Source organism: Prosopis cineraria, unplaced genomic scaffold, assembly GCF_029017545.1.
Source record: "Prosopis cineraria cultivar Desert tree isolate PC_DT_omini unplaced genomic scaffold, ASM2901754v1 PC2, whole genome shotgun sequence".
NCBI classification, from domain to species: Eukaryota; Viridiplantae; Streptophyta; class Magnoliopsida; order Fabales; family Fabaceae; genus Prosopis; species Prosopis cineraria.
In genome coordinates this window covers 43,027,110-43,099,198 of record NW_026555333.1, presented here as the reverse complement: position 1 = coordinate 43,099,198, position 72,089 = coordinate 43,027,110, and the positions used below count along the sequence as shown (strand labels likewise).

Genomic DNA, 72,089 nt, shown 5'->3' with positions numbered 1-72,089 from the left:
AAGGATGCTATTTGGGTGATAGTAGAACGACTCATCAAATCGGCTTACTTTTTGGCGATCAAGTTTACCTCTACATTAGAGAAATTTGCTGAGATATATATTAAGGAGATAGTTAGACTTTATGGTATACCCTCTAGAATTGTGTCAGATCGTGACCCAAGGTTCACTTCAAACTTTTGGGGTGCGCTACAGAAGGCTATGGGTACCAGACTGAGTTTTAGCACCGCATACCACCCCCAAACAGATGGACAAACAGAGAGGACGATCCAGACTTTAGAGGACATGTTGAGAGCTTGTGCCATTGAACTACCAGGTAGTTAGGATAATCATTTGCCATTAGCTGAATTTGCTTATAATAACAGCTATCATTCTAGTATTGGGATGGCGCCTTATGAGGCCTTGTATGGAAGGAAGTGTAGATTGCCTTTGTGTTGGACAGAATTAAGTGAGAGGAGTATCATTGGTCCAGAAATTGTAGAGCAGACCACCCAGAAGATTGCAATGATTAAGCAAAAATTGCTAACCGCTCAGAGCCGACAGAAGAGCTATGCTGATAAGAGGAGACGGCCGTTAGAGTTTGAAGTAGGAGATCATGTTTTTTGAAGGTTTCTCCAGTGACAGGCATTGGTAGATCCATTAAGGCAAGGAAATTGACACCTAGATTTATGGGCCTGTATGAGATCTTGGAGCGAATTGGATCTGCTACATATAGAGTTGCATTACCTCCACAGATTGCAGGTATCCATAATGTGTTCCACGTATCACAGTTGAAGAAGTACAACTCGGATCCCTCCCATGTTATTGAACCTGAAGAAGTAGAATTGAGGGAGAATTTGACCTTTAGATCCGAACCGGAGCGAATTGAGGACTTTAAGGACAAACAACTACGCAATAAGACCATCCGACTCGTGAAGGTGATTTGGAAGGGTAGAGCCCTAGGTGATGCTACTTGGGAAACCGAGGAGAGTATGAGGCGAGATTATCCACATTTATTTGCTTAGGTACATAGTTTCTAAGCTTATCAGCATTAAATTTTGAGGACAAAATTTCTAAAAGGAGGGGAGAATTGTAACATCCTGATTTTTATATAATAAAAAAATTGTGGAATTTAGGTTTTGAGGAAAAAAATGATAATAATAGGAATTTATATTATTTGAGGTTATTTAGAAATGATATTATGGTTAGGTATTTAATCATAAATTTAAAAATTTAAATTTAAAATCACATAAGCAATATTTAGTTAAGATATAATACATAAAAATTTTTTTATTGTGTGTTAAAAAAAGAGAGAAGGTAGAAGGAACAAAAAAAAGGGGGTGGAAGGTTGTTATTTCTAAGTCCCACATTGGTTAGATGAGGGAAGAGAAGAGGTGCCTTCATGTATAAAAAGGAGGGGGTGTGTGCATTAGGAAGCATGAGAGGCTAAGATATAATTTAGAGGAAATTGCAACTTTTAGCCCAAAGGTTTGAATAATTAAATTCGAACCTATAGTTTTTTTAAATATAATTTTGGGACCACAATCCCATTTTTATATTATTTTTCTCTCTTCCTCTCACGTTGCTCGGCGTTTTTCTCGTAAGGGGGGATTATTTTCTTTTTCTTCAGGTATGTTCTAACTTTCCTGTTTAGATTAGTATTTAAAAATTTATTTAATTATAAAATTAATTTTATAGTTATTTTTTAAATAATATTAGCTTTCTAGTGATATGATTATTTTATAGGATAGAGTAAATATTATGATTAGAATTTTTTTTCTATAGGATAGTTAATCTGATGATATGATGGATTAAAAATATAGGTTAAAACTCTTAGGGATATAATAAATATTATAGAATATTTTCTTGAGGTTGAAACTCATGTTTAAGAATTTTTGAGTTAAAATCTAGATCTATATGGTTGAATTTATGTAGAATCTGAGACGTAGGGATGAACCTCTAATTATTAAATATTTATTTAAGTATGAATAGGTATTTTTGAGAATATAGAAAGGTGATTTGAGGCTTCAGGATAATTCTAAAATTTTTAATTTATTTTTAGACGAATTTTTAGAATATAGAAGGATGAAATTGTGATACTAGAAGTGATTTGAGGCTTAAAAATAGTTTATTAGGGTACGAGAATTTTAGAAAAGAATTTGAAAAGTTAAATGAGGCATAAATCTTAAATTAGTGTTAATATGGATTATAAATCTAAGACTTTTTAACTCTTTAAATTAGAGTTATTTATTGATTTTAATGTAAAATTAATATATAGTATTGTGAAATAATTATGTAGATTATATTGACAAAGATAGTGGTGAAAAAGGAGTTGTGAAGGGGAACTTGTTATTCAAGACACAAGGTAACCATTATTAATGTGTTGTGATGGGTGTGTTTGTGAATGGTTATGTGTTGTTTTATTGTTTGAAAAAATTATGAATTATTGAAAATAAATACTGTATATACTTGTTTGAAATTATTGCCAAGTGGGTTAAAAATTTATTTTTGTTTATCATGATGAGCTAGTATTGTTCGGATATATTTCTGTTTGGATATTTGAATGATGCATGACTTGTCAGGGTATTTTAATATATGGTGTTAATGGGAATTTCTGTTTGGTTAATTATTACCACGTGGTAAGCCCTAATTGGACCCAATGAGCGGCATGTCGCTTGGTCCAACTCACCTTTGGCCGGGTGATTTGGCGTTCGAGCATGACGAAAGGAGGATATAAGGTGCAGTCATGCAAATCAAATACTTGTTCGGTTTGTTTGAAAATATTGTTCGGTTAAATGTTTTGTATGCCCACTTAGCAATCGCATGATTAGTTACATCCGCATGCATCATTACATATTAATTTTTGGTTATTGGGACTTTTAAGTCTCATTCCCCGTGGTTAATATTTTTACAGGAGCGAGTCCGGCCGAGAAAGCACCAGAGGTGTAATTATGATGTATGAGACACCATCTTTTACGTTGCCTCTTATTTTGGATTATACAATGTATCTTGTGCCAACTTAGGACATATCTTCTTTGTGGAGCATGTAAACTCTAATCCTTTTTATTAAATGCATTTATATGTTCAAGAGGATTATGTCTGTCCCTTTTAATTTATGACCTGATTTGAATAACATGCTATGAGGATCATATCTGTCCCTTATAGTTCTAATTGTTTTTTTGAGATATTTTAAGACCTGTGGTATATTGTCTTGGATGTATCATGATAGAAATTTTTCTACCATGATAAGGGTATGATAAGGGTTCAATGAAAAAATAATAATAATTTGTTGAATTAATAATTTGTGAAAAATCGATTTATAAATTTGAGGGTGTTACATTAAATACTAATACAAGTGTATGAGAATGTTTTAAGATGTGTTTTGATTATTATTGGTGAAGTTTGAATATATGGATGAGATTTCCACCCTTTGAAGTGTTAATTGGATTTAATGGTTTTAAGCAGTAAATGATTGATACATTGATATTGGTAGAGGTAGTAATATGGGCTTGGTTGGCCCACAAGGTCACAAAATGTGATGAGTTGGATTAAAATGAGAACTTATTTAGAGCTAGTGGGCTTTTCCCAACTCACACCATGCACCTAACCCAAGTCCACCATGTACAAACCCACATAACTCATGGGCTAGCCCACTTTTTTTTTTTTTGTTTTGTTAATATACTTGATGATTAATTTTAGCTTGTTTAAAAGAGTCACATGATAATAAGAAAACATAAGGGATTACATTAGTAAAGATTAAATTTGAATGATTAATTCGATACTTGAGACAAATTTAAGGGATTAAAAGTTGTAAAATACCTTTTTATAATTATGCTTTTTAGATATTATTTTTCTCCAACATAATCAAAATAGATTCTTTAAAAAGGATTTTTTTTTCCTTTAATAAAAAATTAGGCAAATTAGATGTGAGAAAGTAAATATATGATGATAAAAGATTTCAAAGATTAATGAATACTCCTTGAATAAATATTTATAAATAACTACATAGACACTTTTCTATCATTGGCATCACGAAACTTTGCAATTTCTTAATGTTTCTTGATTTAGTACTTTCTAACTAATTAAACAACCTTCTAACAACTCATTATTTTCTATTTACTAAATTCTATTGAGAGTAATTCTAGAAATTTAAAAACATTAATTAATTTTAACTTGTCCTGTTATTTATGGTGAGAAAGAGATATACCATTATTTATTTGATGAATTTATGGTGTGAATATAATAAAAAATTTCAAATAATTAATCACTCAAAAGAAAGAAATGACATTTGCAATCATGTGAAAATATAAGATATATGGTTTCATATTTATGTTATTGTGTACGCTTGAACATATATAATTCTTTAATTGTCCCACTGCTTTAGACATGTGAAATTAATGTTTAAATAAATAATTTATGGGTAAAAAAAGGATTTCATGTATAGATGAAAAATAGATGCAAAAATTATAATTTTGTTAAAAACAAGAAAAAAAATTTAAAAAGAGACTCCACACTGGCTGGCCAAGTTGGGAAAATCTCAGCATGCATCGACCAACCAATCACCCATGATTTGTCCCATATTCATAGCTTTAGATGTTCATGTAACACCCTCAAATTTACAGACCGATTTTTCATAAATTATTAATTCAACAAATCCTTTTTTTTTCTTTTTTTTTTCATTGAACCCTTATCATGGTAGAAAAATTTCTACCATGATACATCCAAGACAATATATCACAGGTCTTAAAATATCTCAAAAAGTAATTAGAACCATGAGGGACAGATATGATCCTCATAGCATGTTATTCAAATCAGATCATGAATCAAAAGGGACAGACATAATCCTCTTGGACATATAAATGCATTTAATAAAAAGGATTAGAGTTTACATGTTCCACAAAGAAGATATGTTCTAAGTTGGCACAAGATACATTGTATAATCCAAAATAAGAGGCAACGTAAAAGATGGTGTCTCATACACCATAATTACACCTCTGGTGCTTTCTCGACCGGACTCGCTCCTGTAAAAATATTAACCACGGGGAATGAGACTTAAAAGTCTCAGTAATCAAAAATTAATATGTAATGATGCATGCGGATGTAACTAATCATGCGATTGCTAAGTGGGCACACAAAACATTTAACCGAACAATACTTTCAAACAAACCGAACAAGTATTTAATTTGCATGACTGCACCTTATATCCTCCTTTCGCCATGCTCGGACGCCAAATCACCCGGCTAAAGGTGAGTTGGACCAAGCGACACGCCACTCATTGGGTCAAATGAGGGCTTACCACGTGGTAATAATTAACCGAACAGAAATTCTCATTAACACCATATATTAAAATACCCTGACAAATCATGCATCATTCAAATATCCAAACAGGAATATATCCGAACAATAATATCTCATCATGATAAACAAAAATAAATTTTTGACCCACTTGACAATAATTTCAAACAAGTATATATATACAGTATTTATTTTCATTAATTCATAATTTTTCCAAACAATAAAATAACACATAACCATTCACAAACACACCCATCACAACACATTAATAATGGTTACCTTGCGTCTTGAATAACAAGTTCCCCTTCACAACTCCTTTTTCACCACTATCTTTGTCAATATAATCTACATAATTATTTCACAATACTATATATTAATTTTACATTAAAATAAATAACTCTAATTTAAAGAGTTAGAAAGTCTTAGATCTATAATCCATATTAACACTAATTTAAAATTTATGCCTCATTTAACTTCTCAAATTCTTTTTCTAAAATTCTCGTACCCTAATAAACTATTTTTTTATCCTCAAATCACTTCTCGTATCACAATTTCATCCTTCTATATTCTAAAAATTCGTCCAAAAATAAATTAAAAATTTTAGAATTATCCTGAAGCTTTAAATCACATTTCTATAACCTCAAAAATACCTATTCATACTTAAATAAATACTTAATAATCATAGGTTTATCCCTACATCTCAGATTCCACATAAATTCAACCATATAGATCTAGATTTTAACTCAAAAATTTTTAAACATGAGTTTCAACCTCAAAAAAAATATTCTATAATATTTATTATATCCCTAAGAGTTTTAACCTATATTTTTAATCCATCATATCATCAGATTAACTATCATATAGAAAAATCCTAATCAGAATATTTACTCTATCCTATAAAATAATCATATCACTAGAAAGCTAATATTATTTAGAAAATAACTATAAAATTAATTTTGTAATTAAATAAATTTTTAAATGCTAATCTAAACAGGAAAGTTAGAACATACCTGAAGAAAAAGAAAATAATCCCCCCTTGTGAGAAAACGCCGAGCAACGTGAGAGGAAGAGAGAAAAATAATATAAAAATGAGATTGTGGTCCCAAAATTATATTAAAAAAACTATAGGTTTGAATTTAATTATTCAAACCTTTGGGCCATTACTTGCAATTTTCACAAATTGCATTTTAGGCCCTTAGTTGCAATTTTCACAAATTGTAATAAAAATTCCTCATGCTTCCTCCACAATGCACCTTCTCTTTTTATACATGAGGAGGTGCCTTTCATTCCCACATCTAACCGATGTGGGACTAAACCCCCTACCCCTTTTTTTTTTTTACTTTCTTTTCTTTTCTTTTTTTAACTCACACACACACATTAATAATAATTTTTTTAAATCTTAAAATTATATCTTAACAAAACATTTCTTATATAATTTTAAACTTAAGTTTTTAATTCATGATTAAATGCCTAACCATATTATTATTTTCAAATAACCTCAAATAATATAAATTCCTATTATTATCATCATTTTAAAAAAAACTTAAATTTCATAAATTTTTTTTATCTAAAAATTAGGATGTTACAGTTCAACTAAAATTTATGATTGTATATTGTGTTTTTAAGTGCATTGATAGTGGTTTGAGCCCAAATTGTAGTTAATGGTGTTGATAATGTTTTGGGACACTTGAGAAGTGTTAGAGGAAATGTAACATTATTCGAGAAAATTTAACTCCAAAATAACTAAGTAAATGAAGCTAATTAAGTAAATTGATATGATGTGTGGTTACAGAAAGCTAATAGATATTTTGGGTTGTAATTTCAACTATATGATTAAGTCTAAAGTAAAGTCAAGTACTTGGACATTAAAAAGTGAAGAAAACAAAGGTGAATGGCTCTGTGCCATATGTCGTGGTGTGTGTATGGCATATCAGGGCGCACAAGTAATCAAGATGCAAGGATCCCTTCTTTGTACCACATGCCACAGTGCATGGTGCTCATGCCGCAGTGCACCTTTGCGATTCTACAGACATTAGAGCTATATTAGACTCGAAAAACAGAAAGGGCAACAAAAAGGAATGAAGAGAAATGAGAGATCTTTGCTAGAGCTTGCAAAATTAAAGGGTTAGGAGCAATTATAAGCTACCAAAAATTGAAGGTAAGGTTTCTAAGCTCTTTCCCTCTCCACTTCTTCCATTTTCGTAAATATGAAAGTTATGATTTATTTGAAAAAAAAATAATTTTCGGTCTATAAATGTTATAGGTCTAAACCTATCAACTTAAATAGAGTTAATATGGGTTATTTAGGTTATTTAAACCTAGAATTTATAACATTATGAATTTTGGTAAGTATGGGGTAATAAATACCAAAAAATTCACTATATCTGAGGTGGTTGGAGCAATGTGAAGCCATTAATGGCTAGTTGGGAGTTCAATGAAATTAGCATGAGTTAGAGGAAGCTAATGAACTCTATTATGGGAGTTGAAATATTGAAAATTATCCAAAAAGGGATATCGATGATTAATATTGTGATTAAATGTAGATTGATTATAATTTGACACCATTCAAACTTCGTGAAAGTTTTGGAAGTGAGTAATTGAGGGGTAAATCTTTAATTTCTTAAAAATTTGAGGTAATTGAGGGAAATCTCTCTCATGATTTTGTGTGTTAATTTATTTATTGATGTATATATTATAATTGAAAGTGTGAAATTATTTGAAATGCAAGTGTGGTATATTATATTTGAAAATCAAATATTATGATTTTGCAGAGTTCAATGACATGATTCAAGGGAGTTCAATAAATTAGTGCTTGTGGAGTTCAATGATATAATTTGTGTGGAGTTCTATGAAATAACATTTGTGAAGTTCAATAATGTAATATGATATGGAATTCAATGATTTCGTTGTTATGTGTTTATGTGATAATTGTGTGTAATATGAGTACAATGACAATATTGAACATGCTTGTGAATTGAGTATAAAATTTAATGCATTACATGATCATAAGAAGGAGGAGTTTATTTAGGAAAAGGAATAGTGAGTTTAAAATCTACATGGTAAAGCTACATTTGAGCTCGATGGTTTACCTATATTTAATTATACTTATCATCGTACTTATTCGATGAAGGACTGTCCCATTATGTAATAAAAGACTTGAATCTACTTTAGTTTCCATATGTTTAATGAGAAAGCTAGTTTAAGGAGAATGATACCTTATGATGTGAGATTTGTGAAAAACTATGACTCATAAGTGAGTTAAGCAATCTTAGCAGAGTAGCTTCTCATGCATGAATGGCTAGGGTAATCCAATCAAATGGACACTTCCAGTATGTAATAGTCTACAGTTTTATGTTGGAGGCATAAGGAGGATACAAGAGAAGTGTAACTAAGCATATTGTGATAAAAGGGCACATGGTTGTCTATATTATCTTCCTTGAGATGAAATCATGTGATTTACCTTATAATATCATGGAAATTGATTATCATGTTGTCTTTTCATGAATCTATGCCATTGATGATGAAAAATGTAAACATGCCAAATTGATATGAGTATGCCAATGAATTATCATTTGTATTTAAATTGATTGACATACATTAGTATAAGTTAGATAAACCATGATTAATGAGTGGTTGTACTCATTCCTTTCTCTTCAATATTACAGGAACTAGCTCATTCGGACACGATTAAGGGAAACAATGTGAGGTTTAGGATTCTATCCTAAAATAATAGGCCTCATTTATTTTGATTGTCATTATGTATGTAATTCGTATATATTGCCAACTAGGGAAGTTCATGTTTTTGGCTTGCATTATGATATTGTTAAATTATATTGTGTATTTTAGGCCTTAAGTTGCATATGTATTAATTGTGAAAAATTAGAAAGGGCTAAAATACTAGTACAAGTGAGAGATGAGTGAATAGGCAATTTATGTTGATTTGGTACAGTAAATATGAAAATGAGGCTTCCCCTTCTATTTTTTTTTATTATGGGGTTGAGTAATAAAAATGTGTTAGATATGTTAATTGTAAGATATGGTGTATTGCATAGGTCCATCGTAATCTATTGAGTATAATCTAGGGTGCAATTTAGGATTTTGGCACTTGAAATGAAATTAGCACACCTAAGTTATGTTTAAATAGTGATAAGAAGGAAGTTGAGAAAAGGGTGTCAAATTTTTTACCGAGAAACAATTAGATTGTGAAACTAGTACCATTATTTAAAGTTAGAAGAAAGCTTTCTATAGCACCTAGATCACCTTAATTGAACATTGGATAGAGAAATGGGGTGCGTTTGAAGTTTGCCGCAGTTGCTGCCATATGATAGCAATAATGCTATATAAAATGTGCAATGCACCATGGTGCATGGCACTTGAGTTGTGGCACATAGCAGAGAGGCAAATGTGCCACGGCGTGCCTCTGTTTTCCTGCACTATTTTGCTGATTTTTACTAAAATGCAAATGCCTTGTTTCTTTTTGGAATCCAATGTTTCTGCTTGTAATTTCTACTCTAACTTTTTGCTTATAAAGCACTTTGGAATGTTTTTTAAAAGGTTTGAAAGCTTGGGATCCCAATTTATAAAACTTACAAACTAGGTAATCCTTTTGGGTTAGTCTTTTGATTACCTTGATATTAGAGTTAAGTGGAGTTATTGCTTTAAGTTTTGAGTGTACAACTCTTTCATATGATAGAATTTTTCTCTTGGATCGATACTATTAATTAATTTACAAAATAGGCTTTCCATGAATTTTTAAATCACCTAATTGAACCTTTATGTGAAGAGTTGTGCATGCTACAGGTAATGTCAAGTTTTGGGAGCTAACAATGAATATGTTGTCATGCTTTTTGTATGATGCATCGTGACCTATAACACAGATGAAGAACTGTCTCTCTATGTAATCTATGATAGCACATAGAGCATTTGTTGCAATAGGTGGTATAATAATGGAATACTCGATTTTTGTACTCTATCCAAAACTAACTTCCGATGAATCATTGACTAGAAGATCTTGATCAATGACATCTTTAATTGTCTTTTTAGACCTCTCTTTGCATTATACAATTAAAGATTACTCATTTTGTTCAGTATTATAATGCATTTTAACTAATTTGCATCCCAATAACTTAGTTAATGACATTTAAAATTATACATTTTTTTCACGTTTACCCTTATTTAAGAGGTTTTTTAGTTCGAAAACTTTATTAATTACACCTTAAAAGACCCAAAATACTTTTTATATTTATATATATAGATATTCAAATATAATAATTCAAAAAAAGTTCCTTATAGTTTACAAAAAAAGAAAAATAAAAATTATAATTCTTACCTTTGAGTTAGTTAAGTTAATAATAATTCAAAATAGTTTAAGGGTATTTGAATCTATTGAAAAATTATTTTATAATCAATTAAGGTTGGGAAGAAGATAAAAAAATGAATTGCTTTTGCAATCAAATATTTTAAAAGGACAAATGACAATATTTCTAAGTTTTTTTTTACATTAGAAAGTAGACATATCAGGCTTTCTATTGAGTTTTAATTCACAATTTTTGAAGATATGTGAGATTAATTATGAATTTTAAAAGTTATGCCAATAAATTTGTGCCATCAACTATAACTAAAGGAAAAATCTACTGTAGCAGATAATGAGTTTTAGAAAAACTAAAATGCATGAATCAAACAACAAAATAGAAAGGGAAAATAGAGGGTTTGGGGCAATTTTTGAATAGCTTTGCTAAGGTTTCATGAAACGCATGTATTGAGTATGTTTTTTATAGGTTGCTCTTACTAATCCACATATTTATGACAAACCCTTGGGTAATCATTGGATTAACCTAGAGGAATTTTCCAACCATGTTTAGCCATTTTTAAAATACTTTTGAAATCGAGTTGTATCTTCATAAATTGAGATCCTAAGTTTTTAAATGATTAAGGGACATTTATAAATTTAATCAAGTGTTTAAAATAAATGTGAAAGCATGAGATACCATTTTACACCAAAAGTGTTGCAAGAAAATTGAGAGAAACAAGACCACCAAAAATAGAGGCAAGCATTATAACGTGTCAAAGCATACCGTACAAAACTAATAGTAATATTGCTATTATTTTGATAGCAATAGGTCTAACTTCCAGTATGTCCTAGTTCTTTGCTTGATGTTCGATTGAAGTAAAATAGATGTATATAGAAAGCTCAATTCAAAACCTAACACTACAACAATTTTTGCTTTAGGCAACAGTTTTATTTGCAACAATTTTCAAAGTGTTGCTTAATATGGCCATTAGCAACATTTTTCGTATGTTGCTATTGTTCTCATACTTTAAGCAACATAGTTTTGACAACGTTTGTAAACTGTTCCCTAAAATAGAATAAACAACAGTTTTTAAGTGTTGTAATAATTTTTTTGAATAGGCAACACAAAAATTGTTGCTTATAAAGGATCTTTTATAGCAATATTTTAAAAATGTTCCCTATTCAAATAGGCAACAAAAATGTAAATGTTGCCTATAGTTTTTCTTTAAGGCAACATTTAAAAACTGTTTCTTGTTGTTTTTCTAAACATAAAAATTTATTTTTAATTTATTTTTATAATTTTTTTAGATAATTTATTTATTTATTCTCTTAATTTTTCAATTCATTATTTGGATAAATTAAAAAAATTAATTTAACATGTGTATATATATATATATATATATATATTATATTTTCCATTATAATATTAAAAAGTCAAGTTAGAAGAGTGGTTTGAGACACCTATTCCTTTCAATAGGTTCTAGGTTCGAATCTAGAGGGAGGAAGGAAATATTACATTTTGGCTATTTAACTATTTCGTAACAATTTTTAAATGTTGCCTATTTTATGTGATAAGCAACATTTGAAAAGTGTTGCAATAGGCCTCCCAAAAACTGTTGCCTATTCTCATAGTTTTAGGCAATAGTTTTACAAATGCTGTGGCTAAATGTAAGAAAACTATTGCATAAAATAATAGGCAACACTCAAGTTGGAGACACTTGAAAACTGTTGCCTATAACTTTAGGCAACATTTTTCAAGCCTACAGCAACACTTTTAAATTGTTTCTAGATAACAAAAATGTTGTAGTGTAACTAATGGTATAGGTTTCACACAAGAGAGTTAGACACTCAAATGTATTTTTGCCACTTCTCATACTATTCAAATCACAAGGGTGTCTGAAACCCAACACATGTGCCAAAAGCTATCACTAACACCTAAACCACACTCAATAAACTTAAAACAACATGTGCAACACGCTACATGCACAATATAACACATATTATTTTCAACTCTCAATCCCTTAATATCAAAACGGATGGGAGATCCAACATTCCATGAAACATGTTAATCATTACTCAAATGATAATTCTAACCCAATTCAATACTGGCACTTAAGTTTTATCCTTGTATGAAGCTTATTCAAACTTATACAATCACTCAAGGGCCTTAAAATATAATACTTTTTCTCATACAAATCACAAAGCGCAAGTAAAGAATCAAAACATGATCTTAGTTGGCATTATCATTATAAATTACACATTATAATATAAAGTAGGAGGATTTATAATAGGAATAAGATTCCTAAACCTATGGAGCTTTTTCCTTTTTAACACCCGAGTTAAAGCCTATAAAATGTTAAGAGAGAAGAGTAGGTACAACTACTCAGTAATCAAGGTTCCTTTACCCTATACAATTCTATATTAATTGACAAATTTTTTTGAATAAAGCATATATGAGGCATACAATCACAATTTTCACAATTTCACTTATATTTCATGTTATATTTGTATAAATGATTATCCTCATTTTCATCAAGCTATACCACGAGGCACATTGCCAGAACACTAACAACCATACAATAATAGCCTAATCTAATATAACAATGCACATTGTCATAATAATAACAATCATATGACAATGACATAATCAAATATCACGACTTGCCACCAACTTAACAATCATGTAACACATCGAATAATATGCATGACTGAACCACCCTTGTATCCTCCTTATACCTTCCGAATGAAACCATAGGTTATCAATCAAATAGAGCTTCGTTCGTATGAATGGACTACCCAAGCTCACTAATTGTGAGAAGAAACCTAGCCAAGATCACTACTCTCACTCTTAGACTATGGCTTCCCTCATTCTTGAATCCATAGGATATTGTAAACTCTAAGCTAGTCTACTTGGGGAATAAGTAGAGATAGCTAGATTCGAGTTCCTTGACAAACAATAAGACAGTCTTTTAACAAATAATAGGATAGTGGCTATCTCTTGATTTCAACGATTGGCAGCTAGGCTAGCTTTATTTCAATGATAAGTAGCCAACACCACGTGGATTTTATCACTACTCCTCTTCTTTGGCGAACTCTCACCAATACGATCATACAAATGACTCATACTCACATATTCACATGTTTACAATTCACAATAGCAAGCTCATTTACAAATATTCATTAAGCTATAACATGTGAGCATAATATGAAAAACCACATCATTTTGTCAACATAATCAACATATACTTCCACATATCAATATTACTCCATACACATATACTATTGCATGTTTCCTCATTCTCATATCACATTCATCACTATCAATTAGTCATTATAAATTTATCATTATCATGACATAACATGTGATTTTGTTCCTTTTATCATCGTATCATAATTTACAAAATCACCATAGCCTTAATTGCACTTTATAAAGCATGTTACATAATGGCAATTAGGAATTTCAACTTTTCATATTGAAAACATATCATATAGGAATTTAAATCAATTAACACACAATTACACAAAATAAATTCTCCTATTTATCTCAAACTTTTAAGTGGTCAAAGTTTACCCCTCAATAAATGCTTTCAAAACTTGACCTTAAGCCCAATTTGGTGCAAGGGATGATTAATCTACAATTAATCAAGTCCATAATCATCAAGGTCACCATTTACAATCTCTTAATTTCTTATTTCAATACATTAAATATTCCAAACCCGTATGTCTAACATTTAGGCTTAACTATTGGGCTCATTAACTCACTTTAGCTCCTACAACCTTCATTAAACTCTCAAACCATCATTAATAGGTTCTAACAAATTCCAACTTCTCTATTTATTTCAAATTTTTAGGCATTAATGTCCTCCCAACTTCTAAAACTTCTAAACTCATATACCTTATGTTTAGATACAAAAAAAACTCTCATTAACTCTATTTAAGTAAATAGGTTCAGATCCATGGTCTCAAAGGTTTGAAAATCACTTCTAACATAAAGCCCTGACTTTCAAATCAATTACAAGAGGAAGAGGAAGGAGGATTAGGGCTTGAGAAAATTACCTTAAGTGATTGGAAGCTCTAAAATGCTTCCAAAGCTTTAAATTTCCAAGCCTTAGTAGAGCCCTTGGCGCTCTCCTTCGTTCTCTTGCTCAAACCTCTATTCTCTCTTTGTTTTTTAAACTGAAACTTAACCTTATTATTGTCAAATTTGGTCCATGTGCCATGACATATGGCACAGAGAAGTTTCCTTCCTATTTTGTGACTCATGCATCACATCATCCTATGCACACACTGCGGTATGTGGCATAGAGCTACTTTTCCTTGTTTTTCTCTTATTTTGAGGCCCAGGTGATTCAACTTTTCTCTAGACTTGCATCTAAGGCTAAAAATACAATCCAAAACATTCATTAATTCTCTCTAATCACATACCACACTAGTTTTATTTAATTACTTTTAATTTGTCTCACTAACAAGAGGTTAAAATTTTTTAGGATGTTACAACTCTCCCTTCTTTTTAGGAATTTTTCCCTTAAAATTCAAGAGATTCCAAGTAACCTTACTTAATGAAAAAGGGGACATTGTTGCCTTACTCAAAGTTTTCAATCTTACAAGTGACATCACTAAAATCACCATTTCTAGAATACTTCATTAAGCCAAACCATCCAGTTTCTCCTAAATTTTCAACATTACATGTTCATAAATTTAAACAATTCTTATACTTAGTACCAAAGCTTCTTATATTTTTGCCTCAATTAACTCTATTATGGCAACTGTTAAGATGGTTTTACTCAATAATAGAGGTTATGCTTTCCTTTAATTACTCCTATATATTTCAATGTTAAGTTTATAATATCCGTACTCCTTTTATTGAAGGTATGCTTACTCGACCATTCAACTCTAACAGTTCATACATCTATAATTTAACCTCCCTTAGGCCAACCTTTAACTTATATCATCATGCTTTAGGACTTGTATAGCCTTCAACACATTTCATCTAATTATAGATAGGCTAATCCTTTAACTTGACTTAAGAATGAAATGATTTTTAAGAATTTGATCCTAAAATGGGACTAGCTGCATTCTTACCTTACAAGGCTACCTCACTACTAGCCAAAAGTCACCATTCTAGCCTCTAGGATATATACTAAGTAACTTTCCTTTTATTCATAGTTCCTTGTCTCCTACCTATCACAATCATTGTGTGCTCACATGTTAAGCGACTTTCTTAATGTTTTACTAATTAAAGTGTGCAATTAGGTGGGTTATAGGCCTACCTTGCTTTCGCTGTGCAACTCTGATCATAAGTGATTTCACCACATTAGTGAGTCCTTAATTTGGCTTTGTTCATTGATTTATAAGGGTTTCTTCCCAAAATGCCATCCCAGTTGACTAGTTTGTAGAATACCTCTTAAGCATTTACTTTTATCCATCCTTAAAACATGATCATCATAATTCTACTATGTATCTCTAATGGAACTAGGTCCTTCTTAACCTATTAATGCCACTAAACATATGGCCTATCCTTAACTCTGATTAATTTTCCCTCATTCTCTAAGTGATTGGAAGCTCCTAAATGCTCCCTAAAGCTTCAAGTCTCCAAGTCCTAGCAGTGCCTTTAGCTTTCTCCTTCATTTTTTTGCTCAAACCTCTATTCTTTCTTTGTTTTTTTGAACTAAAACTTGACCTTATTAATAATAGATTTTGTCTATGCATTATGGTATATGTTACACGCACCAAAGCATATGACACAAAGAGGGTGTCTTCACATTTTTGTAATTCTGCACCACGACATCCCGTGTACATGTCGCTACATGTAGCACAGTGTCACTTTTCCTTATTTTTCTCCCATTTTGAGGCCTAGTGATTTAATTTCACTTCGGACCCGCTTTAAGGGCTAAAAATACAACCCAAAATATTTATTAATCCTTTCTGACTACATACCATATTAATTCTACTCTTAATTTGTCTCATTAAAAGGAGGTTAATTTTTTTTAGGATGTTACATTTTTTTTGCCTCTAATAACCAAGGCAATCTTCCATAATCTCTTCTCTAACTTCTAAACCCCTCTTTAAACTAGTTTATATAGAGATTGTGTTAGGTTTTTCATTTTTTAGGTTGCTCAGCCCTTGTGTTTGAATTTTAACGCTTGTTTAAGGTTGGATAAGTGTTGTTTAAGTAGTTTAAGTGATGATTTTGCTAATAGGAAGCTTAAATCTGAAACTTTAGAGTTATTTTGGGTGAAAGTAAGCTAATGACAATGTTAATTAAGGGTTTAAAGGTTAAATAAGTTAGGTTTAAGTTTAATGATGATGAGAATGATTAAATTTGATAGGTAGTTGTGAAATTATGAGATTACAAATCAACCTAATCCTAGAATTAGGGTGTGATTAGTGTTTAATCACAAATATTAATTATGTTTGGTATTATATAATATATATATTGTAGTATTAACATTGTTAGAAGTGAAGGAACACTCGTAAGAGGAAGTTTGCTTGCAAGAAGCAACAATAACCTTTACTTTTATGTTGTGATGTTATATGATTAATTGTGTGTTTTATTAATGAAGATGATTATTGTTTGGAAGTGTATGTTTTGAAACTGTATAAATACTGTTTGGAAAATGAATTGCTAGGAGGATGAAAAATTCTATATGACTATATTTAGTATGAAATGTTTGAAAGCATGAATTATTGTTCAAAATTATATATATATATATATATATGTTTGGAAATGTGAATATCCTTATTTAGGTGTATTGTTGTTACACGATCATTCTGGGTTGTATTCAAAAGATGGCATTGGGAAAGTCATGTTCGAGAGTATTCGGTAGTATATGTGATGACTCCAAATATTTTTTGTAACACTTGCCCTGAGTGTTATTCAAAAGTCACATAATTCAAATAAACTTAAGTATAGTTAAGGAGTTGATCCTCTAACCAACTTAAAAAATAAATCATTTAAATCACTAAACAGATATACCATTGCAAAATAAACATTTAAAATCTTTAAAAAAAATTATAGGTTCTACCTATAGTGCACAGAAGCAAGCTAGATGAAAGTGGGATAAAAAGATGCTGTCATGACAGCATTAAATTGTTGTCATGAGAGCCCTCCCAGGTCAACTTTTGGGAGGTACTGTCTGCCATTTGACTTTCGATCGAAGTGATTTTAAAGTTCACACGTCATTTTTAATGATTACTAGTAGTACACCAAATTTTAAAAAGATATAATGGTTGTATTAAAAATTGAACATGTTATAAATTTGGTCATTTTTGCTATTATGACAGCTTGACAACATTTTTAGATTAACTTTTGGAGTGCACTATTTCATCATCCGACCTCCGATCAGAGCGATTTCAAAGCCCACATGTCACTTTTAAAGAGTACTATTAGCATACCAAATTTTAAAAATATCCAATGGACGGATTGAATTTCGTGCATGTTGCAACATCATCACTGTTATTGTCATGACATCACTTTTGCAGTCATGATAGCTCCTCTGGACTAAATTTTAGAGCGCATCATTTCTCCATCTGGTTTTTGATCGACATGATCTTAAAGCCCACACAAAACTTATAAAAGGTTTTACTTGTAGCCTAAATTTTAGAGAAATTTAATGGTCGGATTAAGATTTAGACACCCAGAAGTAAAAGTACAGTTTTTTGGTAAAAAACTATTTTTAAAATTATCCAAATCTCATCCTAATGGTCACAAACCTGTGGAAACACTTTGGACACGTCAAATAGGACTAAAAACACTTGATAGAACATTTAAATGATGGAAAAATTTTTTATACCAAAATTTGACCACCTAAGTGCCATTTCTCAAAGTAGACCCTAAGTCCCCAAAATTCACAAATTACATAAAAGTGGCCAAAAACCATTCTAAGTATTATATACATATATAAATACACACGCTAAGTATTTTCACTTGGCTCAAATATTTCCATGGGGCTCACATACCCACTCTCACTATCTAAGGTATATGTTTGCCCGTAGTACACTATTTACAATGCAATCACTTTGCATTTCCTAGTAGAATCACATATATATCAAAATAAATATCTTCTTATAGTAGAAACTTAGTCTACTAAATAAATCTATCAAAACCACACACTATAACTAAGTTTCCTAGCCACAAGTCTACAAGCAAACAAAAAATTCATACAAAAGCTATACAATCCACATATACTCATACACATATATTCATAATCATATGCTACTGGCACCCTAATTTTAAATATATTACAATAAATTGCTCAAAATAAAGGGTTGCAGTTCTTTACAATCTACAAATAACCCCTAACCCTGCTCCTTTCCCCGTCCAACACTAGTGCCTTCATCTGGACCTAAAAATATTGAAAAGAAAGGGGTGAGACAATCACAATCTTAGTAACAGAGAAATCAATATTCCTTATTATAAGGAAAGCCATAGTCAAGTAAGTAAATATATATATTCAAAATAATATATAATTAACCAATTAAAATGGTTGAATGTATAAGATAGGCTGATATGGCCTTTCTTGACCAACCGAATGCCCCCTGACACTCTTGAGCTTATAGGTAAACCTTATACCTACTATACCTCCACAGGCACAAGATATAAACTAAGGCATGATTTAATCCATTGACTTGCCTATGCCCCTTCGATGTGAATCCTGAGCTGTCAAAGCTAACTTCCTCCCAAAGTCAGCCTGACTTACTCTCCATTTAAGGGCTACCTTAGCCTAGGCACTCAACCTCACACTTTATATGCCAGATTCCCTTTCCCACTGAGAGGTATCGAACACTTAATCCACTAACCACTTTAGTGTACTGAGCCTATAATATAAAAGGAAACATTGAGTACTAATAGTGAGCCATAGAATATCAGAAGACCACATCTCCCCTTTGGTGAACTCCCACCGAGATCATGCCTCTTACCCTTTTTCTACATTTCCCGAGTATTGACCATTTCAATACTTAAGGTAGTATAACACTTATAATTCATCTCTTAAGTGGTTCCTTAGCCTATCTAAGGTACCAAAACTAGTTGTACTTTCCTAAGTGCAACTCCTCATTTTTTATGATCACAATGCATGCTAATAATTTTATTTTCATAAGTAACATTGTTATTAAATAGACAGTAAATATATAAGCATTATTATTAAAGCAATACCCCATAAACCCTTTTAAAACATATTTTATTTGCATTCAATTATTTAAAACATGTAATGCATGCTAGATAATATTATCTACTCAAAAATAGCTAAACAAAGCAATAAGAAATATAAATTTCCATGTTACCTCAACTCTTTTATACTAAATTGTCCTTTAACTTCCTAATAAATTCCACCAACAATCCCTACAACATATAAGTAATCCACATCACTTATCATGACAAATAGCATAAAAGAATACTATAACTCATACCACACAACTTGAGTCAATGAGTCATAATCTATCCTAATAGTCTATATATTAAACTAACTATTCACATAGTATCACTTAACCATCAAAACCATTTATTAGCCATCACTAGGCTAATTTTTAATTCATATAATTTTTAATCAATTAAAAACCTTTACTTAGTATCACCAACTTTCACCATTAGCCCTTATAATGAAAACCAAACTTTAATTTAATTCTTATTGGGCTCAAATAGCAAAATTATAACTAAATCAATAGACTTAAACCATTGAGGAGCAAAACCTAACCTCTTGGGGTTTGAATTCTACCCTAAAATTCTATTTTTCATCTAATTACCCGCTCAAAACATTGGGACATCATGTAGAAACTCAAAACAACCTCTCAAGGACCCAAGGAAACTAAAGTTTACAAGAATAAAACCTTTTGGATCAAATTCCAAAAATTTTCTCTTACAAAAATTGAAGAAAATCAAGAGGGAAAGAAGAGGATTAAAGTAGGAAGTTTACCTATCGTGTAGCCGAACTCGCAACGGTCGTAAAGCCTCCTAGATCTAAGCCTAACTCCCTCTCTTTCTCCTCTCTTCTTCCTCTCTCTCTCTCTCGTGCATTTCTTTTCCTCCTTTCCTTTTTCATTTCTATTTCTGTGTTCAGTTTTCCTCTTAAAACTACTCATCTAACACTTTGAGAAAAATTACAAGAAAGGGCCTAACATTTTTTATTATAGCATAAAAGCCCGGGTCAACTTTGGTAATTTTTTCATAGTTAAAATAAAATAAAACTAAAACTTTGTCAAGAAAAATTCAAACTCTAAACCTCTATCAAATTATTCTTAATTTTAATTTAATTATAAATATTTTATTTTATTTTTAAAATAAATTTGAGTATTAAAACTTCAGGATGTTACATTTTTCATGTATTATTAGGGAATTGTGGATTGAATTTGGAGTCATCTAAGTAATTGTGAGAAAAAATGAGGCTATTATTTGAGAAAAAAGGAAAGAAAAGTGTTTTTGAATATAAGAGAAGAGAATCAGCAGTATCTTGTTGAAATGAACAGATTACTTAAGCTAAAATTACATTAATGATGTTATATTGTGTATAGGATAATCCAAATTAAAATTTCAAGTGCTAAATGTTAGTAAAGAATGAAGATGAAAAAAAGCAAGATTTATGCTACAGCATATTTGAATGACACTACAGTATAATTCATTAATAGTAGCAGTGATAGTAGGGTTTACATCACAGCATAACCTAATTATGCCACAGCATAGGTGTCAGTTAATGGAAAGCATAGTTTCATGAAAAATTCAATTTTTTAGGATTCTGAACATTTTGGCTTGGCATTCTTTGTCTTTGCTTGTCTCCAACAGCTCCAAACTGATCAAGAAGAGGGAAAAACATCATGAATGAGGTGGAGAAGCTTAGGTTTCATGAGAGATTAGTGATATTCATCCAAAATTACTAAGATTAAGCTTTCTTCTTTTCCTCCTTTTCTTCTTCATTTTGATGTATTCTTTATTTAGTTTTGTAATTTTCTTTACAATTTTTTGACTGATATGTGGTTGAATCTCTTAGACCTAGAGGAACTATGAACCTATTGATGGATTAGACTCATTTTTACCCATTAGTTATGCTTAATGTTAATTTTGATTGATCAATCTTGTACTTTAATGTATATTTAATGTTTGGCCAACATTAAATGTGATTTTGGGTGTTAGAATTTTTCCTTGATAAAGGGGAATCTCATTAGAGCATTGAATTGAGTAATATGAGATTAAATTTTATCTAATTTGTAATTAAGATAGACATATATCTAATTGCCCCATACAATCATTATGGAGTGCTCTTGGATTGAGTTGCCTCTTGAATAATTGTATTAGACATAACATAATTAATTTAAGAGAGGGTTATTAGTAAATTGAAAGGCCCTAATAGCCATTAAAACTCTCCATTAAAAAAATTGGCTTTGAAATTAATTAATTGGGTTATGATGGAGTCTAAGAAATTAATAGGGGATTAGTGACTTTAGATTGCTTTTTACTAATGTGTTTGTTCGATTTAAGCATTTCATTGATCCTTTATTAAATTCAATTTTAATTTTGTTAATTAATCAATTCTATTTAGTTTTGTTTAACGTGAACAATAGTGAGAACTTTATTGCCTAATCGCTATATTGCCTGATTTCTCGTGGGATAAACTTGGGCGCATCAGTATATTACTTATTGACCTAGATACTTATAGTGATATATTTTTTTATGCATCAACATGGTAGGCCTCCTCATCTAATTCATAAGTAGCTCGTATAACTTGGACTAGCTTATTTTTGGCTAAGTAAGCTAGGCACTAGGTATAAAGAAAGGAGGGGAAAAAGTGTTAATCATGAATTCTATATTTGGATGTCTAGTTTTGTTTTCTTGGAAATATGTTTATATGCCCTACTTAGCAATCACATGATTAGTTGTATTACATGTGTTATGGCATATTAGTATTGGTTATAAGGATTTTTGTGTCATGGTTAATATTTTTATAGAAGTAAGTCTAACTGGAAAAGCACTGGAGGCTTAGGGTTGGTGTGTGGTACACCCCCTTAGTTTATTAGGCCTCATTTAGTTGTTAAATGTATAACTTGCCAATCCTAAGACTTATTTTGTATAATTAAGCATGTGATTCACAATTTTCACATATAAACTTGTTTGGTTCTTGCCTGAGGCAAATTTTAACACTCATAGGACTATTTTGATATATTCAATATGTTAAAAAGTTGTTTTGAGAAGCTATGTTGAATATTCATCATACTAGTGTTGGGTGTACCTAACAGGTAATTTTAAGTGCATACAATTAAAGTGTTGATTTGCACAAGTCACATTATGCATGTGTGATGTGACCAAGGGATCCATATATTAGTTGTTGGCTTTGGTGTTGGTTTATGAAAGTAACATGTTTGGAAAGTTGGTTTTTGGCACTTAATGTAAGCTTCATGTAGACACTTAAATAACTCAATTTAGATACACACACACACCACACACACACACGAAGTTATATGTGTTTGAAAATTAAAATTATTGTTTATTTTGGTTTATGTCTATCTGGTGCAGTGTGCTACGACATATTGCACGTTAGCTATAGCACATGACACAAAGGTGAGAGTGTCTCCTTTGTGTCATCCATCATGACGGAGTGCAAGTTAGTCAAGGTGAATAGCATATATTTCTAGATATGCCATTCTTTGAAGTTTTATGTTTTTAGATATGTTTTCATCTTTTACCCATAACATGTTTGTTTTTGGATTACAATGCTCTTTTCACGTTTCCACACTTCACACTTGATCCATTTTGATATGTTTGCAATATAAATCATATTTTGGGGACCAAGATACCCTTGTTTGTTTTATTTAAATATTATTCATGATTTTTACAATATAATTGTCTATAAACTTTTAATGTTGAATGGGTTCCCATTGGGTACTCAATTACTTAACTTAGTTTCTCTCTAAATTACCATGATAGGCTTGAATTGCTATATTTAATCATTTTTTCATGGTAGATCAACTTTAAAATTTATTATATTGTACAAAAAATTCTTTTCTATCATAGTAAGCCTTTTAAATGTAAATTTATTTCTTAATTATTATGATAAACTCTTTTCTATCATGATAAAGTTTTAAAATAAAGTTTTAAAATATTAGTCTTTGTTCTTTTTACCATGGTACATCTTTTATTACCATGTTAGGATTTGTAAAATAGATTTTCATTTTTTACTACCATAATAAACATTCTACCATGGTAAATATTTAAATAATTGGAGTTTTGATTAATGAATAATTTATTAAGAGAAAAAATGGTTTAAAAATTGAGGGTGTTACAATCTTCATTAACAATTTTGTCCATTGGAATTAAAACAAGAATGCCTGCTTATTTTAAGTAAACTTCACTATTATATAGATAAGAAATCAATAATATCAATATTACGATATATTAGAACATCTAATAAAAACAAGTTTAAGCCTAGCTAGTAGTAGCATGCTATAGGTTGGATAATGGTGGTGAATTACCTTTATATTAAATTATCCATACATTAAATTTTGTGGGTGAAAAAAATCATACTAAAAAATTATCTTATTTAAATTTTTTAATATACTTAAATATAATCTTATAGTACTCCCTCCCTATTTATACTCAAGCAAAACTTTTACATAATTTCTTATTTTTATAAGAAAACAAACAATTATAATTATAATTTATTTCTTTAATTGCCCTTCACTAAATGATAATATATTATTAAAATAAGTAAAAATAAAGGATTAATTATAGGGATATTTTAATTTATTTTAAACTTTTTAATTTTGAACATTATTACTAAGATTAATTAGCTTTCTAAAATTTTGTTAATTAGTTAAAATTTAATTATATTTAAAAACAGATCCAACATCATTATGAAGGGTTACATGGTGTGATAAAATTTAATTGACTTAGTTGAGTTGCTAACTTTGACCTAAAACGGATCAAAATCTATGTCTTTCTAAGGTATCCTCTTCAACCTCTAGCACTACACGCGCACACATTCCTATATTTTCCCTCTTTCAAATCCTACCCATTAGCCTTTCCTACAATTTCTCACCATCATCACTTTCCTCCTTCCATCCATTTGCTTCAACATTATCATCTGAAACAACAAAAAAAGGAATTAATAAATCATAATTAAATATTAATTATCTTCCTATTTTTTACATTTTTTTATTTCTATCTTTTAAATTCCCAATTATTCTCTCTCCACCAAATTTCCTTCAAACCCCCCAAACCCCCAACTTTTTCAAACTTGACCTTTCCTTATCTTATATCTCTCTCATTCTCTTTCCCTTGTTCCTTTTTCCACATCCATTTTCTTTTCCCTCACTTCCCCCGCCATGGGCAATTGTTGCTCCGGTAAGGGCAATAATGCCCGACCACCAATAATGACAAGGAAGGAGAATCAAACCCTAGCAACCAACAGAACAATAAAAAACAACAACAATAACAACAGTAGTAGCATTAATGTAGGAAGAGGCGGAGGAGGTAGCAACAACCCAGGTGCCTCCCCTACCAACCTCTGTCCACTAATCCTTCTCCTCCAAAGGCAAAAAAGGCTGCCCCAATCGGGACAGTCCTTGGGCGGCCAATGGAAGATGTGAAAGCCATGTATAACATAGGAAAGGAGCTAGGGCGCGGGCAATTTGGGGTGACACATTTATGTACACATAAAACAACGGGTCAGCAATTTGCATGCAAGACCATAGCTAAGAGGAAACTTGTGAACAAGGAGGATATAGAAGATGTACGTAGAGAGGTTCAGATCATGCACCATTTGGCTGGCCAACCTAATATTGTGGAACTCAAAGGTGCCTATGAGGACAAGCAATCAATTCATCTTGTCATGGAGCTTTGTGCCGGCGGTGAGCTCTTTGATCGAATCATCGCCAAGGGCCATTACACCGAGCGAGCTGCCGCATCATTATTGAGGACTATAGTTCAAATCGTCCATACTTGCCATTCCATGGGTGTCATACATAGAGATCTCAAGCCTGAGAATTTCCTTTTACTTAATAAAGATGAGAATTCTCCTCTCAAAGCCACCGATTTCGGTCTTTCTGTTTTTTACAAGCAAGGTTCTTCACAATTTTCTCCATTGTTATGAAACTCAAGCTTTGTGTGTGTGTGTGTGCATGTTTAGAGACCCTTAACATCCTTAAGCTTTTCATCAACAAGTAGTTTATTATATACCATATATGATGAATACGACTTAGATTTTAATTTGAAATAAATATCAGAGATTATGGTTCATTGAACATTGATGTTCTAATAGGATTTGAATATTTTGAATTTGTTAGGAGAGGTGTTTAAAGACATTGTAGGCAGTGCATATTACATAGCACCAGAGGTATTGAAGAGGAAATATGGACCAGAAGCTGACATTTGGAGTGTTGGTGTCATGCTTTACATTCTTCTTTGTGGTGTTCCTCCATTTTGGGCAGGTTTATTTTTATATCTTTCCCTTCATTTTCTCTTCATTTTTGGCCACAAAAATATATTTCTTTTAATAATATATTATTCATTCACCTCATTTTAAAACTCTATATACTCAAACAAATAAGAAATCAACCAGCATATAGTTCAACCATGGTAGCTAGAGAAAGTTAAACATAGATAAATATAATTATTAATTTCTAAACTTTAACTCAGTACAATTTACTCTTGTAGTTTATTAAATTAAGTAATTATAGAAATGAAATCGTACTAAGTCAAGAAATTCTATAATGATTGAGTTCTTCTGAATTAAAATTCAAGAAATGGATTGATAATTGAGAAAAAGTACAATGATGAAAATTTATATTTTCCAATTAATTAGAACCAATAATTAAAAAAATCATGCGGAGAGCTTTTTTTTAGTAACAAAAAGAATATACTAAGTTTGTTTGTTATTATTTGAAGAGGTTAAAAAGAAATAAAGTCTCAAAAATCCATTGTGGGAAATGAAAAGTTGGAATGAATGGTTGAATTGCAGAATCTGAAAATGGAATATTCAATGCCATCTTACGAGGCCATATTGACTTTTCAACGGATCCATGGCCGAGCATATCTGCTTCAGCAAAAGATCTAGTCAGAAAAATGTTAAATTCAGATCCCAAGCAAAGGCTTACAGCCTACCAAGTCTTGAGTAAGTATATATATATATACACACACACCCTTTTCTTTAATCTCCATCATCTTTTCCATATATATATATATATATATATATAAAATCAATATTGACACTAATAAGTTCAATCTAATAGAAGAGGCTAGTTTTGCCCAATGTAAAAAACTAAGGCTTGAATAATTGTTGAAAGTTGTGCTGGTAATAAAAAAGCTAGCCTGGGATCCATAATGGCTCAAGCCATAAGCTTTCATATCCTAAATTGATTGAATTTTTCTCCCCTTCACTTCCTTTTTTTCAATCTCCTTGATCTTTTCCATTAAATATACATATACTAGAGTATGGGTTTAATAAATGTAGCAATATTGACATCAATATAGTTAGGTATCTTAACAAAGGGATTAATTCTTCACAATATAGTGAAACAAGGTTCAAATTCTTGTTAGAAATTGAGCTATTAATAAGGAAAAGCCTAAGCCCATAGTCATCATATTTCAAATTAACCTTGTTTTTTAAGCTTGACCATTACATTGACAGGCTTAAGGTTAATTATGCTAATACATGCCTTAATTGTATCATTTTCATATATTAATGTACAAATTAAAATAAACTAATTAATTTCAACCATGTTATTTTGTAATATTAACGATTTTAACTAAGCAATTTTCAATAATTAACCATATGCTGACTAAAGAGAGAGAGAAATGCAAGGCTTAAAAATTAAAAGACTGGTCCAAGCCTATTTTGAAAGGACTTATATGGACTAACATAAAAATATTTTTTATGCAAAAAAATCCCTCATTTTTAAGTATATAAGGCTTAAATAGGTACATATAACCTGAGTTAGGCTTGATCCTTATTAAAAGCTCTAGTTAGGAGATGTTTCAATATTTAATATCTGAATATACTTTGAACATAATTGTCTCCAATATAAGAAAACACTTATACACAATTTTTTTAAAAAAAGCAATACTAACTGTCATATATATATATATAATAAAAACAGATCATCCATGGATAAAGGAGGATGGAGAAGCACCAGATACACCTCTTGATAATGCTGTTCTGAATAGGCTGAAGCAGTTTAGAGCAATGAATCAATTTAAGAAAGTTGCTCTCAAGGTATAATAAATAATTAGCATTGTATGTCTTTGAATTATTAATGCTTTGATCAATAAACCATACATGAAATTACATGTTTGTGATTTAAATATATAGTTTACAAAAACACATAGATTTGAAAACATATAGGTAATTGCTGGGTGCTTATCAGAGGAAGAAATCATGGGGTTGAAGCAGATGTTCAAGGGAATGGACACTGACAATAGTGGAACCATAACAATTGAAGAGCTTAAGCATGGCCTTGCAAAGCAGGGAACAAAACTCAGTGAACAAGAAGTCAAGCAATTATTAGAAGCTGTAAGTCACTTTAAGCCCTTAATTAATCATGACATGGTATAGTCAAAAGAAGAGATAGAGAGAGTGATTAGATGAGTGGGTCTTATCATTCTCTCTCTCTCTCTCTCTAGCTAAAATCTCAAGCAATTATTAGAAGCTACAAGAAAAAGAATTGCAAGTTTTATAATAATTGTGCAATATAGTGAGAAAAGAGAAAAGTATTGACGAAAGCTACTCAACAAGTGGATCTTATTCTCATGTGTGTGTCTCTCTCTAACTGGACTGTTTAGTCATTACTATAAAAATAATGGGCCTTTTTGAACTTTTAGGCTTGGCTATCCAAATTCTAGAAAAAGCCCAAGACAACAATTCAACCAAAAAAGTAAAAATAAATAAAGGAATACATAAAAATACAACAGCTTCTTTAAATGATATTTAATTAGACATACATAATTTCCACACCTCAATTAATGTTTGTTTGCATGAAATATTACAGGCTGATGCTGATGGCAATGGAACCATAGATTATGATGAGTTTATCACAGCAACATTACATTTGAATCGAATCAACAAAGAAGAACATCTTTATACTGCTTTCCAATACTTTGATAAAGACAATAGCGGGTAATTAAATTATATTAATAATTAATTAATTAGAATCAGTTATGAATTCTAATTAAGGTTTCATTTATTTATAAGGTGTCATTTATAATGCTAGATAACATATAATGTTTCAGGTTCATTACCATTGAAGAACTAGAGCAAGCACTTCGAGAATATAGCATTCATGATGGTAGAGACATCAACGAAATATTATCAGAAGTTGATACAGATAATGTAAGTTCTCAAAACCAAATGGAGTTAATCTTGGTTTCTTTTATGGTCCAAAAAAATCTTGGTTTAAAAAGATCAAAGTGGCAACTTTTATTTTCTTATTTAGCACAATCAATCTTTATAATTAGAAAATAAGTTACATGTCATGTAACCAAACAATGATGACATTTAATAAAAGATCAAAGTAATAAAGGAAGAATAACAAATCCGCTCTCATTAGCTGGCCAGTATACTAAATTTCAAGTATATGAAGACAATATATATATATATATAGTAGTTTTTCAAAGGAGAGAAGTAGAATCCAACTCCATGCATACATATTTTTTAATGTGATTCCTGTTATTGGTTGAGCTGAGAAAATCAGCTTGGTGTCATAACCAAATCAAAGCTGATCAGGTTAATGATTGATTTAGTCTGGTTTGATTTATGTGTAGCCCTATAAGGCTTGGACAAGTCATACGCTAACAAGTACTGGCCCACCCGACCTAATGAGTTTTAGTTGTATGTGAAAAGTACTCTAAGAAAACTTGGGGGTAAGGACTAAATGGATGAAAAATTTGGGAGGAAGGACTAATAACATTTGATTATATTATAATTTCTAGAATTTGCAATCGAGCGCTTTAAGAGATTTTTAAGAATATGCTTTGTTAACTCATACAAAACTAAATAAGGAGAAGAAAAGGAACAAACTTAATTCATGATTATGATAGAAAATTACAATGAGGAAAACCTTCTTTAAAGGATTACACAACTAACTTCAAAACTCTTATAAGAGATCTAAATTTACATTACATTCTCTCATAGCTAATGAATTTAAACATAAGTAGTATTAGAAAATATAATTAATATCCTATCAAGTGCCTTAATATCAAAGAATCTTTCTACTAATATATCCTATAATAAAGACTAAAGTGAGTACCACATAAGGTGAGCATTCCACCTTCCTACTGAATACCTAACCCTTACACCTTTAGGTAAGCTAAGGCATACATAACCAACTTAATGATGAACAATTAACTTCTATTAACTATTCAATATTTCAACATATATATCAATGATATTTCTTAAAGTTCACAAGCAGATCTGTAACATACTTTGCTTATTGGTAGTACTTCCCCACCAATTTGATCCTGACATATCTAATTTTCCTGAGACTCTAAAATATTTTGACTAGTGTGATTTTCAGCAAGAATGTGTGTGTGTATGATTATATATTGAATATAAGGAGGAGTAATTAAAAAGGAAATTGTTGATGGGCAGGATGGTAGGATCAACTATGATGAGTTTGCAGCAATGATGAGGAAAGGAAACCCAGAAGCCCAAACTAGGAAGAGACGTCCAGAGCCACTTGTTTGATGATAATAATCTTGAAATGCAAGCACCAACTCAAAGAATGAAGTCAATGCTAACAAAAGTTAAAAGGCAGGCATTATCATTATTCATGGATAATCCAAGCTCAGCCCTTTGGTTTTCGTCGATCGAAGGAGAATTAAGCTCGTGGGTGTATGAAAGAGACAAAGAAAGAAAGAAGATGACCTGTTAGTTGCGAGAGGATATAAGTAAGGATTTGGTTAGGGTTCAAAACAAGAACAAGGAGGAGAAACAAATACTAACCCTAATTTGAAGATGAGTGTAAAAAAAAATTTCTAGGTTTCTATTGGGTTTTTCTTTAATTGTTCTTTCTCCCCCTTTCTCTATCTACTGTTGCGTTAATGGAGGAAACAAATTAAAAGCGTAACTTCTTATGTATTTATTTATTCTTTAATTTATCACTCTAGGTTTATTTTTTCTTCTCAAAATTAAAGACTTATATATATTTGCTTGGTTAATTAACCTTTGGAATTTCTCACAAGAAATGTTGACTTCTTTTGACAGTATCAATTGGAATCCTCTCTTTTCCAACAAAAAAGAAAGAAAATAAAATTGCTATAAAATCCCTCATTAGGAGGGAAATTGTTTAGAGGAAGCAAGATTAATTAAAGGATCAAATGTATGCCAGACTTATCACCTTGCACACCAAGCTTATCAACTTATACTCTAAGCCAACCTTGCATGTTAGCCTCTGAAATGTAATTTATATGCTTGTAGTTTGAACAATCTATTGTCCATGTTATTATTTTTTGTAGACAATCATTTTCAAGATAATAGATTATATTTTCATGAAATTTTCACCTTTATCGTGTGCAAGGTAATAAGTTTCAAGTGTAAAATGATAGATTTAGTATACAAGGTGTAAGGTGATAGGCCTGAGATATAAGGTAATAAACTTGTAGTGTAAGGTGATAGGTTTGGTATACATTTGCTCCTTAAATTAGTTTTAGCTCCTTTAAATAATTTCCCTCCCAATGAGGGATTTTATAACAATTTTCTCTTTTATTTTTTTTTGAAATCTTATCATCATCAGCCATGATCGACAATATAGCATAATGAGAGATGTAGATATATTGAACAAACTCACATATCATATATAGCTATTAATTAAGCCATTTCTTCCAATGGGATTTGAATATAGGAAATGGCGCAAATACACTCATTCAATAGGTTATGTTCACGTTTAATCAAACCGTTATTTTGCACGAACTCTATACTATACATATATATATATATACTTTTTAATCTTATAATCTTACCTCTATTCACTCATTGATTGATGTGCATATATGGGTTTAGATCCTCCCCTCATATTCTCTTTCATCCATTTGATTATATCAATTTGGTTTAATGATACAAGATCACTAATTATGACATTAAATATTCACACAACTCTTTGTTTTGTGCATATGTTAATAATCCTATGTAGTACTATTTATTTGATAGTTTACCAAAAAAAATGTTTATTGATATAATGGCCATGACACACACACACACACACACACACAAACACAATTACTCATTTATTTTAACCTAAAAAAGGCACATTATTAGAGAAAGAATTAAATCCCACATATAGTAATTAGAAATTAGATTAGGATTAGCTTAAGGATATGTCTAACTAAATGACTTAAATTATTTTTGTGAAATAGACAATATAAGCATATTTAATATAAAAACTTGACATGCATGATATTAAGAGCCATTTGATTTGGACAGAAAAATTGAAGAAAGGAAATAAAAAAATAAAAAGAATTGAATATGAATAAGAAAAAAGAAGATATATAATAATAAAGAGAGAGCAAAAAACTACAAAGTAATACACTAAAACCCTTGAACTAAAAAAAGATACAAGCCCTGACAAGAAAAAACATGAAGAGACATGACACTTTTGAAATTAAAAAAAATACAAGCCTAAGTTATTTTGGTGAAAGATAATCCTTAAAAATGATTAATATAAAAAATATAAGCCTAAGTGATTAACTTATTTTATGTCTTTCCTCCCTCATGATTCCTTTTCTTAAAAGGAAAATAATAATAAACTAAATAAAGAAATTGTCCCTTTTCTCCCTCTCAACCCCCCAATTCATTGGCGTGCATTAAGTTGAGGGAAAACACACCCTTAGTTTAGGTAATATTAAAAATTTAATATACACATTTTAATATTTTACTTTTACTTCCCATCTCATACTCGTCTCAATCTCTGCCATTCTCATAGTTGCACATCAAAATCCCCACCACCATTACCACCACCAGCAATGACGTGGCTACCGGCTCCGACGAGATCTTCCGCGATCCCATGAAAGTTCTAACGACCACATATAGCCTAAAAGTAAAGGAGCTAGGGCCATTCGGGGTGACACATTTAATTACGCACAAAACAACATTGGAGCAATTTGCATGCAAGACCATAGTCAAGAGAAAGCTTGTGAACGACGGGGATATAGAAGATATATGTAGGGAGGTTCAGATCATGCACCATTTGGCTAGCCAGCCTAATATTGTGGAGCTCAAAAGTGTATATAAGTACAAGCATGTGATTCATCTTGTCATGGAGCTCTGCACCGGTAGCGAGCTCTTCTACCGGATCACAGCCAAGCAGTATTACTTCGAGCGAGCTGCCGCATTGTTGTTAAGGACTATAGTTCAGATCGTCCATACTTGCCATTCCATAGGTGTCATACATAGAGATGTTAAGCTTGAGAATTTCCTCTTTCTTAATAAGGACAAGAATTCTCCTCTTAAACTCATCGATTTCGATTTATCCTTTTTTACAAGCAAGGTCCTTAGCAATTTTCACCATTTACTTAAGCTTAAGCTTTATATATATATATATATAATCATAGCTAGGCATTATACCAAAAACCCTTAACGTACTTATTCGATGAACTTATATAAGCTTTTAACGTCATAAAAAATAAAATATTTTATTATCTTGCTATTTCTAATATATTGTTAGGCTATGCAAATGTCTGTGAATGTAAGTCAATGTGGAGGAGCTTGTGAACTCTCACTTGAGGGAGAGATTGTTAGGTTGTCTAAATGTTACTAAATTTAAGTTAACATAAGAAGTCTCATTTTGAATAAAGTTTAACTTAATGATTAATATAAAATTAAAAAGCACAATTATCTATAAATTTGAACATTGAGATTTTGATTTGGGATATGTGGTGTTCTTTTACTACTCTTGTCATTCCTCCTCTCCTCCCATTTCTTGGTGATGAGTCCCTATTCTTGCATGTGTAACTTGTATGAATCAAAATAAACATTTTACACCAGAGATGAATATGGCTCGGATTGTTATGACAAAAGCTGCATAAAAGCTACATATAGAAAAGTGTACGAGATGATTTAGTTTGCAACTAGTAAATATAGCAGTGATTTTTATGTTTCATAATTGATGATGTTGTAATAGAATTTGAATATTTGTGATTTAATTTATTAGGAGATGTGTTTGAAGACATTGTTAGGAGTGCATATTACATAGCACCAGAGGTATTGAAGAAGGCATATAGGCCAGAAGCTAACATTTAGAGCATTGGTGTCATTCTTTACATCCTTCTTTGTGGTGTTCCTCCATTTTAGCAGGTTTATTTATTTATATATCTTCCTTCATGTTCTCTTCAGATTTTGCCACAAAAATACATTTCTTTCAATAAATTCACCTCATCTTAAAACTCTCTATAATAAAAAATAAATAAGAAAAAAACCAATGAGCGCATAGCTCAATCGATATAAAGTTTGATCATCGATCTTGATTTCAAGTCTTGGGTTTCAAACATTCTTGTGATCTAACCCAACCACCTTAACTTGGATTAGTCAAAGTCTGGTTTGAAAAAAAAGATTAAAAGAAAAATAACACAAGATAAACCCAAATGACATGGAATCTTAAAAATAAAGTTACAAACAATAATTAATATATTGCCTTGTGATGTCAATGAAATTAATTAAGACCAATAATTAAACACTTCATGTGGGAGAACTTTATTTTTTTAAAATAACATATATACTAAATTTGTTTGTTATTATTTGAAGAGTTTAAACTGAAGTCTCAAAAATTGAAAGTCTGAATGAATAATGATTGAGAATTGCAAAATCTAAAAAAGAAATATTCAATGCCATCCTACGTGGCCATGTTGGCTTTTCAAGGGATCCATGGCCCAGCATATTTGATTTAGCAAAAGATTTTCTTACCAAAATATTGAATTCAGATCCCAAGCAAAGGCTCATAGCCTATCAAGTCTTGAGTAGGCATATATATGCTTTTTTTCTCCCTTTCACTTTCTTCAATTCAACTTCCTTCATGTTTTGTGTGTGTTAATAAAGCAATATTGAGTGTAATTAATAATAAATGTAGATCATCCATGGATAAAAGAAGATGGAGATGCACCAGATACACTGTGCTAAATACGCTCAAGCAATTCAGAGCCATGAATCAATTCAAGAAAGTTTCTCTCAAGGTATAATAAATAATTAGCATTGTTGTAATACCCTCACTAATATTACCATATGTTCCACTACAAAATCACTAATTACTTTGAATATTTGAGTTGAAATTGTTGAAAACATTGGAATCTCAATAAAAGGTTTCTAGAAAATATTTTATAATCACATGGGTTATTTCACCCCATACACAATTACATACACAACGGAAGCATTTATACTTAGTGCATCAAATGTCAAGAAAACATGTGCATCACTTAAAAATAAAGTGAAAATTTGCACCGTGCACCGCGGCTTGTGCCACATGCGCCGCAGCATGTGCCACAGAGGCCACAATCACACGCTCTGTGCCGTGTACTGTGGCATGCAAGTACATGCATCGGGGTGTATACACCTGAATTTTCTATCAAATGGAAGTTTTTGATATGAAATTCAAATACGATTGGGATGGTTCAAACGCCCACATGAATCTTGTTTGAAATCTAACTAATAACACTGGTTTCATCCCAATTCGATATTTCTATCAAAAATTGGGTACTAAAGTGCACTTTGACCATTTTCTGTCAAATTTTTATCACTTCAGTGTCTCAATTTAAAACCAATTATCATTAGCCACTTTTTAGGCCTTGACCAAATCCAAATGGACAAAACATACCTAATTGACCATACACATACATAATATAACACACATACATAAATTTGGCTTATAAATTGCCCATTTCTCCCTTTTGGCTAAATTCATATTTCATTTCTTTAATCTCATATATGGCCAAAACACTCCAAATGACCTTCACCCATCTCAAATACACACATAATTGCATCTATCCACTAGCCCTTTCAACCATTTCATCATTCACACATATACAAGAGCTAAAGAGTTCAAAATCACAAAAACATACCATAATCATATCTGATGCACATGCACAAATCCTATGACAACTTATACATATACAAGACTAATATTAACTAAATTCATTACACCATATCTTACAAAGATTTAGACAAGAGATGTCAACTCAGCCTATATCCTTTCCCTTTAACCCACTAGTACCAAAACCTAAAAAATATAAATAACTATGGGTGAGATAAAAATCTCAATAACCAAATATAGCTTATTAAATGTCTATTACCACACATAACCATGCCAAAGTAACTGAAAATATCACATAGCACATATATATATATATAACATATCAATACTAAATTATCATTTTCGCATATAAATCACATTTCAAACACTTTTACACCATACCATGATTAACTATCCACCAATCCTCTAAAGCTCCCAAACACAAAACTATAGGTTCTTTTAGATCAACTACCTGTTGACCCAAGCTCAGTTTTGGTGGTAGAAACACCCAGCTAAAAGTAATCTAACCCACCTACAGACTATGGTTTCCCTCTTCACACACTTGTGATAGAGGTGTCATTGACTCCTAACCACACCCTAACGGGCATTGGGAAGTTGCCAGACTACCCAGATGTCCCATGGTAATAGTCTCATAATATGCTATATCGGATTACCCATGGTAATAGCCCGTAAAATGCTACACCAAATGTCCCATAGTGCCAGCCTGACCATATGAATTTTTCACTAACAAATCTCCACACACACACAACCCTACATATCCTAGGTGGACTCCCACCCCTTATAATCATGCTATTTTACAACTTTCACTACTTATACACCTATCCATAATATATATATATATATACTTTCACATTATATATATTTATATCCATTAAAATTAATAACTTTTCAAATTCATTTCACAATGCAAAGTTCATGCTAAAACTCATAAATTCACAATTTAACATTTGACATTCACTTCTACACAGTTATAATAGTTAATAAATATAATAAACTATATGGTTATCTCAACCCTTGTGTTTGTTAAAAAGGGTTACCGGTATAACTTCAACCCTATTCAAGCTCTTCTCTCATAATTCGTACATCACACACTAGAATCTACACAGAATTGACATTCAGAGTCAATTCCTCTATTGACCAAAAGTGTCAATTATTGCAATTAAATACTTAATTGCTATCAAATCCACATTTCACACTCAATTATGCACATTATGACTGATCACCCCTCATTTCAAGCTTTAACATTTCTAGCAATTTTCTCTCACTACTCTTTTTCTATATTAGGGCAATTCTTGCTTAAAGTTTCAAAACTTTATCATTTCAACTTAAACCAGTTACAAAGTACTAGTTTAACTCCAAAGAACCTTTTTATTACTATTAGGTAAAAAGTCAACTCCTTAAAACTCCTGAATTCACTTTCTCATTAGTTAAAACTAAGAGAAAGTATGACAGATTCAGAGGTTAAGGCAGTACGTGACTTACCTGATAAGTAACGAGTCAAAAACACTGTCCTTGCTCCTAATTTTGGTTGCCCTAACACACCCTTGGTTCTTCTCCACGCTTGATCTCTTCTCTCAGGTTCTCCTTTTTGTTTTCCACGAGCTGGACATGTTTTATTAATCTGATTTCTACTCTATATGCCACGGCACATCTATCACCCACCACAGTGCATGGCACAGTAAGGAAAATCCCCACTATGCTCACACGCTCTGATTCAGGACCTCGTTCTTCTACTCATATCTATTCATATAACATCCCAATAAGTCAATATATCACTTCATGACTCAAAACTCTAATCCCTACATTAAATCACTAATTCATCCCTAATCAATCACTAACACAGGATTAGAAATTTGGGATGTTACAATTATCATTGAAGTATTAGTGGTTTTAATAAATTATACTCCTTTTATTAAAAAATATAAGACATTTTTTACTAAATTACACCTCTCAATAAATTAATTAATTGTTTTTTAATTGACATCTTCTTTCCATGTTTGCACTCATTTAATATATAGGGTTGTTTCACTCAAAAGTGAAAGATTGAGTGGTTTATTTATTAAAGGTATTTAAAAAAATGGTTAATTACACATCAAAAAATAAAAAAATGGTATATATTTATTTGAATTCACTAGCAAAGACATTGATCTAACCTAACTAGAAAGGTCATAGACCCTAGAGTACTAGCTTACGTGAAAAAAAAAAAAAGATATAGCATAGATTAGGGGTATTCACAAGATGAGACAGGACAGGGGCACTATCTCATGTCTTGTCCCAAAAAAAAGACTGAAATAGAATTTTTGTCTCATATCCCATCACATCTCGAAAGTCATTCCGTCTCATTAGGAATCAAAACGAGACTAGATGAGATCGGGACATCTTACCATCCCAATAAATTAAACAATGTGTAAGGTCTGAATAATAACATTTATTGAAATTGTAAATCATGTAATTTATTAGCTTTAAAATTAAAACAATACAAGCATATAAATCACAATAATTTAAAGTCAATTATTAAATATTAATCACAATTACAAGTGTAGAACACATTATGATATCAATAACAAGTTATTTCTAGGCTATAACAGCAATAACAATAGACAAACCAGGTATAACACCAAGACATTGTTGTTCTCCTTTTGTTGAGATACGCTAAGCTCATTACTCTTTTAAAAATAAAACAAGAAGTACGATATAAACAAAAGTTATTAAATAAATAGATATAAGAATAAATTATATTAAAATAATTAATATATCATAAAGAAAGATATTATCATGTACTGCTTACTCTGTGTCATTAAAATTATTAATATAAAAAAATTTTAGTTTTAAATAAGAATTGCACGTGTTAAAATTATAATTGATATAATTAATATATTTAATATGTATTTTCAAAATAAAAAATAATATATATATATATATATATAATATTTGGGATGGAACGGGGCATCCCGAAGGCAATCTCATATCCCGTCCTGTCTCAAACATCTTTCCTCTATCGTCTCAATTATTTTCAATCCAGGATAAGACCTGTTTTGATATGATTGAGTCAAAACTTGGTCAATCGAGTTGGGCACAAATTGAACATCCCTAGCATAGATAGTCAAAGAAAGTAGATAGCTGGAGTGAGTGGTTAGGCCTGCTTGATAAGTGGGTCTGATCATTTCTTCTCCCCTTCTCTTTCTGGATTAGACTAACCTTGCATTACTTCGAGCTTGCCTAATGTGATTTTTTTATCATTATAGTTCAGGCATCCAAGGCTACTTACTTTGCTTTTTCCTTTGATCATTGGAGCACCCATTATAATTACTTCCAGTAATGCAACCTGATTTCGTACATTCTCTAGCGTATCCTTAGTTTCTTAATCAACTTTGACACTTTAAGGAAAGTGTGATAAAGAACCTTGTGAACCCACACAATCATTTGATACATAACTCACATTGAGGATCCAAATTTTCTGGCATGCCTAACAATCATTTAAGGGGCATGACGCTTTGCACCCGAAACCTAAAATCACGCCAACAAAGATATTGCAATTTGCGACTTTTATTGCCTTGGATGTTGACCCACTTTTAACAGACGCACAATGCAAGCTTAGAATTCAACCACAAACAAAAAAAAAAAAGTAGAAATGAATGAATGAATGAAAATACTGTGTAATATTACTGGCTCTGACCCTGATGAATGATAAAGTAGGCTTTTAGTGAAAATAAAGCAGCTTCCTATATGACGTTTAATTAATTACATATGCATAATTTTCTTTCTCAGGCAATGTTTCTTTCTATGAATTATTGCAGGCTGACGCTGATGGCAATGGAACCATAGATTATAAGGAGTTTATCACAGCAACATTGAATTTGAATCGAATCGACAAAGAAGAACATCTTTATATTGCTTTCCAATACTTTGATAAAGACAACAACAGGTAATTAAAATTCATAATCTGAATTATATTATTAATATTAATTGGTGACATTTATTTGATGTCATTTATAATGCCACTGCCACACACACACACACACATAATGTTTCAGGTTCATTACCGTTGAAGAACTAGAACATGGTCTCAAAGAATATAACACGCATGATGGTAGAGACATCAACGAGATATTATCAGAAGTTGATGCAAATAACGTAAGTCCTCAAAGTAAAATATTAAAGTTTTTATAATTACAAAAATTAATACCATATCAATTTCTTAAGAAAGTTGATAAAGATCAAAATACCACCATTTCTTGCTTCGTACAATATCAAGATTTGTAAATTTAAATAGGTTAATTACATATTATGTAACCAACAAACGATAAAAATAAAATATCAAAGTAATTTTTTTTTTCTAATATCTAAAGATCAAAGTGATTAAATAAAGGGGAAGAATGACAAATCATCTCCCACTTTGTTGGGTTAAGCCGGTAGACTAAATTTCAAATATAGGAAGTAATAAATAGTAGTTTTTTAAAAAGAGAAGTCAAATCCAATTCCATACATGCTTTTAAACTCCAACCCTCTCATTCAGGCTAGGAAACCTACCTGGTGTCAAAACCAAACTAGGCCTCTTGCTAATGGCCAGCCGAGTTTGGTCTGATTCATGTGTACAATCCTCTAATTAAGGAGTCCTTTGATTGTTGAAAAGAATGAGAATGTAATGATTAAAAATTTAAAAAAAAATGAGCTAATTAAATCACCTTCTTTCCTCATATAGTAAACAAAACAAAATCTAATAGCACATATCACAAATGTAAAAAATCATCATACTTTTCATGAATCTCATAAATCATGACTCCTAAGCTTTATGAATTAAATTACTATTCTCTATAGTTGACTTATTTTCCTTCCACATTTTGATAATTTTATTTTTGTTTTTATTTTTTATATACATTGTAGTCAATCAATTTCCTTTTTTTTCCAACAACTAAATGGCCCTTAAGGGTAGAATGAGTCTTGCTAACAAGCAGGCCCACCCCACCCAAAGACTTTTGGTTGCAAGCAAATATTACTTCAAGGAATCTTCAAGAATCTATCATATATATGCTCCTTTAAGGACCTTCAATATCTATTGTGGTTCCTCCCAAATTTTTCATCCATTTGTTCTTTTTCTCCAATTTCCCGAAAGACTTGGCATAATTTTACTTGTGTCATTTTCTCTGCTAATGTATTGTATATTCAATAAACGAAGGAGTTAACTCGGAAATTGTGTGTGGACAAGATGGCAGGATCAACTATGACGATTTTGCAGCAATGATGAGGAAACAAGGAAGGACCTAGGCAACGTAATAATAATAATAACTATAAATATATATTTCAATTTCTCCTCTCACAAAATTTCAATTGCCCCCTCTCCTAAAAGAAAACATTCAATTTCCCTGTCAAAAGGTCTTACTTCGTGTTTCTTGGGTTAATAAGTAAAATACGCTTTAAATTCTTACTTGAAAAGCACCCTACATCATGAAGTCTTAAAATGTATAAAATAAATCTTAAACTTTTAAATTCTTAGAAAATTAAACACTATTGTTATTTTTTAACGCCATTACTATTCACTATGGGCCCTAGTTATTAGTGCAATAGATCTTAAATTATTACGCAAGTAGCGTCCTGGAACCTAAACTTTAAAATTTTGAGTAAATTACCCTCATCATTTATGTATAGAACGTTGACTATTATGTAAAATAAATTAGCCTCAGTGTGGTTCGCTGTGGTGAATGCATTATTAGCTGTGGTGAATGACCCATAATTTTGTGAAATGACATTTTTTGCCCTTTTTTTGCAATATTTTCCAAACGATTAGTATCTCATGCTTTCGTATACTCTATAACTCTGATTTAGTCTCGTTAAAGAAGTTTAAATATTAGAGAATTTTAATTAACTGGTTACTTTGGGTTTTAAATTCATTGATAAAATCATTAGCTTTCATAAAATCCTATGATACTTAAACTTCTTTTCAAATGGGATCCCAAGTTTTCACCATTTGAATATATGGAAGTATGGAATACCAATCGTTTGGAAAATATTGCAAAACAAGGTAAAAAATGTCATTTCACAAAACTATGGGTCGTAGCCCATGCATTCACCATGGTGAACCACGCTAAGGCCAATTTGATCTATATAATAATCAATGTTTTGTGCATAAATAATAGGGGTGATTTGCTCAAAATTTTAAAGTTTAGGATCTAGGACGCTACTCTCACAATAGTTTAGGACTTATAGCGCTAATTAACTAGGGCCCACGGTGAACTGTAACGGTAAACTGTAATGGCATTAAAAAAAGATAATGGTAGGGTTTAATTTGCTACGAATTAAAAATTTTAGAATTTATTTTGCACATTTTAAGAGTTCAGGGTCCAAGATACTTTTCGAACAAAGTTCAGGATTTATTTTGCTCATTAACCCTTTTTTTTTTTTCAATTTTTAGGTCCAAGCTTCTAGTTCTTTTTATCCTTTGTAATTTGTAATCTCTTTGGTTTTGAGTAATATATATATATATATATATATATGTATGTATGTATGTATGTATATGTACATACACATATACACATATACATACATACATATATGTATATATAGATCCAGTTCACTCCCAAAAAAAAAAAGGTCTCGCTTATCCCCCTTAAAAAATTATTTAACTCAAATTTATCTATAAGTTATAATCTTAAATAAATGGAGGGGAGTAATAATTTAGAAAATACATTTTTTAATTGTTTATTTACTATATAAAGGAGTATTGTAAGTACATTCTATTTAATAAAGAAATAAAAAATATAATTTACACTATAAGACAATTTTATTTTACATCATTATAATTTTTATGTTTATGTTTTGTTCTTCTATATTTACTTTTAATATTTTTACCTCTAAAGTAGTTTAATAAATATTTATAATTATATTATTTTAAAAAATTTAATATTAATCTAAAGTAAAACTTTTACCACTATATAATTTTTCTAGATCTGTCGGTGTAAGGAAAGGAACCCTAGAAGCAACAATAACTAGGAAGAGACATCCAAAGTCATTTGTTTCGTGATCTTGACATGGAAGGACTAAGGAAATCAATGATAACAAAAGTTAGAGGGTAGAGTCGCGTTTAAGGTTCTCAAAAGAAGAAAAATTGCCCTCCAGGCTCGAAAGACTCATCTGCAATTAATTTTCAAACTACAATGACTAAACTATATAAAAAAAAATGATAATAAAATCTCTCTAAAATATATAAATAATAATTTAGTCTCTCAAAATGTCATAATTTTTCTGAAGTCCCTAAATACTTTTTTATCATTAATGAATTTTTATAAATTACCAAATTGTCTTTATTAAACATAAATGATTCATAACTTTCCTTCTTATATCGCAACTTTTCTTTTTATATTTGCAACAATATAACAGCAAATAAGGAATTTAACATGCGAAAGTTGTGATTGACTATTGTGTTATTGCAAATATAAGAAGAAAAGTTGTTAATCATTTATTTTCACTAAGAGCAATTTGATAATTTATATAAATTCATTAATGACAGAAAAGTTTCAGGGATTTCAAGGGAATTATGACATTTTAAGGGACCAAATTATCATTTATATATTTTAGAAGGATTTTATTGTTATTTTCCCTACTATATATCCTTAATGATTAAAAAAGAAATACTACGCTAGAAATACAAGGGTTAAGGTGCATTTTTATTCCTTTTTTTTTTTGAAAAACTTTAGGCATCATGTACTAATAAATGAGACAATGTTATTCTTAAACTATTTTTTCAAGGAATAAAAAACCCTTTCTGTTAATTAATCATTAATTTTTTTTATTTTTTGCTAACGTGACATGTGTGTGAGTCCTATACAAAGTGATAGGCAAGAATTTGATTATGCTCTTTGGTACTAATTTGTCCTTAAACTCTTTTTTAAATAATATTAAGCAACCTAACGTCTTTTAATTATAACATAGATAATATAAAATGATATAAACAAATATTTATTTTCATAAAATATATATTGATATTAAATAATATATTTGTTAACTAATATATAGTAATATATATATATATTTATACGTGTTAATTTGTATTTATATAAATTAATATATATTATCAACATATTTAAACAATAATATATTAAATATATTAAAAAATATATTAAGTTAAATATATGTGTTTAATAAAATAGTGTGTGTGTTAAATTTTTATTGAGAATAAAAAGTCATTGCAATTCAACTAGCAAAAGGTGTGGATCAAAAGATGGAGGCCTTGGTTTCAAGACAAAGTGATGTCACTAGCAAACAGAAATAAAATAAATTATTGACGTGGCTATGATGTGGCATGGAGAACCAAGTAACAATGATGTGGTGGATGGTGAAGCTGATGTGTACTTGAGACGTGATATGGGGAGGTGACATGACAATGCTTGGACCCTCAAAAAATTTTTTAATTATAAAATAAATTAGTAATAGATATTTATTAATTAGTGACAGATATTTTTTGTCACTAAATTAGTGACGGACTCGTGTCTATCACTAAATTAGTGATGTCATATTTGTGATAAAAACTAGTGATGGAAAATCTATCACTAAAGCTAAAATTAGTGACAGAATTTGCTTGTTAGTGATAGATTTGCTCGTCACTAATTTCATTTTTTCTAGTGCTTTAATATTTTAATATTTTATACTCTTGCAAGCTTTGGACTTTAGGGACAATGCCTGGACAATGACTGAGAGGGAAAACTAACTTGCTGGGCATGATGTTGAGAATGAAGAGAGGTTGGATTTATGAGGGGGTTAAGAGGTTGATTAATAGAATAATCGAGATCTTTTAAATAAATATTTTTGTTAGCATATTATTGGTCTTGATTTGTCATGTTTCTAATTTTATCCCTAATACTACAACATACAGAGAGCGTTAAATTTGGTTAGTGCAATATTTTGGAGAAAAATTATTAATTAACCAAAAAAATTATAGAGAACAACCTAAAAATTTAAAGAACTTAACCAATATTAAAAATATAGATAAGTTTTGACATGCATAAATGATGAAACGATCAAGGCACTATCTCAAAGAGAAGCTTGAAGATCAATATATAAAAAATAAGAAATCATCTATAAAAATGTGAAAAAACTAGTTTGAATTGTTAATATTTTTAAAATAATTTATAAATTTTAAATGGATATTTATGAATAATAATATTTAAATTATTAAATACTAAAATATTTAATATTTTGATAAATTTTATTAAATTTTATTTTAATAAGATTTCAGGGTGCCCAATACTCCTAAAAAAAAGACTTTAGGGTGCTTAGCGGTCAAAAGAGTTTCAGTGAAAATTAGCACCAAAAGAAATTGTTAAAATCTTATCTATCACTATACGTGGGCCCCATTAGAGTCGGGAAAATGGGTTGAGCTCGCAGGCTAACCTGTTTAACCTGTAAAATTTAATAGATTAGGTTGAACAAATTAACTTTTTTTAAAACGGGCTAGGTTAGCCCAACCCGCCAAAACTAGTAAGCTAAAACGGGTTATTTATTAATCTCATAAGATCTATTAATTAAAATCATAAATATAAATTTATTGAGAAAAATAATATGAATTTATGTTCAAATTTTTTTCATTGAGAAAAATAACACAACTAGGCAAGAAAATGATTAATAATAAAAATTTAATAAAATAAATTTCTTTGGTTAAATTCTATGTTTATTTTATTTATTTACAAATTCTTTAATTGTTAATTTGCTTTAAAATGTGAAATAAATATATATATTTATATTATATAAATTTTAAATTGTTAAAAAAATTTAATAAATTTTTGCAGGCCAGCCCGTGGGTGGGCTAGCCTACTAAAAAATGAATTGGGTTGGGTTTTTCAGCCCGTTTTATTTGGCAGGCTAGTCCAACCTAACCTGCAAAAGTATCAACCCGCACGAGCTAGCCTACGGGTTGGTTCATAACCCGTTTGCCCAGTGCTAGGTCCCATACATATGTTACGTCAAAAAAAAAATGAAAAAAACTAACAGTTGACTAATAGAAGGAGTTTTTTACTCCTCAAAAAAAAACTCAGGGATAAATTTGTCCCACTTATCAGTACATAGCTATCCTCAAAAATAAGTTTGGGTTAAAAATACACCTTAGCCTGAAATACAAATGTAATTTTCATGAACCTTCTTTTATTAATTTATTTTGGTTAACTTGTAAGTTTTTTTTTATATTCGTCAAGTACAAGTGCAAACCACAACTGTACTCTTGAATAAATAGACATGTCATTGTAATTAAGTAGACTTTGTTTGTTATTCACAGACATTCTATTGTCACTTTGTTTCGGCCATTTCAATGTGATATTTTCTTCTCAATCACTAAGGGTAGTTCAGTCATTTCAACAGCTTGAAAATTAATCACAGATGAGTTATGTAACATCCCAAAATTTAATTCAAAAATTAAATTAATTAATTGAGGTAATTGGAAGTTAAGAATAGAGTTTGGATGGTCTTTTAGGATATTGAACCTTGTATGAGGTTTAAAATAAGGCTGAGAACCATTGGGCCAATTTAGGCCCAAATTAATGGGTTTAAGTGAAACTGCTCATTTTGGGCCATCCGTTGTAGCAGATGATATTGTGCACCATGGCAGACAAGATGGAATTTTAAATTTTGAGTCTATAGTTCATAAATGTAGATAGGTGATTTTTTAAGGATTGGGTGAGAGGAGTAAGGAAAGCTATGTTAGGGTTTTATTTTGGAGGTCCCTGGGAGTGATTCGACGCTTTCAAATTATGAGGTAAGCCTCTTTTCTCCTTTTTCTACTACAATTAGAAAAAAAAATTAACAAGGGATGTTGATTTCATAGCTCGACTTAAAATTAACGAGGAACTATTAATCTCTCTCTAAAATAAGAGAATTAGTGAGGAAAATAGCAAAAGACTATCAATATCTCTCTAAAATAAAATAATTAGCGAAAAAAATAGCGAATGACTTCCAATCTCTCTCTTAGGTAAGATAATTAGCAAAGGATTTAATGAGGGATTCTATCCTTAACTAATTGCTATAAAAAAAATTTAACTTTAAGCAAGGACTTTTAATTTTATATTTAATTATTTTCATTTAAAAATAAAAATTAAATTTAAAAATTAACTAAAATATTCATATAAAATTATTTAATATTTAATATTTTCTTTATTTTAAGTTGATTTTCATTAATAAAATAATATTTTATTAAAAATATAATATAAATAATAATTTAAATAAAATATAAATATTTTTAACATATTAATAATTGAAAATAAAATAAAATTTTTGTGTGTTTTTATAATATCTTGTTTGATATATTTATGTAGTTAAATAATATATATTTAATTTCTCATATAATAACTACGAGTGTCTTTGAGTTCAACTAGCAAAGGAGAAATACTAGTTAGATCGAGTACATCACATCATTTATAGTCTATCCAATTAAAATATCCCAAGTAATCTAAATAAAATATTGTGACACTTTTTAAATTGATTTTATTTTTATTACAGAATGCATATTTAATTTCTTACCTTTTCTCTCTCTACTATTATTAATATCATAATCAATATATATTTAATGTCACCTAAATGTCATGTTTTTATTAGACAAACCACAAATGATATGGTGCACCCAGTCTATCTAAGTGTTTCTCTTAGCAAAGAAGGACAACATAAAACTTGAAAGGTAAGAGATTAAGGGTTCAAGTCTTAGCTTTGGGATAAATATAATGAATATGTAACATAGTAAGGAGCAAGTGACATGGCGCAAAGTAGACAGTGACATGTTATGATGGGGTGTAAGATGGTAGGTGACATGGTAATTGATGAGGCATGAGGTTGTTAGCGACATGTCACAAATTAATGCACACATGGCGGGTGGTGTGGCATAACCATATTTAAATATAAGTATATTTAGTGAAGAATTAATCCCTCGTTAAAGTTATTGAATTTTGAATAATATTAGTGAGGGATGTGACCCTAACTAAAACTTAGTGAGAGACTAAATCCCTCGCTAAATTTAACGAACCCTTTTTTAGCTACAAATTTAGCGAGGGATAAAATATCCCTCACTAAAATGAAATTTAGAGAGAAAAAATGGCATTTAGCTAAATTCTATTTTTCTAGTAGTGTACCTTACAAGCATCTCTTTTCTGACTTAGTAGTTGGAAGTAGGTGATGTCCAAATTTAGAGCTTATCACAACCACTTTTATGACTTTTTTTAGGTTTATTAAAGGTTATTTACGTTCCTTATGGATAATCTTGGTGGTTGGCAGCTTTAAATGTGTTTAATGAGGAGTTTAGAATTAACTCTAATGTTAAATAATTAAACTTAAGTTAACGAGGGTGGTTATAGGGTTCTTTAAGCTTAATAAGAGTTAAATAAACTAACAAAAATGAATTTTAGGGCTAGTTATGCTTAATCATGTCTAGTAAGGGGATTAGGCCTTAATCAAGATTAAGGGTTAATTAATAATGATTAGTTATTAATGTTGTTTTTGGGATTATTGTTATTGCAGACTGATTGTGATGGACCCCATGGCATGAATGATATGACGTTAATGACAATGAAGCTTAAGGATGGTAATCATGAACATGGTGGCATGAAAGGAGCCCAAAGCAAGGAATAAGGAGTCCAATACTTTCCATCCAACGTGCCTAAAGACCTTTATAACATATTGGATGTCTAATGACAAGAGCCCAAACTAAAGTCATGAAGCAAGCCTTATTTAGTCTTGTGCAAGAAGTCCAAGAGCTTAGAGAGCACTGGGGCACTCCTCTCAAGCTCAAAGAAGAGCATCTATACGTGTATAATGTGCTTAAGATCCAAATCTATGAAGAATCAAGCCCAAGAGATGTAAACCTTAGCCCAACACAAGAAAGACTACAAGTTGAGTCTTTTGCAAGCAAGAAGGCATGAAACCCTAATGAAGAAGTCAAAAGCAACGTGATTTTAATTTCTTTATGATCCCTTGATTGTCTCCTAAATTGTTTTCTATTTTAATGATCCTTTGATTTGATTCCCTTTCTTAAGGAGTAAAATTAGTCTTAGTTTCTATTTTGAGTTTAGTCAAAAATTAGGATTAATTATATTATTAATTTTTAAATTTTTTAATCCCATAATTTTATGATCACATCTCCTAAATTATGTGGCTGAATATTTTTTATTATTTTATATTATTTTTCCTTTTAGTATTAGAAAATTAGGGTTTAATTTTAGAAAAATAGTCTTATCTATAAGCTTATATAAATTAGGCATGCTCCCTCTTGTAAACAAAAGAGAAGTTAAATGAAATTATTCATTTTAAAGTTTATAACTCTTCTAAGCCTTAGTACTTTAGGGTGGCATCTCGTGTGAGAAACAAATGTGATCAAGAGTGTGATCAACTCTTATGGTGTCTTCAAAGGTTAAGGTTCCTAGATGCAGGTGCTCAAAAGGATCTTATCCTTGATCATTATTTCATTATTTATTTCCTTTCTTTCTTTATTTTCATCATAAATTTTGCCCCTTTCTTTTTGTTCTTGTGTTTGTTGTGTTTTAGGGTTCTGTCCCTAAACTAATACGATTCTGCTTTCGCCTCCCCTATCAGATTGTACTCAAAGTTTGTATTTGAAGAAGCTCCCTCGAGAAATCTAAATTAGACTCTTAGAGTGGTAACCCAAGAGCGCATATAAGCAGAAATTTAATTATAGTATATCATAATGTCTGCAATTGCAATTTATACAATGTTATCAATGGCTTGAGATCAATGAGACTTGTCAGTGAATCTATTGACTCTAAGTTAATGTTTGAATTATAACATATGCCTCATTATGAAGAAATTTGGCAATAACGTATTTATAACTATCATGTGATGTGAATGATTATGCATTTGAGCTTGGATTGGCTATGTAATATTTATGCGAACTTGAAAATATGAGACATTATGGATTATGCGCTTGTATGAGTTGAGTTAAGATTGAAAGTTCTTGAAATAATGAAATGCCTAATTACTATTATATGCATAATAGAAGTTGTTTTTGCATATATTGAATGAACTTGCATGATCATAAAGGGTGATAGTTCACCCTAAAGAAGTAGAGGACTATATTGATAAATCCACGTAGTATGGCCTCCATTGAGATTATGCACAGTGGTTGACATATTTAATTACTCAATGTCTTAAGTATTGCCACACCATTAGAAAAATGCAAGTTAGTGAAGGAATTTAGCAAGGGATCGTCTATTCTTTTTAAAATACCATATTAGGGGAGAAATTAGTGAGGAATGTTAATTTCATAACTTAAGTTAAAATTAGTGAGAAAAATAGCGAGGAACTATCAATTCCTCTCTAAAATAAGAGAATTAATAAGGAAAATAGCGAGTGATTGTCAATCCCTCTCTAAAATAAAAGAATTAGCGAGGAAAATAGTAAGGGACTATTAATCCCTCTATAAAATAAGAGAATTAGTGAGGAAAATAGTGAGAGATTGCCAATCCCTCTCTAAAATAAAATAATTAGTGAGGGATTTAGCAAGGAATTCTATCCCTTGCTAATTGTTGTAAAAAAAATTAACTTTTGACAATGACTTTTAATTATATATTTAATTATTTTTATTTAAAAGTAAAAATTAAATTTAAAAATTAACTAAAATATTCATAATAAAATTATTTAATATTTAATATTTTCTTTATTTTAAGTTGATTTTCATTAATAAAATAATATTTTATTAAAAATATAATATAAAGAATAATTTAAATAAAATATAAATATTTTTAACATGTTAATAATTGAAAATAAAATTTAATATGTATATATGTGTGTATTTTTATAATATATTATTTAATATATTTATATAGTTAAATAATATATATTCAATTTCTCATATAATGATTGTAAGTGCCTTTCAGTTTAACTAGCAAAAAAGAGAGTATAAGGCTTAGAAGGCATAAGGTCAAGGGTTCAAGTCTTGGCTTTGGCATAAACATAATAAATATATGACATGATAGGAAGCAAGTGACATGACGCAAGGTGGACAGTGACATGTTATGAGTTGTCGCACATGTGGCAGGTAATGGAGCATGAGATGGTAGGTGACATGGTGGTTGATGAGGCACTAGGTTGTTGGTAAAATGTTACAAATTAACACACATATGGCAGGTGATGTGACATCATTATTTTTAAATATAAGCATATTTAGCGAGAGATTAACCCCTCGCTGAATTATCAAATTTTGAATAGTATTAGCAAGGGATTGAATCCCTCGTTAATTAGCAAAGAAAATACAATCCCTCGCTAAATTTAGCGAGCCTTTTCTTAGTTACAAATTTAGTGAGGGACAAAATCACTCTCTAAAACGCAATTTAGCCAGCAAAAATGGCATTTAGCGAGGGATTTGCTAAATTCTATTTTTCTAGTAGTGCCAATAACCTATAGGTTTGGCATAAGTTGAGTATAATGCTCGGTGTCATTGGTCTCTGGAGGGGATGGTATGGTTCAAGCACTGATGATATCCTAAAATTTGAATAAGGGGAACTCATGGTCTTATAATGAGTAGAGCTACTGGCTGGGTGACCCCTCATAATTGGAGAGCGGGGCTATTCCAGTGACATGGATTAGACCTATACAAGTTAATAACCTATGGGTTCAATTAGAAGATATAAGGAGGAATATAAAATGATTGCATTGATAATGTGACTTTTGGCTTTATGGTTAACTATAATTAATACATGATTTGCCTATTGTGACCTAAAGTTCCTAATTGATTGTAATTGCTACTCTTTAATATGTTTTAATTACATTTTTTGGTTACTAGTATTGTTTAATCTCACTCTCATTACTTATACCTTTCTAGAAAAACTATAAGGTGAAAGGCAAAGGAGAAGCCTTTGAGGCCAGGCACTAGAGCCATTATTATATATTCTCTAGTACTTGATTTTGTGTGTAATGGGATATATGTTTTTCCAACATATAGGATATTTGTGTATGGTTAATTATGGTTCATTTGCATGGGAGCCTTGATTTGTGAGACTTGAGCATTTTGGTTGGGTGGCCTCGTTTTTGAGAAAGAGGCCGACATGCAAATGTGTGGATGTTATGATTAATGATTTATCCATATTTTGAAATACTCAATATCATAAGGTGATGTTTGTATACATGAATGGTTGCCATGTTTGTAGATGTTTGTTTGGTAATGGTTATAGAGGGAAGACACTTGCTAATGTGCAAGAAGCATAATGTTTTTTTTAGCATTAAGTGTTTTAAGATTCTCGTTTAGCACCAAATTGGCATACAAGTAGAGCTGGTAGTTAATTTTCTTAATTATTTATGTGTGAACATTTGGATCATCCTAATCAAAGGTCTAAGTGGTTAATTAGGTGCTTTAGAAGTTAAGATTTAGTACTGCATATTTCTGTCTTGTTGAACGGATTCCACCATGGCGGAGGTGTTCTTAGCCGCAACGGATGCATCACTTGTGGCTGGCTGCAGCGAAGGAGGTTGTTGGTTGCCACAGATAGTCTTTGCACCATAAGTCGTGGTGATGAAAGCCTTAGCCACAATGGACTGCTCCTTTGAGGATTGGTCGCAACGAAGATGCTTTAGCCGCGGTGGATGTTTTTATGCAGTGTTTTTTTTACTTTTATTTTTTTTTTTTGGGTATACTCGAGTATTATCCCATTTTCAATTAATTTTGGGGATCCCATTTCTTTAAAAATAATTTTGAAGGTTTGTGTTATTTATCTTTGGCCATGTTTGATCCTTAAGTGGAAAGGTTGATTGATAAGTGGAATTGGTGTTGGTTAATGACAAAGGTCATTACAACTCGCGTCCTTCAAGCCCATGATAAGCATTATCAGATTGCATTAGGCTTGTTGAGCAATTTTTCTACATCTAGGAGGTTTAACCGCGATTCTCCCAAATTAAAAGGCATCACCATTAGAGACTGCCCTTTTTCCGCATCAGTCGGGCAGAAGATTTTACCCTCTGATATGTGCTTTGAATTTCATGGTAAGGAAACTGACTCATGGCTCATTGATTGCTTGCACAATCCTGCTCTCCATAAGTCATGGAAGATAGGAATCAGCATTGTCTGTTGGAAGCTCTGGGATATTTGTAATCGGCGTATTTTCACTGATGAGAATTTTGATGTTGACACTGTGCTCTCTCATATCAGAGCTACTGTTAATCATGATGTAATTTTGATTTCTTTTGTTTCCCTTGTACAGTTCCTTTTGATTATTAATACATCTTCCCTTTTACTCAAAAAAAAAAAAAAAAGAGGCATCAACGTTATTGATGATGATCATCTAGCCTAACTTTTCAGCTCTTTGGCTGGTTTTCATGTCGGAGGAGAGGTTCAATTGTATATAGGTGAAAGCAAGAGAGCTTGTGAATATCATGATATGTTGGTTGCTAGAGGGTCGTGGCTAGCTTTAAGCAGCCATTAAAGCAATAGCTTAGGACCTCATATAAATTGTAGGCTGCATTTATATTATTATAGTATTGAATTTCATTTTGTAAAACATCTAATAGTATGGAATTTAAAGATAAATTATGGGAAAATTGACCTTGTTTCTTTACAAAATGACTATTAAAGTATATGTAGAGCATAAATATAATTTTTTTATTGCCTATATATATATATATATATTATTGGAGATAATCCTATTCAAAACATAGTTAGATATTAAATTTGAGCATCTCTTCTCATAATGAAAAGCATAAATTAAAATTTTGTGAAAAGAAAATGATAAATAAATATATTTTAATGAAAATGAAAATTTTAGTTATAAAATTACACATTTGTTCCTAAAAAATTTTTGGTATTGAATATTAATGATGGTATTAATATTAATAACAATTGCTGACATTTAAATAAGTTTTTAATTTTAAAATTGTAATATAAAAGAATATTAATTAAGTCCATTGCTCATTAAAATTAAAATGTTAGAATTTATAACTAGTTTATTAGCATTTCATTGCATTATTATATAATTACGTAACCGAAGCAAACGAGTTGGGAATTCAACCTATTCCTTTCTTAGCAACCAGACAGATCGTCCGATCCCTAATACTCGTTCAATCCCATATGTTTCTCCATTTGATTCCATCCACATTATATTATTCTCTGCCGTAATAATAATTCAAAAAATAAATAATAATCAACTAAATAAAGAACCTATCCCTTTAAATTTTCTCCCTCGTAACCCTCCAATTTACACACGTCAATTATTTTCCCTCGATTATTTTTGTATTCCATCTTATATAATTAAATACACACACACACACATCCCTCTCAATCTCTCTGTCATCGTCTCGTTGATGCACATCAAAATTACCCCATCCACATCATGATGAGCAACACTTGCTCCACCAACACCACCACCACCAATGGCAGCCATGCTGAGGCCGGCTCCGATGACGAGATCTTTGCCGAACCCATGGAGGTTCTAACGACGACTCATACCGTAGGAAAAGAGATAGGGCGAGGCAGAACCGGGCCGACGTATTTGTGTGCACACAAGGTAACCGGCGAACTGTTTGCATGCAAAACCATAGTCAAGATGAAGCTTAGGAAAAATGACACAGATGATGTACTTAGGAGCGTACAAATCATGCACCATTTGGCCGGCCAGCCTAATATTGTACAACTGAAAGGTTTGTACGAGGACGGTGATTCGGTTCGTGTTGTGAAGGAGCTCTGTGCCGGTGGCGAGATCCTCGACCGGATCATTGCCAAGGGTTATCACACCGAGCGAGCCGCGGCGTCGCTGTTGAGGAACATGATTCAAGCCATCCATAGTTGTCACACCATGGGCGTCATGCATAGAGATATTAAACTTGAGAATTTCATGTTTCTTAATAACGACGAGAATTCTCCCCTCAAACTCGTTGATTTCAATCTATCTTCTTTTCACAGGCAAGGTGAATTTCATGCACGATCTCCTTCAAAACACAGACACACACACATGCATGTATGTATGTGCATTAACAAACCGTAATTGTAATTTGATTATAATTAGGAGAGATGTTTGACTTGGTCACTGGGAGTCCAAGTTACGTGGCACCCGAGGTGTTGAAGAAGAAATACGGCCCAGAAATTGACATTTGGAGTGCTGGGGCTGCGCTTTACACTCTTCTTTACGGTGTTCCTCCATTTTGGCCAGGTTTGTGTGTGTGTGTGTGTGTGTGTGTGTGTGTGTGTTGTGTGTTGCTTATATTCACGTGAGATCCCCAATTTTACGTTAGCTCTCATTGTGTGTATATATAGTTTGATTTCTCTCCAATATAATCTTTACAGTTGAACTAGATTTTGTTTAATTTTTTGATATTTAGTATGTTTAAGGACAAGCTACTTTATCAAAATAGTTAATAGTTCAAGTGGGACTTCATCTCTCTAATAGATTTTGTTTTGATCAATAGTAGTTGAGTTATGCCCTCATCAAGTGAAGAAAAATCATTATTGTTTTTCCTAAAGATATTAAGATCAAGAGGTTTCAAACTCTGTAAGTAGTTAGAAAAATTGGGAGAGAATTATCTCCTCTTCTTTCCCATCCTCTTCTCATTCAATTTCTAATTTCTAACTATTAGATCAAGATTATCAGACAATCCAAATTTGATCTCATGTAAAATATTTTGTTTTGTTTTTTTTACTGTATTTTTTTAATTGTAAACATTAAAATTTAGTAATTTGAATTTTACTATTTATATTTTTTATAATTTAATATTTTAATAACAATTTTATAGGAGATCAAATTTGAATCATATAAATCTTAATCCAATGATTAAAAGGGAAAAGAAGGGAAAAGAATGGGAAGGAAGAGGAGAAAATCCTCCCTTCAAAAATTATATGTTGCAAGAGTTGATCCTAGTTGGAGCCAATAACTATCAAATATTCCTCCAACCTCATAATAATAGGGTTAGGATATGTTTGGTTTAAGGGAACGAGTTTTAATGGAGGGGAGGGAAAGGGTTTGATGTTACCTTATTTGGTTCAAAAGAGAAGGAAAGGAAAAATAATTATATATAAATAATTTTATCCTCAATTTATTTGTGCTAATATATTGAAAAAGTATATCTATATTTTTTGAACTTATCACAAAAAAATATTGATCAGGGTATGAAAAATTTTACTCCTTCCCTCCCAATCCTCCCAACTTGGAGGGGAGGGGAGATTTTAAAAAATTTTCACCAAAAGTTTCAAGCCAAACAAGGAGAGGGGGCAAAATCCCTCCCCTTTCCTTCCCTCTCCCCCAAACAAACAGTCTCGAAATGGTAAAACTAATTTTACATTTAATATATAATATTTTTAAACTTGTAAAAAAGTATCTTACTTCAACGAAAAACAAAAGTATCTTACTTTTCAATTTTGCCATTCGTTAAAATTATTGGCTACAATAAAGTACGTCTGAAAATTTGAAGTTTGCCAAATACTTGGTGCAATTAAGCAGGGGTAGTATTGAACAATTACTTTACTACTACATCTTTATCCTATATATTTAAAATTAAATATATTTTTTTAAAACTTTGCTTTATAAGTAGGACACGAGAAAGTATTAGATGGTTGTATAAGAATTTTATTTACACACACACTTTTCACAGGATCTGCTTCGTTTTACAACTCTTTTTACATATAATAATAAATCAAAACGAAATTTAAATGTTTGAAATTAAATAAAAAGATTGGACAGCGCCATTTATTGAACTTTAATTTTATATAATACATGACAGAAACTGAAAGGGGAAAAATGAAGAAAATGGTGGAAGGCCAATATGACTTGTCAAGTGATCCATGGCCAAGCATATCTGCTTCAGCAAAGGGCCTTGTCACCAAAATGTTGAGTTTTGATCCCAAGCAGAGGCCCACAGCGTATCAAGTCCTAAGTAAGTCTTTGCATTATAATATTTTAAAAAAAAATTAATCTTTTAATTCTTTAATTTTTAAGTAACTTGTAACTCAATCCTTTAACTATGACTCGCTGTGACTCAGTCCCTCAACTATGACTCGCCTATGACTCAATCCCTCAACTTTTAAAGCACTTACAAATTAGTCCCTTAACTTTTGTTAATTTTTTTTCATATTAGTTTATATCTCACTTCAATGAGTAAGAGGAGGATATTTTAAAATAATATATGAGCATTTTTTATTTCTCTTATTTGATAAAAAATTTTAAAAAAATTAAAAAATAAGGATCGAGTTATAAGTGAATCAAAAGTTGAAGGTCTGAATTGCAATGAGTTATAATTGAGGAACTGAATCGCAACGAGTCATAATTGAGAGATTGAGTTACAAGTGAGTTAAAAGTTGAAGGATTAAAAGATTAATTTTTCTAATATTTTATTGCTTGCCCACCCATATACATACATACATACATACATATATTAGTGAAAATAATCATGTTTAAAGTATGGTCGTGTAATATAAGCATCTCATTTAATAAGAATTTAAAATTTGATTCATTGCATTAATTGTGAAGGGTAAGTCTCTTCCGTTAAATCTAGCCACATTGGTATCTATGCAATATTTAATTTCTATCATTTATCATTATACCTATGAATCTCATTTAATTTTTATACTTCATTTCTTTTTATGCCATCTAATGTTTTAGAATACCGGTGAAGAAATATAATTAATACATTAGAATATTTTAGTAATTGAAAGTCATATTTAACTACCTCATTAAAGTTAGAGAGAAATAATTAGGTCATTAAATTTTCTGTAAAGGAGAAAAACTTCAAACTTGCCCCTTGAAAGCATATAGTATTAAAAAATAAATTCTTTCTCATAATTAAATGTACTCCTCAAGTATCTATCATTAAAAAAAATAATTAATTCTCCACCGAGTGAGTAGGTACCATTTCCTTTTCAAATATAAAGTATAGTTTGGAATATGTCGACAGGGCATTATAAGGCATTTTATGAAATTGTAAGCACAATTAATGTCTTTTTACCTAAAATATCCTAGCTACCTGTCTTCCATTAAAAGCAAATAATTAACAACTGGAAATAAGCAAAATTAGGGGAAAATTAGAATTTCAACTTGAAAAAAACTTATATACTTAACTTTATATATTTAGTGTGATTTCTTTCAATTACATTAAGAAATGCAAATCTTTTACACATTAGTTATTCTATAATCAAGTTCCGTGATTAATTTTATTAATATATAAAAATTCACTTGTCATAATTTAATTGAATATAAATATTTTAAATATATAAGGGTACATACATGAGTCTTATACCCTTTCAACTATCTAACTATTCCTCTTGTTGGTGATGTATTAAATAAAACTGTCTTATTATAAAATATTTTTAGAACCATCTATTTTTTCTAAAAGATGTCGTCCAATTTAAAGGATGAGAGGGGTAAATTAGAATAATTGTAATTAATGTTATTTTAAAAATTTTAAAAGTAATAACAAATTAAACAGAAATTGAGTTAGTCAAAAAAGGTTGATCTCTTATAACGTGGTGAATCAAGACACAAATTTTCATCAAAAGAAATATACACATTTAGTACCTGATCATAATAATTAAAAAAACAAAAAAAACAAAGAGAATAAATTCACATACTCTCTTCACTATAATCACGTGAGTTATAGAATCTAAGAGCGTCCAAATGTATGGGACTCACCACTATGTTTATATATATTCCTAATTGTCACACTCTGTATAATTTTAAAGAGAACATATATGTGTGTGTATTAATCTTCTGTATAATTCTGAAACTAAAACAGATCATCCATGGATAAAGGAAGATGGAGAAGCAGCAGATAAACCTCTTGACAATATTGTGATGAATAGGTTCAAGCTGTTAAGAGCATATAAGTTCTTCCATATTGGAGTAGATTGTAATATTGGCGAGATTCATCGTCTCTCATTTAACTGATATACAGTTAAATAATTTTTTTCTATTATATTAGTAGACTTTTAAACAGGCATGTTTGTTTAACGTGAAATGATTAGCCTTGACTGGCTATTGAAATTTAATAGTAGATTAACACAATTAGAGAAAACTTGTCGTTAATTTGATTAGAATTGAAATAAAATAGCTGCCAACTATATTGGAAAGTGATGTACTGGCATATCTATTGAATTTGGATGCAACTATCCAAGAAGGCGTCTATTCATATGATAGTTTAGTAAAGTTAATGAAAAGGCATTGATTCAAACTTTTCACTGTCAACATGATTAAAACAATAAGTAAACTTTTGAAGGTTCTCTGGAATCAAAAGAAAACAGGGCTAAGTTAATTTTCAAAAAGAAACATGAGATAGTTCCAAAAGTGTTTAATTTGTTGTACATGATCGCACTATTAGTTGCTGGTAATCTTTAAAGATAATAATTTGTCACATCTCTCAGCTTTTTTTTTTTCTTTCTTTCTTTACAGGCTTGTTTAGTTTTGCATTGAAAAAAACTAGGAAAAATAGCAACTAAAGACTACTGAAAAAAATATATATCAATTAAGGATCAGTTGTTATCAAAACTCGAATGAAAAATAAGTTTAAATAGACTATTGTTAATTTAGAATAAATTATTGTTAAAATTTAAATGAATACTTGTTAATAAAAAAAACAAATTAACATCAACAAATATTCATTTGAATTTCAAAACAAATTATCCTTGATTGATATAAATTTTTACCAGTGATCCTTGATTGATGTTTTCTGAAAAAGCACTACTGTGTCTAAGTAAAAAGAACTCCTAATGTATAAATATTAAGGAGTAATCTTAGATTATATCATAGATAAGCTTAAACGGGAAGTGAGCAGCTATGGCTTTTAAGTGATGTGAGCTCTAAAGGACAATATTTCTGTTCACGATATTGATGTAAATCACAAGCTTCTTAGGTCCTGCTCAAAAAGACATTATCCTTAAGAACTATTTTGACACACTGGGATGACAGATCAATCGTTTTTCAAGATTAAACAAGCATTTCCTACAGGAACAAGGAACCAGAACAGCAGAACTAAAAATAAACTCAGATGAACAACACAGCAAAAGCTGGAGGGAGGAAAGAATTGCCCCGAAAGCTTAAGAGGTTGGTGAGTTGATCTATCCGCACCCATGGTTATATATAGGCCAAAGATGGAGACATGAACTTTGGCTCATAATCACCAGATTAAGGCTTCAGTTACATACATATAAAACACCATTAATTTGGAGCCATTGACAAACAAGAGAGTTTAAGAAATTAACTCACAAAATCAGTTTTTAAAAGTAGTTTAATACCCAAAAATTGCCAAGGCTTCAAATTCTTTTCGGATAAGCCTAAAATAATTATTTATTTATTTATTTTGTAAAAACAATCTGGTAAAAGGAGCCTAGTGCCTTCTAAACTCGCACGCAAGGGGCAAATCGATTGATTTCAACTGCAATTGCCTTGAGTTAGCTTGTTTCATGCACGCCAACCACTTCTCTTTCAAACCTATTTTACTAACTCATTTCATTCCTTAGTATTTATATAATAGGAAAGTTTTTCATTCAGGTAATGTGAGACTTTTGACACACACAAACCAATTTTTAGGCACCACTTAGGGTTCATATTGAATCACTACTCCCAACACTACTTACCTTATTACTTGTTCTTCGTAACTACCTTTGTGTGTGTGTGTGTGTGTGTGTGTGTGTGTGTGTAGAGAGAGAAGATTACACTAATTTAATAAATTTAAACATGAGCCATATTTTTGTATGTTTGGTCGAAAAGAGGTTGCACACTGGAATTGTCGGCGAAGAATAGGCTTTAACTTTTGAGGACCAACAAGGGGCAATTAACTGTATGACGATTCAATCGTTACTTTGAACTTTTCATATTCAATATTTATAGGTAATTTTTTTCAAAAATTATTCTATAGCATATATTTTTTTCATTTGAATTTAATTTTTAATATACCATCTAAATTCATTTTATAATATAGATGATCCAAAATGCAATACATTTTGTTGCCTTTGGATTAACGAAAATTTGGATTTAAATTTTGATTTTGATCAAAAAATTTTATTTAAATACATAAAAGTTGAGTAGCTAAATTCGACCCAAATTTATATTTTATCATATTTTTTATTATTTCAAATTTTCTCTCACAAGTTATTTAAAATTTCAACCATTCTCTCTCTCTCTCTTTTTTAACGTTTTTATCATCATTACCTCTATTATTCTCATTTCTTCTCACCAATTAAATGATGGAGGTGAGCTTGTTAATTCTAATCTTTTGTATTTATTTTGAATCTCAATTTATCTCCATTCTTCTTTTGAAATTTTTTTTTATAGGGTTAATATGTAATTGAAACCCTAAACTATATAGGTTTATGGATGATTTAAATCATAAACTTTTAAAATGTATATCTTAAACTCTAAACAATTAAAGTTGAAATAATTTCACCCTTATCATTAAATTTAAATAAATGTTCATTAAAATAGGGCTTAATATGTTATCTTCACTGAATGAGGGCATGAGAGAGAAGAAAAGCAAAATTTGATAAAAATCACACATTATGTCTCAATTTTTAAAAAATTAACGAGTGTTTGTGAAAATTTAACAATTTTATCCTAATTTTAATTGTTAAAGTTCAAAATATATATTTTAAAAGTTTAAGGTTTAAATTACCCCTAAACCTTTAATTCAAAATTTAAATTACATGTTAACCCTTTTTTATATTATCTAAACAAAAAATTTTAAATACATAAATTTATATATAAGATTTTAAATCTAAAATTTAAATCTAAATCTATCATTACAGATATGCCCATGGAGACACTAACCTCATTTTTTTATAATAGAAATGAAAAAAAATTAATCATTTAGTTTTTGCAAGTTTGACTCAATTGTAACTCATAAGTCCCTCAATTTTAACTTGTTATAATTTAGTTTTTAAAGTTTTAACATCTTGAATATTGATTCCTATATTTTTACATTTAATATATAATATTTTTAAACTCGTAAAAAAGTATCTTACTTCTGCCCCGAAAAAAAGTATCTCACTTTTCAATTTTGCCATTCGTTAAAATTATTGACTACAATAAAGTACGTCTAGAAATTTGAAGTTTGCCAAATACTTGGTGCAATCAAGCAGAGGTAGTATTGAACAATTAATTTACTGGCATCTTTATCTTATATAGTTAAAATTAAATATATTTTTAAAACTTTGCTTTATAACTAGGACACGAGAAAGTATTAGATGGCTGTATAAGAATTTTATTTATATACACACACAAACATACACTTTTCACAGGATCTGCTTCGTTTTACAACTCTTTTTACATATAATAATAAATCAAAAGGAAATTTAAATGTTTGAAATGAAATAAAAAGATTGGACAGCGCCGTTTATTGAATTTAATTTTATATAATATATGACAGAAACTGAAAGGGGTAAAATGAAGAAAATGGTGGAAGGCCGATATGACTTGTCAAGTGATCCATGGCCAAGCATATCTGCTTCAGCAAAGGGCCTTGTCACCAAAATGTTGAGTTATGATCCCAAGCAGAGGCCCACAGCGTATCAAGTCTTAAGTAAGTCTTTGCATTATAATATTTTATTGTTTGCATATATATATATATATATATATGTTTAGTGAAAATAACCATATTTAAAGTACGGTGGTATATTAAATAATATAAACATCTCATTTAATAAAGATTTAAATTTTAATTCATCACATTAATTGTGAGGAATTAGTCTCTTCTACTAGACCTAACCATGTTGGTATCTATGCAATATTTAATTTCTATCATTTATCATTATACCTATGAATCTCATTTAATTTTTATACTTCATTTCTTTTTATCCCATCTAATGTTTTAGAATGCCGGTGAAGAAATATAATTAATGCAGTAGAATATTTTAGTAATTGAAAGTCATATTTAACTACCTCATTAAAGTTAGAGAGAAATAATTAGGTCATTAATTTTATCCGTAAAGGAGAAAAACTTCAAATTTGCCCCTACTTGAAAGCATATTAAATTCTTTCTCATAATTAAATGTACTCCTAAAGTATATATCTATCATTAAAAAAAAAACATAAGTAATTCTCCGCCGAGTGATTAGGTACTATTTCCTTTTCAAATATAAAGTGTGTTTTGGAATATGTCAACAGAGTATTATAAGGCGTTTTATGAAATTCTAAGCGCAATTAATGTCTTTTTACCTAAAATATCCTAGTAGCACGTCAAAATTACCCACCTTCCATTAAAAACAAAAAATTAACAACTGGAAATAGCCAAAATTACGGGAAAATTAGAATTTCAACTAGAAAAACTTGCATACTTAGCCTTTTATATATATATATATATATATATTTAATATGATTGCTTTCAATTAAATCAAAACATGCAGATTTTTTACATATTAGTTATTCCATAATAAAGTTTTGTTATTAATTTTGTTAACATATGAAGATTCACTTATTATGATTTGATTGAATACAAATATTTTAAGTATATAAAGCTAAGTACATAAATCTTATACCTTTTCAATTATCCAACCGTTTCTCTTGTTGGTTGTGTGTTAAATAAAAATGTCTTTTTGTAAGATATTTTTAAAACCACCTATTTCTTCTAGAAGATGTCCAATTTAAAGGATAAATTGGAATAATTGTAATTAATGTTATTTTAAAATTTTAAAAGTAATAACAAATTAAACAGAAAATGAGTTAGTAAAAACAGGCTGATCTATTATAATGTGATGAATCAAGACCCAAATTTTTATCAAAATAAATATTCACATTTAGTATCAGGTCATAAGGATTAAAAAAGAAAAAAAACAAAGAGAATAAATTTGCATACTCTCTCCAATATAATCACGTGAGTTATAAAATTTAAGAGCGTCCAAATGTATAGGACTCACCACTTTCTTTATATATATTCCTAATTGTCACACTCTGTATAATTTTAAAGAGAATATATATGTGTGTGTATTAATCTTCTGTATAATTCTGAAACTCAAACAGATCATCCATGGATCAAGGAAGATGGAGAAGCAGCAGATAAACCTCTTGATAATATTGTGATGAATAGGTTCAAGCTGTTATTAAGAGCATATAAGTTCTTCCATTGAAGTAGATTGTAATATTGGTGAGATTCATTACCTCTCATTTGATTGATATATGGTTAAATAATTTTTTTATTATATTAGTGGACTTTTAAGCAGACATGTTCGTTAACTTGAAATGATTAACCTTGAATGTCTATTGAAATTTAATAGCAGAATAACACATCAAAGAAAAATTGTCGTTAATTTGATTAGGATTGAAATAAAATAGCTGCCAACTATATTGGAAAGTGATGTATTGACATATCAATTGAATTTGGATGCAATAACTATCCAAGAAGGCGTCTATTCACATGATAGTTTAGTAAAGTTAATTAATAAAAAAGTATTTATTCAAACTTTTCACTGTTAACATGATTAAAACAAGAAGTAAACTTTTGACGGTATCTTTTCATATTCCCTCGAACCCAAAAAAAACAGGGCTAAGTTAATTTTCATAAAGAAACATGAGATAGTTCCAAAAGAGTTTAATTTGTTGCACATGATCGCACTATTAGTTGCTGGTAATCTTTAAAGATAATAATTGTTTGTCACACGTCTCGCCTTTTTTTTTTTTCCTTTTACTAGTTTGTTTAGTTTCACATTAAAAAAAACCTACTACTTGTTGTAGTTTTGCAAATATATGTATCAAAACAAAATTTTCACTGTGTCCAAGTAAAAAGAGCTCCATATTAAGGAGTAATCTTAAATTATATAGTAGATGAGTTTAAATGAGAAGTGAGCTTGTATATATTGGTGAAACCACATGCTCTTGAGGGGGGCAAATGCTCTCCTCACTTGGAAAAAATAACACATATGAAAATATATGTTTTCATATTTTACAGTTTGCTCCCTCTCTTTTTTATACTTTAGACCCATTTTAATATTACATTTAACCTAGATCTAAAATTCATATTTTTAACTTAAAGCTTGCTAAATATTAGCTCATAATTTCATCAATCCTTTAAAAATAAAAGAAAAAAATTAATTTGACTAAACTAAGTCCATGTTATTCTTGTTTTGAGAATACTAGTTAGGAACTAGTAAAAAAAAAGAAATAAATAAAGAAGATTTAAAATTCAAAAATAAACTTACTAAATATTTTTTGCTTGCTTGTTGTATTTGTAAGTGTGTAATTGAAAGTTGAATTAAGAAATAAAAATTTTAAAAACAAAAAAAGAAAGAAAGAAAGTGAATTTGAAATATAAAGGTTTCTTTTTAATATCAAGGTTCAAGCTCCTCTTCTAACTTAGGATCCTAATCCTGTTAGTGCTTACACAAACCTTAGTTTTAACTTTTCTTAATTTTTTTTTCTCATCCATCACTAGATTGCTTCAGTTATATTTTGTTTATTGTTCTGTCATTCTATGCCCATGCTTATCCAGTAAAAAGGGTTCACTCCATTCTGTAAAGTTATGGCTTTTAAGTGACGTGTTAGGGTGCATGCTAAATCACTACTACCAACGCTACTTACCCCATTACTGGTTCTTCGTAACTACCCCTAACACACACACACACACAGAGAGAGAGAGAGAGAGAGAGGATTGCACTAAGTTAATAAATTTAAACATGAGCCATATTTTTGTATGTTTGGTTGAAAAGAGGCTGCACAGTGGAATTGTCGGCGAAGAATAGGCTTTAACTTTTGAGGACCAACAAGGGGCAATTAACTGGGTGACGATTCGAACGTTGCTTTGAACTTTTCATGTTCAATATTTATAAGGGAGGCAATTTTTTCAAAAATTATTTTATAGCATATAAATTTTTTTCATTTGAATTTAATTTTTAATATACCATCTAAATTCATTTTATAATATAGATGATCCAAAATGCAATACGCTATGTTGCCTTTGGATTAACGAAAATTTAGATTTAAATTTGGATTTTGATCAAAATTTCTTATTTAAATACATAAAAGTTGAGTAGTTAAATTTGATCCAAATCTATATTTTATTATAATTTTTTATTATTTCAATTTTCCTCTATGCACAAGGTATTTAACATTTCAACCACTCTATTATTTTCATTTATTCTCACCGATTGAATAATGAAGGTAAGCTTGTTAATTCTAATATTTTGTTTTTATTTTGAATCTTGATTTATTTCCATTCTTCTCTTGAAAATTTTTTATAAGATTAATATGCAATTTAAACTCAAAACTGTATAGATTTAGGGACGATTTAAATTCTAAACTTTTAAAAGTTATATTTTAAATCATAAACGATTAAACTTGGAGTAATTTCACTCCCACTATTAAATTTAAACAACATCTACTAAAATAGAGCTTAATGTGTTATTTTTATCAAATGAGGGTAGAAGAGAAAAGAAAAAAAAAATTGGTCAAATTTTTAAAAAACTAAAGAGTGTTTGTGGAAATTTAACAGCTTCATTTTAACTTTAATTGTTTAAAATTTAAAATATATATTTTAAAAGTTTAGAATTTAAATCATCCCTTATAATTCAGGATTCAAATTCATGTTAATCTTTTTTTATATTATCTAAATAAAAAATTTAAAATGCATAAAGTTTAAATGTGAGATTTTAAATTAAAATTTAAATTTAAATCAATCATTCTGAATATGCCTGTGGAGACACTAACATCATTTTTTATGATAGAAATAATATAAAATTAAACTCAATATGCACTTTTCATCGTCGATTGTCTCCATTATTTATTTCGCATAAATGCAATAATAAATTTTCAAAACGATAAGTTGATGATTCATAACTAATAATTTTGGCTCTAATCATTCATCCACAAGCACACATGAATCAGGCGTTCAGGCCACTAACGACAAGTCATACTCAAAAATCTAAGCTTCAATCATCATGAAGAAAAACTCAAGTAGCAAAACAAAACGCGCCCTCAAACCCTTGCGTTTTGTCGTTTTAATTAACTAGAGATAAGAGTTCGTTCTCGAATTATTAGGGATACTCAAAAAGGATTAACAGCTGACAATGTTTTTTTAAATTTTTTGTAAAAAAGATTAAACACAAAATGCATGCTTATTGATATTGAAAAATTAATCATGCAATCGACCTCAAAATTTTGAAGTTATTTTGTAGGACGGCCTTGGTCCTTGTAAGGAATAAAGAGAAAGAGAATTGCATTTAGGTCTCCAACAATGCACTTAAATATCACAAGATTTTTTGAAAATTATGTATAGTAAAATGACAATTATTTTAGCTATCATCTTGTTATGCTCAGTTGTTAATGAATTTTGTGATATTTAATTGTGTTGTGGAAGATTTGAATGCAATTTTTTCAACCAAAAAAAAATGAAAGAAAGAAAAGAAGAGGAATAATTGTCTTTGACTAAAATACCTCAATCAATTAAAAGAATATGTGTCTTTTAAATTAGAGCTGTTGAGAATTTTGATCTAAGGGTGATGTAGAAAAATGAAAGACAAGGAGACGTCTTCTCGACAAAAATTTTATGCAATTAATACGAGTAGTCTTGAAATAAAAAACTAATGGGAAAGATAAAATAGATTGAGATCCTATATTAAAGACTAAAACAAATTTTTCAACTAACTTCTACAATATTAACACCCCGGTTTCATTATATTGGTCCTTTTAGGGTAAAATTTCGGCCATATATTATAAGTCTTTTTAAAATTTCAAAAAAATGTTTAATAATATTTTTCCTATTTTATCCTCATTTAACTTAATAATTTAACTATTTTATTTAATACATTGAAATACTTACACCTATTCTAATACAATTAAACGATGCAAAATTTTTTATGAAATATGTCACATGCATTTTATATATTTATTGCATTGCTTAATTTATATGTACAACTTTTAAAAATCCAGTACAACAAGAGAAAGATAATGAGTATAACTAAGGGCAATCATCAAACTCTTTTGGAAATTCTTATGCTTGAATTATTCAAGGGAGATCCTCTTGTGGTTGAACTTTGGACTTGTTTTATCAAATTCATTATCAGAGACCTTGACTCCCATCAAGAACACTCGGAACAACTTTTCATTTTGCTCACTAGCATTTGATTTTTGAATGCCAAAATTTTCTTTTGGATTGTAGATTTTGGCTACATTCGTAAAGAAGCAAATGTTAAAAGAGTTGATCTCATCTGGATAAAGTTTACTCCTTTCTTTCTTATAATATAGGGTAGTAGCGTTTATTTATTCACTTTCTTTTGTTACAAAAAATAGAGAAAGAGGAGTATTTTATAAATTACTCCTTGATGCGCCTCAAATTAGTACCTGCAAATGCACGAGTCTAAAAGTAATATAATGAATTAAGGTCATCTCACAAAGAGCTTTTACAAATTAATATCTAACATTCAATAAATTAATTTCATTCAAATTAAGTAAGTAAAATTGGGTGATTTTAGAACAATCAAATAAAATTTTGAAGTTCACAATTAAAATAAATTTCAATGCACAATCAAGCTTAAGACAACAAAAAGGATAGTATTCTGGAGACCTAACTTCCTAATTGTTTCCTAATCCTCTCATCATCATTTTAATTGTCTTGAAACTTAATTTTGATAATTTGAAGGTCTAAAATAATTTGGAGCATCTTTTGACTATTGAAAATCTTAATTGTAATTTCTCCAAATGTACTCCAACAACTTAACCATAAAACCAAACATTCTTATTGTAATTAGGGAACGATTACCTTGATTACCTTACCATAACAAAAAGAGTTTAACTGCAATTGAAAGAACTAATCATAATAAAGAAAGAAAAGACACAAGTTAAAGATATACTATGGTTAATAGAATTAAATATAGAATTTTGAAGTCTTAAAATAAATAGCAATAATGGACCCTACCATGCTATAATAGAATCTGCCATGGTAGGTAGTATTAAGGAAGAATTTCAATAAAGGACTCTTGATCAAACTTATTTACATTCAAAGTTTTTAAATTTTTAAAATTTCACACGCAATCTAGGGGTATTAATTTGATATAAAATTTTTTAAAAAAATAACAAAATTGCCCTTCATTTAAATGAATATCATGATTGCCCAACTTCACTTGTTAATTACATTATTTTACTTGTTCATTGACTTACCGAATATTGTTAATTACCTTACTTTACTTGTTTATTTCCTTGGAATGAAAGCAAATGAAAGTCTAGCAATGAACAAGTAAAGTAGGGTAATTAATAATAGTATGTAAGTAAATGAATAACATACTGTATAAGAATCAAGAAGTTATATTGAGATGATTTAAACACATAAAGTGAAAACAAGTTAAGTAGGGCAGTTAACAACATTATGTAAATAAATGAATAAGTGAAATAAGAAAGTTCTGACATTAATTTAAAGAAAGGGCAATTTTATCATTTCTCTCAAAAATTTAATATCAAATCAGTATCCTTAAACTGCAGTAAAATTTTATATATTTAGGAGCTTTGAATATAAATAAGTTTGGCCAAGGGTCCTTTATTGAAATTATCCCTAGGATTAAAACCCTGTATCAGCTACTAGTATATTAGAAAAGATTGAAACTTATCATTTATAGAACATCATTTCTTAAACATTTGAGACCCCAAAAGAACAAATGTTTCAAAATCTTACATGACTAAACAAACATAAATCAGAGTTGCAAAAAGTGCATAGAAGCATGGGAATTTATCCCGTAATTAAAACCATTGAAAATAATGTTTTAAAACCATTTTTCAACAAAATAGGGTCATTTGCTGTAGCTAATAGAGAATTTCCCATGGCTAATGATATAAAGCCAATCCACCATGGTCTACGCATCAATATGCTGCAATGATCCCCTTTGTGTCGTGCACTGTAGTAAAGGCACTATTCGCTAGGCACACTGTGCAGAAATGACAACTTTAACGCCATCAAACCATAGCACTAAAGGTGAACTTTCAACGCTCCCCGGGCCTTTGTGCATCATCCAATTAGGGTAACCTAGGTGATGTTGGAAATTTTCCTAAGCCAATCATTTTATTATGAACATTGTAAGTTATAATGAAATCCTCATTTATTATCATATTATTTCATGTTCACTATAGTAATTGTATCCTAGAATAAATCATAATAATTGTCCTAAACATCTTTAGTTGATCATCTTTATGGGAACAAAATGCAGTCAGACTAGTATGATTTTGATTGATATATGGAGATACAAATCAAAATCTTAAGCACTTGTAAAGGTACAAGGTGTTGAACCAACTCGCAAAAAGAAAGCTACATAGATCAAGTTATAAGCTTATCTCTTATATAACTGTGTCACTAAGCTTTTTGACTTGAGATCATCATGAATTCTTACATGAGGATCACTAAGCTTTAATTTTGTCAAAAGTCACCTTTAATCAAATGATCATAAAGACTATGATCGAGTTTTGTGAATTCCATGTAGAGAAATGTGAATGGTCAAGATGAAATTTATCCCTCATATTAGTAAAGAGATGTTACCAGGACCCTTGATGAGTGAGATTGAAAAATTCATGACCATGCTCTAATAGAAAAAGGCTTTCCATTTCTATAGTCAATTTACTTAGGGATTGCGAAAGTAATGGTCACGTAAAGGATAATGATATTTTCATGCCTCATACTTAACTAAAATATCACATGACAAAAGGAATTTAATATGATTGCATTATAGGTTATATTGAACCATCGATACCTATATGATTTGGATAGTTGCAATGTCTTGCTAAAGACCGCTTGCAACTTGTGGACTAATGACACTATTGATCCCTTGCCAACTTTATATGGATCTATAGGATTGCATGCAAAAATGACCCAATTTAAGCAATAATGTCCAAATTCATTAAATCTAAGTTGTGTCTAGATTCAATAAATACAACATTTTAATTTAGGGTGGATTAGATTATATATATATATATATATCTATGTGATAAATATTTACATGTATATATAATATAAAATTCAAATTTAATATTATAATATTATATTATGTTAGCATTAAATTTATTTATGTAAGATAGGATAAATTTAATAACTAATATGATATAAAAAGATATCATATAAGTTTTGAAATTTGAATTTATGAGATAAAGTTAAGTTAAAAAAAATCTTATAAGATTTGACATCTTAAATTTAATTTATGGAAATAAATTAAATTGTTTTTTGTTGGCTCTTAAATGGATTAAACAAAATAGTTTAAATTAATCTATTGAATATATCTAAATTTAAACTAACATATTTAATCTAATTTCAAAATTGATAAGGATTAATGAAGAAATCAAATCTTTGAAATTAATCCTTATTATATTCAAATATCTCTTCAGAAATTAGATAACCAAACTCTATATAAAATAAAGGCTAGGGTTTTTTCAAAAAAAAAAAGGCTAATGAAAAGTAGATAGAGCGACCCTCACCCTAAAAGAAAAAAGAGAGACGTCGTACAAGAAAAGAAGGAAATCGTGACTTCTTTAGGCTTAGTGACAAACAAATGGAAATTAGAAGTTTGAAGTGCTAGCACGTTATTCGAGTAGGAAAGCTGTTCATGTGGATACCGTTAGAGGGAGTTGGTCATGGAGATTTAGTTCCTTAAATCCAAATGGAAAAATCCTTAAGGCTACAAGCATAAAGGTAACGTTCTATCTACTGTAAGTTAAACCACACTGTTCAATCTGCAAACCAAATTGAGAATTTTTAAAATTTTAGTTATTTCACTGTGCCCCCAATTCCAACAATCATAGAAAGGTTATTTGGTGAACTAGTTAGTAATACTAGTCTAATTCCCAAATAATAATATAATTAAAAGTTAGACACCTAGAACCTAAACATCTCCTTTTCACACTTTTCAAACCCATGATACCTAAAACCAAACCCATAATGCCAAGAGCCAAGACAAATAACTAGATCAAGCCCTAAAAATAAAGATAACTTGTACAATGCACCATAGCTTATGTATAAACGCATATATTACATTCTCAATTCTCAACCCTAATATCATTAAAAATCACAAGGGAGGCATAATGACATAATTTCATAAACTACCTTTTTACAATAATTAAAATATTCATAATTTTATTTGTACCAGTATTTAGGCCTTGATTAAACTTTAATGACAATAATAATACTCACATATGAAGATATGGACTCCATGTATCTTTTTCCTCTCCTTTAGAATATTTTTTTATATATTTATTTGATTAAATTATATTTGAGCATTGTATTAAAAACAATTTTTTCAAAAATGTTTTCTACTCAACCCATCTTTTAAAATATTTTTTAGAATGTGTGTTCTCTTTCCAAAAATTTTCTATTTTTAAATAAAAAATCTTAAAAAGATTCATTTGAATCACTGGTGGTCTCTTCTTCTCCGCCCCTACTTTTCATTTCTTCATATTCTTTTTGTTTACCATTCAAATAGGTGAAATTTTACTTTTTATTTTCTTCTTTATTTATTTTTTCTTTCTTTTTCCCAGTGTATTACGAAAATAGTTATTGCTTATATACAGTGTACTACAAATTAGATCAATCATTAAAGGATCAAGGGCCTTTCTTTTCCCTTACTCTCCTTTTCACTCATTTTTTTCTTCATCATTAATGTTAGATCAAAACTTTTCAATGGTTTTGATTTAATTCTTGA

General features: G+C 30.1%; 2 protein-coding genes and 1 pseudogene across 2 annotated transcripts; all 3 read left to right on the top strand.

Moving 5' to 3' along the window:
- Positions 1-24,803: 24,803 nt before the first annotated feature.
- Positions 24,804-30,588, top strand: LOC129303337 (calcium-dependent protein kinase 2-like; annotated as a pseudogene).
- Positions 30,589-32,536: 1,948 nt separating this feature from the next.
- Positions 32,537-48,148, top strand: LOC129302784 (calcium-dependent protein kinase 17-like). Its single transcript, XM_054941666.1, has 4 exons — positions 32,537-33,019; positions 39,349-39,476; positions 39,586-39,685; positions 48,038-48,148. The coding sequence occupies exons 1-4, from the start codon at positions 32,537-32,539 to the stop codon at positions 48,146-48,148; spliced, it is 822 nt and encodes a 273-aa protein (XP_054797641.1).
- Positions 48,149-53,818: 5,670 nt separating this feature from the next.
- On the top strand, positions 53,819-58,389 carry LOC129302782 (calcium-dependent protein kinase 2-like). The gene is made up of 4 exons (XM_054941665.1): positions 53,819-54,424; positions 54,523-54,666; positions 56,231-56,383; positions 58,238-58,389. The coding sequence occupies exons 1-4, from the start codon at positions 53,851-53,853 to the stop codon at positions 58,387-58,389; spliced, it is 1,023 nt and encodes a 340-aa protein (XP_054797640.1). The 5' UTR covers positions 53,819-53,850.
- The last annotated feature ends 13,700 nt before the right edge of the window (positions 58,390-72,089 follow it).

What these genes read in the sequence shown, in the direction of transcription:
- LOC129302784 (XM_054941666.1), top strand. Translation starts at nt 32,537, where the DNA reads ATGAAAGTTCTAACGACCACATATAGCCTAAAAGTAAAGGAGCTAGGG. An exon ending in TATCCTTTTTTACAAGCAAG is followed by an intron (nt 33,020 to 39,348) that starts GTCCTTAGCAAT and finishes GAATTATTGCAG; the next exon opens with GCTGACGCTGATGGCAATGG. An exon ending in TTTGATAAAGACAACAACAG is followed by an intron (nt 39,477 to 39,585) that starts GTAATTAAAATT and finishes ATAATGTTTCAG; the next exon opens with GTTCATTACCGTTGAAGAAC.
- LOC129302782 (XM_054941665.1), top strand. Translation starts at nt 53,851, where the DNA reads ATGATGAGCAACACTTGCTCCACCAACACCACCACCACCAATGGCAGC. An exon ending in TGTTCCTCCATTTTGGCCAG is followed by an intron (nt 54,667 to 56,230) that starts GTTTGTGTGTGT and finishes AATACATGACAG; the next exon opens with AAACTGAAAGGGGAAAAATG. An exon ending in CACAGCGTATCAAGTCCTAA is followed by an intron (nt 56,384 to 58,237) that starts GTAAGTCTTTGC and finishes AAACTAAAACAG; the next exon opens with ATCATCCATGGATAAAGGAA.